We start from the raw sequence: 72089 nt of genomic DNA, 5'->3' as shown, positions 1-72089 counted from the left end.
AAACCCATCACCCCGATAACCCTAACCCTAACCCAAGAATGCAGCCACCATTGTCGGAAAGTCCTCCAGCCGCCACTTTGTCGTAAGCAACCACAACTCAACCACCGGTAGTCTAGCTGTCGGACGCCACCTCAGCATTGCTGCCGAACGTCATGGGTTGTCGAATGAGCTGCCGAGATCAATCACTGAAGCTGTGAATGACGTCCGCTGCCAGCACTTTTCCGTCATCTTCTTCCTCTGTTGTCATCTACAGGCGAACCACATCCATCACTGGTGCTACTCCAACCACCCATCGCCATCTTCTGTCCAGCAGACGCCGTGGTGGAGCCGTCGCCGTTCTTGGTTGAAAGCGGGCCACTTTTCTTCCATATACGCAATGTCCATCGCCGTCTTCCTCCGATTCCGACGTGTTGCGATCGTTTGCAGTCTCAGCTTCTCCTTCCCCATTCTTTCGGTGTTACAACACAGCCATGATGGCCGTTAACCGCCGCTGCTGCCCGCTATCTCAAGCCATCGTCGTCGTCGTACGCCACCAGGTGGGTGGCTGGGTCCATTTTGCAAACTGAAACATGTGTGTGTGTTTATTACAATGAAGTCGTGTTTTGGTGTTGCTTAGCCGGATTTCACAAGAAAAGCCACCACTACCACCATAAGGTGGTGGCTGCCACCGACGGCCACCATAAGGGTGGCTGTGTGTGTTTGTCTTATTGTGTGTGTGTTTATTTTGGGTCATTGCATTGTAAAATTGTAATCGGTATCGAAATCATCAAAAGAAAACTCATAATCACCACCGAGAGGTGGTGGCTGCCGCCTTCCGCCGCCACCAGCAGTCGTGTTGGGTGGCGGTGTGCTTTTGATTGTGTTTAGCTTGCTTTTGGGATGCTTGGACATAATTGGACTAGAACCATAACCACCACCGTGAGGTGGTGGTCGCCGCCATGAGCTGTCATTGACCACCACTACCCAAGGTGGTAAAGGGTGGTGCCCAACTTAATTAATAATTAATTAATCAAAAGCTTAACAAATGTATTAATTGGAAACCCTAATTTTGGATATATAGGCTTTGGATTGTCGGGACCTGCATTTTGGACAACCGGATTAGGATTATGTTTTAAGCCCAACCACACTATATGATTGACCTAGTAGATTGATGGACTTAATGGATTAAGTCCTTAATGGGTTAAGTAAGAAACACTTAACACTAATCGTCATTTTATGTGAAAACCCTAATCTTGCTTGGGCCTTAAGTTGGGCCTTTTTATTGGGCTTTGGTGATTAGGCTATTGATTATGAGATATTAGACCATCAAAACGCGAAGTGTTGGATCAAGAATAAATGGTTGGACCTTAAGGTAAGACCATGTAGGGGTTTGGGCCCAATTTGGAAAAATTGGGCCATATGTTGAGCTTTGGTTCATTGTTTGACGTTTAGGCCTTCAGAAAATGAGTTTGGGCCTTAGTCTTGGACCAAGCTAGGCCCAAGCAAATTGTTAATCGGGACTTTTTATTGGGTTTATGGTTATGCATTGAAACCCAAATTGTTAATTGATTTTTGTTTTGATGTTGACAGTTCGGGAATCTGTCAGCCAACAGTCAGAGATTTATTCGTGGGACTTCAGCAGTCTGAGGTGAGTTTTCCTTCAGTAGGAACGGGTCGAAGGCACCAATGTCGGCCCGTTTATGTATGTTAGTGTATGTCGGACTTAGTTCCGATGTCGGGGATAGCCCGATGTAGATTATATATGTTTCGGACTTTGGTCTGATGTCGGGGCAAGCCTGAGGAATGTTTGTATGCTTGATGTCTTCGTGATTCTTGCATGTGTTTGTTTATGTGTTCTGGACTTCGGTCCGATGTCGGGGCAAGCCCGAGGAATGTTTCGCTTATATGTTATGTGTTATGTGTTTTGGACTTCGGTCCGATGCCGGGGTAAGCCCGAGGAATGTTTATATGCTTATGTGTTATATGCCTATTGCTATGTTATATATATATATATATATATATATATATATATATATATATATATATATATATCGAACATCGGTCCGATGTCGGGCGGGGAACAATGCTGGAATTCGGTCCGATGTCGGGCGGGGCCCGATGTCGGCCTGGGCCCGATGTACTGGGCAAGGCCCAATGTATGCTATTATGTGATTATGTGTATGGTATGTGGTAGTTTGGGGAGACTCACTAAGTTTCGTGCTTATAATTTTCAGTTTTGGTTTTAGGTACTTCCACTAACAAGGGAAAGTGCTCGGGATGACTGCATGACACACACCATAGCTTTTAGCCTGGGATAATTTACTCTAATGCTTTGACATGATTTTAATATATTGACAATTGATTATAATATTTATGAGATACATAGTTTATGATTTTTATATGATGTATCATACTCATGGTTTTTTATTTATGAATTAAAACGAAAATTTTGGACTGTATTTTTGCTATGTTACACATGAATCTCCAAGACGCTTCTTCTCTTTATTTTCATCATGAGATTGTTAGTAATTTTTAGAGCCATCACTTTTGTTGTTTTTGTCAAAATAGGATTTACCACCTTTGTGGTTTCCTGAATCCCCACCTTCAAACCTTGAATTACCACCATTCTTTGAACCAAACATTGAAAAGTTTTTCTTGAAAAACTTCTTAGGATTGCTCCCCATTAATGCTTCCTCTTCACTTGTCCATTCATCATATGTAGCGTCGGAGTCAGAATCAGTCACAACTTTCTCTTTTGACTTCTTCACTTTAGAGATTTCTTCTTTCGCAACCAAAGCCAATGGACCAGCATCAACAAATGACTTTGTATTTTCAGTCACTTCATATTCATGTGATTTTAAAATTCCAATCACTTGTGATAGCTTGTAAGATTTGAACTGTTGTGTGTGTTCACTGTCGACACAATAGATTTCCATTCAAGATGAAGTCCTTGAAGAAATGTCACCTTCTTCTCGATTGGTTGATGTTACAAATCATACTTTATCAAATGACTCAAAAGATGAGTGTATCTTTCAGATACATGATCAATGTTTTCTCTAGTATTTTGTTTGAATGAACCAAACTCCGAAAGCAACAAAGTTTAAACATAGTGGAGTTGATCATCGTCACCGGAATATAACTCTTTAAAACGTTTCAAAATATCATTTTCAGTTTTGCATGAACTTACAAGCCTGAAGGTATTCAGAGCAAGAGAAAAGCGTATCTCTCTTTTCGCTTTCAAGTCATTCTCAAGTTTCTTTTTCTCTTCAGCAGCCATGTCAGTATGCTTTTCACGAAGTTGTTCATACTCAGCAAGGGAATAAATAGGTTCCTTCGTCTTCAAGAGCTTGTGTGGACCATAAGTAATTGATTTCCACATGTAAGAACCGTGCTTCTCAATAGCAGTGATTTAATCTTCTAAATGAAGTATCCATACTTCATAATCATCAGGGAATAGAGTTACAATTCTAGTATTTGCAATTTTGCATGAACTTACAAGCCTGAAAGTATTCAAAGCAAGAGTAAAGTGTATCTCTCTTTTCGCTTTCAAGTCATTCTCAAGCTTCTCTTTCTCTTCAGCAGCCATGTCAGTATACTTTTCATGAAGTTGTTCATACTCAACAAGGGAATAAACAGGTTCCTTCGTCTTCGAGAACTTGTGTGGACCTTGAGTAATTGATTTCCACATGTAAGAACCGTGCTTCTCAATAGCGGTGATTTATTCTTCTAAATGAAGTATCCACACTTCATAATCATCAGGGAATAGAGTTAGAATTCTAGTATTATACCTGATACTACTTGACAAATTGAAACCAACAATATGATAATCTTCTTTTCTCATGATTCCATTGAAAAAGAACAGTAGATCAAATCAATGAGTGACATATGAAATTTCGATCAAATTAAGTTTTGGAACAAGAATTTCCAGATCAAATTGCAAACAAATTTTAATTGCAGAAGAGATCTAGGAAAATCAAAATGACAAACGAAAATTCGGCAAACATAAGAAAACTCAACAATTTGAATTCAACTCAAAGATTTTTTGCTATGATACTACTTGTAACTTGTAGAATTGATTTCGTGATTCGTAATGTATGAAATCATTATTATGTAAGAAAGAGTACAAGTAAAGTTCACACGAGCAAGTAAAAAAAATTCTATTTCAATATAGAGTAAGAAGGTTCGGTTACAACTTTGGATGTAAGAATGCTCAAAAGACTTAATCTACCTTCTAACTAACATCTCTATTTATATATAGGTTGACAAAAGGAGAGTCGATCGGAGAATAATCATTAAAGTTATAACACCTAGATAGTAACCGACTGCAAAACAGTTAAGCAATGTTCACTCTGTAACCTAAGGTGTACAAAACTCTAATAACATACAAACAATTGGAATTAAAAATTAAACAAAATAAGACTATGATATTACAATTATAACTTTCGCAAAAAACTCCGCCCCAACATACAAAAATTTTGAAGCCTAAGGGGGTGTTTGGGTTAGCTTTTTAGCTTATTGCTTATAGCTTATTTGTGGTGGGAATAAGCAATAAACAATAAGCATAGGGAGGGATGCTTATTAAAATTAGCTTATTTAGCTTAATAAGCTGGATTTTATCCAAACACTCAAATTAGCTTATTGTGGGAATAAGCAATAAGCACCTCTTTTTTTTCTATTCAAACACCCCCTAACAATGAGCACTACATTTTGGGTGTTACGAAAATTTAGGATTTCTACAGTTTTTGGAAGCAACAATCGATAACGGAAAACAAATCTTCGAGATTATAGTTGATTTTTTGTACTATTGGTTTGTTAATCGGAATCGTAAAGTTACCATGAAATGGGATGCTTGGATTCAAAACAATTCGTAGCCATTATTGCAAGTATCTCTTCTTAATAAAAGAGTACTTTGGACTACACGTGTCCTCTTTTGCAACTCCAACTTGCCACGTGTCATTCATAGGGAACCCTTATGATTCATTTTCCCGCCCATTCTTTGCACCTCATAAACGAATATAGCATCTCCTAAAAATCAGGTCACAATTTTTGAAAATCCTACAAATAAACATTGATATCAATCCTATTTTTATGTCAATCGGTTATTTGTTTTACAGCAAATATAGTGAAATTAAAAACATCAAAATCGAGCATATCATCTCCTGTAAATCAGGAATCAAATTAACACAAATCGTTGACTTCTTCAATATACTTTAAATCAATCACCGATTTTCACATTTAATAAAAATCAATTACCCACTAATCCATCAAATTGCACATAATTTTCTACTGCATCATTTGATCATCACTTCCTAAATAACTCGATTTTAGTTTTGATTAATTATAACATTTATCTCATATCCGATATTACCTGCATCAAAACTATGCAATCAAATTAATTTTAAAACTTATCTCTTCAAATATAAAATTCAAAAATATATAGATTTCATTTGACTGAATCATTTCAAATAAAGATTTGGTTTTTTGAATTTTTATTTACTATATCCCTTAAAAGCTGCATTATTTTTATATTTATTAATCTTATACCAAATATACCTCATTTTTGTTTATTTCATCGTGTTATAAAAACCGAACCCCCAAAACAAAATTGCGATCTTCCTTTGACGTTTTATTCTTTTCAGTGTGCACCTGTTCTGTGTTCAATCAATCAGGTATGCTTGATGTCACTTTGTTTTTGTTACTGGTGTTCTGTGTTCAATCCAACATGTATGTTTCTTTTTATTTGATTAAAATGCAATCAAAAGTCTATTTTATTTCATTTTATATTCGTGTATAATACACACAGTAACTATGTTTCATTGTTGTTGTGATTTGAATGATTTATGTTATTTTGTTTTTGTTATTGGTACTGCATGTGTTTGTGTGAAATGAAATCTATTCTTCCTTTATTTTTTTCATATTTTACTTTTTTCTAATCAAAGGCCAAAAAAGGCACGTTATACAACAACTATGTTTTAGTTATTCTGTGATTTGAATGTTTTATGTGATTTATTTTTACATGTATAACATTATACTTTTTGTATGAACAATTATATAACATAAATTTGTATTATTTCTATTTAATACTCAAAGCTAAAAAAATACTTTAATTTTATTTTAATGCTTTATGTGATTTGAATGTTTTATGTGATTTATTTTTACATTTTTCTAATCAAATGCGAAAAATGGCTTTGATTCTTTTTGTTGTCTTATTAATTATGATTTGGATTCTTTCTTCATTTTTTATTTATTTTTACATTTTTCTAATCAAATGCGAAAAATGGCTTTGATTCTTTTTGTTGTCTTATTAATTATGATTTGGATTCTTTCTTCATTTTTTTTTGTATTTTACAGTTTTCTAATCATATGCCTATCAGACCTATTTACTTTTAATTCATTTATAGCATCTTACTTTCTGCTGCAACAGTTACATAACACAAAAAGGGAATTTAAATTTTATTGTAAATTTTTTATTGACTTTGTTTTTTCTTTGCAGATGGCACAACCAAATGTTACTTTGATTGCAGATTTCGATGTACTTAAAGATGATTCGACTATCAAAGTCAGAGTGATAAACCTATGAAACCTTTTTTCATTCTATAACAATGACGAACTTTTCTCCATTGAATTAATCTTAATAGATGAGCAGGTATCTTACAATTTAACATGATATATTCATTCCACATGCAAAATGTAATATGATTAAATTATAAATTTAAATTTTCTACTTCTTTTAGGGTACTAAGATCCAAGCAAATGTAACAAGAAAAAACATCTATTTTTTCAAAAACATTCTAAAAGATGGATTGACATTTTACATAAAATGTCCAAGCTTTGCATCTCAAAGGATGGGTGGTTTTACTTTAACTCGGCAAGATCATAAGCTTAGTTTTGTCCATGAAACTGTTGTTACGGAGTGTCATGACTTTTCTGGACCTACATTTGGTTTTGAGTTTCTTGATTACCAATCTATTATCTCATTGGTCCATCCTGAAAACATCTCTATCGGTTAATTGCATTTTTTTTTATTATGGTCAATTTTATTGTTTGAATATAAATAGAATATCATATTTTTAATTTCATAATAATATTTAATTTATCTTTTTTGTTGCTGATAGATGTTATTGGATTAGTCGTCGCATTTGGTGAGATGGTGCGAGACAATGATGATAAGAAAAAGCACAGACTAAACATCCAAATCCAAGATGAAAAGTTTGTTATTTTATTTTTTTTATTTTTGTATATTTCAAGTACATATTATAATCATTTCATTTAATTTTACACTTTTATTTGGCAGTGGTTTGCAATTAAGTGTTAATTTGTGCGGTGATTTTGCTTACAAGATGCAACACTTTCTTGATAACAATCCACACAATCTTCGTATCATTGTTATCCTTCAATTTGCAAAACTTAGTATTTGGAGAGGTATATTGTATTATTTTGTTATTAAATATTATTTTTTAATCATTATCCTAACATTTAATAAATACTTTATTTTAGATCGTCCAACGGTTAACACCTACTTTTCCGTGTCAAAGCTGTTCATTAACACGGACATTGATGAAATCAATGTTTTTAAGAAAAGGTAATTGATGTTATATCATTCTAATTTCTACAATTAACTTTTATGTGACTAAATATTAGTTTAATTTTTTTAAAAAAACAGTTTGGATGGAGATGATCGCCTTGATTCATCCACAAATACATTGACACGTATGAAGTCTAATAAAGTTTCCGAACATGATGATTTCATGGTTAACTTTCAGTTGAAGACAATTTCTGAGATTTCTGAACCCTTGGAAGTGTGGTTTTTATATATTTTATAGTAAATATAATTCTACTTATATATATATATATATATATATATATATATATATATATATTACATTATCAAAATAAATTTTATGTGCAAAAAAATACATTCATTATCGTGGGCACTATAAAGAGAATTTTACAAAATGAAAATTGGCATTATTTGGCATGTACAAGTTGCAACTACAAAGAATGTCGTCCTCCTGGTGCAAACGATCAACCTAATGCTGATGGATTAACAATGGTTATGAATGTCATAATAAGGATTGCACAAAAACTGAAACTTCAGTTATTCCCAGGTTATTAATTTCCTACTTAATCAGTAAAAGATATATTATATTTCATATATATTTCATATTATTTTGTATTACCATTTTTTTTAGATTTATGATCCTTGTTACGTGTACAAGACAGTACTTGTACTGTTACCTTAACCATGTTTGAAAGGGATGGAAAGTATCTTTTGAAGAAATCAGCCAAGGATCTGTTTAATAAAACATTACAGGTGGTGCACCTTAATTAAATTAAAATTAATTAATACACTCACTTAATCTAATTACTTTAACCTCACTTTTATTTTTTATCTTTTTTTTTTCTAGCTTGGTTTTAGTACTGCTTTCTATCCCGGAGAGATAAATGCACTTACAGGTTTGAAATTGGCGTTTAAAATATCAATCAAACACTTCAACGTTTCAAAAAAGAACAACCAATATAGTATATGTAGAGTCAGCGATGATGAAAAGTTGATTGAAAAACTTGAAAATAAGTTTACCGTTTCACAGGTCATTTTATTATTATTATTGTTGTTGTTGTTATTATTATTATTATTATTATTATTATTATTATTATTACTAATTCTATGTATACATAAACTCTCCTATTTACTAAATCATATGGTTTATGGTATTAATGTTTACAATTTTATATAATACGCTGATTTATGTTCATATAATATATATTTATTATGCAGATTGGTACTTCACTGTCCTTTGATATTGGTGAAGCAGATTTTGAATCACAGGATAATCGGATTTTGAAGGTTATATAGACATTATATTTGAATCGAATTATGTTATAAATATATTACTTCACTTTATAAATTTTTTATTGAGTACATCTGTTTTTTTAGGATGCAATTTCTAGGACAGACGACAACATAACACCTGAAACTGTTGATAAAAACTCAGCAACAAGTCCCATGAAGAGTTTGAATACACCAACAATTTTGAAGAGAAATTTGGAAGAAGTCTTTGATTTGGAGATGAATGAAAAGTTATCATCAACGAAAACTCCAAAAATTTCATCGGAAGGAGGCATTAACCAGATTGTGAAGGTTAAGTTGGAAAAAAGTGGCTTAGTTTTTATTTTAAGGAGAAGTTTCATAAGGTAGTGATGATTTTAAAACAGTGATTTTGCATTTTATTTATCATTCGGTACTTTGACATTTTGGTTTTGAAGTTTATTTTTTTGTTGGGAATGATTGTTTTTTTTTTGATGATATGTTTTTCCTACGTTCATAATACATTATGACTATGAATTTATGATTTATAAATTTTCCCTTTTTAATTTATATTATTTAATCTGTTTTTCATGTTTTCAATTTTTTAAGCTAATGGCTATATATAAAAATCATAAGGACTCAAGTTAGCACATAAATAGATTGTAAACATAAATCTAAACCCATAGGACATTAATAAGATTTAAAGAAACTTACCATGTTTCTCAATAAGATTTAAAGATGTAACACTAATCTTAGTGAAATTTTGAAACCCATACCCTGTGATTTATTAAAAATACTTTTTTATATATTTTCAAATGTAAAATCCTAAAAATTATAATTATACTATGATAGAATAAAAACTCAAGTCATTTAAAATTTAAAGACATATCTCCAAATGCAGCACTGGCAGCAGAAAACATAAGCAATGGAGGAATCTGCCAATTCATGAGACTTAATAAAGTGGTAAATATTAATATTAAAACACAAGAAAGTTATAATTTAGTGAGACACATAAAAGAATGTCATAGAAATAAACAGTACCGAAAATACCCCTATGAGAAATGGAAGCCATTTTGGTCATTTGACATGCTTTTGAATATTTGTCATTCGATTATCTTATATGGATATGGTATTAATATAAAGTTTCTTTAGTATTTTGCATTTTGTGAGTTTCTGGGTGTGTGTATGTGTGTGTGTGTGGGGGGGGGGGGGGGGTTGTCCGTGGGTAAAGGTAAGAAAACTATTCCCGGTTATAGCAATATACTTTCATACTACCGTGTTATAATTGTAAGATTTTTAATTTAAAAACGTCCATTTATTTGATTTAGCCATTTTGACTTACATATGGACCATTTTTCTGTGTTCACATAGAGACCATTTGTGTTTTAAAAAAAAACCCTCCCAGACTGCACTTTAAAAGTGCAATACGTAATTGGTCCGGCTTCATCATTATACTTAAAAAGTAAGAAAAGTGTTCATAATTATAACAATGCACTTTCAAAATAGAAAGTTGTAATTAGGAATTTTGTGTCCTTAATGACTTTGTAATAATTTTAAAGATTATATGTACATTCTAAGATTATTATGTTTTGGTTTTGCATATATTTGCAATTTCGGTCATAAAATTTTGTATTTTATAATTTTCCTTTGTATTTTCATGCTTATTAATGGTTTTGGTCCACAGATGCCAGATGGTATAGTTGTGGGTGTGTTTAGAAATGATATGTTATATATAAATATAAGTTTTACCAACCAAGATAATATGACTTTTTATATAATTTTATATATAGGATAATCTTATATATGTGATGCAAATTACCCACTAAAATTTTATAATCCCTGAATAATCATTAACGAGATTTGTCTAAAATTTAGCAATTTCAAAATTCAAATGTTTAAACAAAGACTCAAATTTCAAAAATCGAACCAAAACCATTTCTACCTTTTTGTGTTTCTGCTATTAACGAATGTGAGGGTATTCTTTTGAACGGCTTGAGTTTTCGCTTATATCTTCAGATTCAACATTTCTAGAACAAAGAAAAACATGTAAAATTACTTCGACATAATCTATTTTCTGTTAACAAAACTAAGATTAATCATCAATTGATCACCTCTTACCTTGATTCTTGCTTTCTTCAAACCCCAAAGTTGCGTTCAATAAATCTCCGAGTTCGACATCAGGTATTACTCAATGTAAGCTTTTCTTCACTTCACATTTCTAATCGGTGGTGTATTGGTATCTTCCTTCATCTTTATCGCCAGAATAAACGTTTACACCCTTTAAGAAATCGAATGGTGGCTGTGGAAATCTGTATGCAATTGAAATTCTAGGTCTAGGTTTTTTGTTTGATCGTTCGTGTTACAGGCAAAAGGGGAAAGGAAACATTTGGGGAATAGTGATAACTTTTAGGTGGGTTTTAATGTTTTATTATAATTTAAAATTTATGAATAATCATTAAAATGATTAAAATGAAATTTATTTAATTTGTCATGTATTTGATTTACTTTATGCACAAACCGTGTTTAAAATGTCAAGCAGAATATCTTAAACATTTGAAAACATTACTTGTAGTGGAATTTCCATTGTATTATCAATAAATAAATTAAAATTATTTTTTAAACAATGTCTTAATTTTTAAATAAAACATCTTAAATATATAATATATATTCCACTAACTCATTACACATTCTAATTTATAACTATAATTTGTTTGTTATTTTATTATTATTCAATTTCTTAATAGTTATTTTCAAATTATTCATTTCCTATTTAAGTTTACTATTTTGTTTTTATTATATATCAAACAAGAACATGGATGCCATATACGTTAGAGAAAGAAGAAAAAAAAAGAAAGTTATACTTGGATAATAAAAAATCCAAGAAAAATTGTACCACGGAATCGTCTCAACGTATACCTTTTGTACATGCTATTCATTTCAGCGCATACGGTAATTTTCTTACTTTCTTTTTCATATGTAATATGTTTTATTTATTTATTTTTAATCTGTTCTTCATAATTATTTTTAAAATAAATAAAATTTTATAAAATTTAATATATTGAACTTTATATAACAAAACGTCTTTAAATTGTTTTCTATTATTTTAAAGGTTCGATTAAAACTACAGACTCCACTAATGCAAAAGAGAGGAGAAAAATTAGGAAGTTATATTTGGATAATAAAAAATCCGAACAAACTTCTAATACATCTAAGCATAAAAAAACATCTATTTCACATGTTTCTCACATGTCAAATAACGGTATTATTATTCATTCATTTTACAATTCTTTCTTAACTATATATGATATATCAAATTTCAATATTATTAATATTAAATTTATTGAATTTAATATTATATGTTTATTACTAACTATTTTTATTCTAATTATATAACAGATGTCTACAATCGTCGTTATATTGACTGTATATTTTGTAATGACAATTAACAAGAGTCAAAGACACTCTTTATCGAAGGTTGGATTGTTTCTCAAGGATCCTGTTTTTACACATGGCCAATTATATGTTGCTTTATTTAGAGTTCAAAGTAGAGAATGATTAAAATTGTTAATTTTAGATAACCATGGTAAACTATCAAATAAAACATCCAATGTCGTGTATAAAGAAGTTTTTAGAAATTTATAAAAACTTTGTACAACTTTATTATTTATATCAATTTATGTTTTTTGTTTTATTTAAATTTTTGCATTATACAAAATGATTATTTTCTTACATATCTACAAATACAAATTGCTTATTTGATATTCAAACGATTATCATTTTTTAATTTCAACAAATCATTATATCATTATCCAATTACATACAAAACATTGCTAAATAATTAATTTATAATTTAATTGAAATTATTTTGAAATTTCTCATCATAGTGTCCACGGGTTATAATCTAGTGTATATTAATATTCAATGGCTAAAAAAAAGTTTACTTAGTTATCTTTTTCTATATATGCATTATTTTATTTGACCGGGTATTTTTGATGTTCTTTGATCCAAAATCATTTCCTAGCCACTATCATGGAATTGTTTTTTGTTTTTTTTTTTAATTTTTTTTTTATTTTATCTCTAGCTTCTTGCGAGTATGTATAATAATTTGTTTAAAGAAAAAAGTTTAATATTCAGTTGTTAAAAAAAAGTTTAATTAGTTATCTTCTTCTATATATGCATTATTTTATTTGCCTGGGCATTTTTGATGTTCTTTGATCCAAAATCAATTCCTAGCCATTATCATGGAATTGTTTTATTTATTTTTTATCTCTAGGTTCTTGCGACTACGTATAATAATATTCAATTGTTTAAAAAAAAGTTTAATTAATTATCTCCTCTCTATGTATAACTTTATATGCCTTGATATTTTTGATATTCTTTCTGTAGTTTTCGTGCGTATAAAAGATTTTTAATGGTTAATCTTATATGATTTACTATTTTGTCGCATAATGGTTAACATTTTCAAAAATTGTTTTTCTAAAATTAACCAACTTATATTTTACATAACTTAAATATTTTATTATGCTCCCTCATATAATTTTTAATTTTACTAACATATCTTATGACTCTGTCGGATATTTATTTTTTCAAATATAAGTAGCCTGCTTTATAATTTTTGATATTTCGATTGATTAATCTCATAAGAAACCTTATATTTTGTATTTTTCCGGATTGAATTTTTTTTTTTTTTTCATGAAAAGGATCTTGTATCTTTTTTCATTTTTTTTTTTTGCATCTGGACATTTTAATCATTTTTCTTACAAAAAAAAAGTTGTAAACTGTGAGTTTTTTTTCAGAAAAAAAAATTAAAAGTTAAAGATTTATTTAAAAACATTTAGAAGGTTCAGAGGTTTTTTGGAAAAAAAAAACACAAAGTTGATGGTTTTTCCAAAAAAAAATGAAAAAAAATATAAGGTCGTTTTCATGAAAAAATAAAAATGAAATTTATTCCCAAAAAAACACAGAATATAAAGTTTTTTATGAGATTAATTTTTTTTTAATTTTAAAAGTTTTAACAATTATACTTAAATTATATAATTTTTTTATAAAATATATTAATATTTTTGTTTATTAAATTAATTGATTAAATAAAAAAGGGTCTAACACCTAAACATATAAAAAAAAGTCTAACATCTAAACATAATTAGGATATAAAAAGTAAAATGTAACTAAATGTGTTAATATATGGATCAAATGTAACAGAGTTTTTTAAATTAAATGGTTAAAGAATAGTAAGTATTTGAAATGACGCTTAAAAAAACATATTGTTCAGGTGGTGCCTTCCCTCTTTGAGGTCGAGGGTTCAAATCTCGTCGTGGATATAGATGGAATTATGTGTTAGTTTAGGACTAGATTAGTATATTTGTATTTGCCGGTTCAAAAAAAAACATATTGTTCTTCAATAATAAAAAGTCTTCTAAAAACTTATAGAAATAATAAAATAAAATAAACTTGAAAAAACTATCATTAAACATGGCTAAATATTTTAAATGTTTTTAAGCAATCGTAACACTTTAGATCATCACTTCATTTGTGATCGTTTTGAATTTGCTTTACATTACAACTTGAATTTTATTTATTCTTATTTATTTTACAATTTAAATTTGCTTTATCTTTTATTATATTATAACGTAAAATATATTTTATTTATGTTTTTATTACAACTTGTATATGCTTTACCATTATATTATGATTATGTAATATCCATTACAGCAACATGCTTTTAACTCATCACTTATGCTAGGCATGCTCACTTATTTGATTCCATCTTTTGTGTTTAATTTTTTATATTTTTATGATGCATATCTTATAAATATTTTTCTAAGTGCATGGTTATCTATAAGTATGGAGTCTTTCAACTATCTCAAACATTATATTTTACACCCTTCAGATTATGCTGTTTGATCAAAAAGTTATAACCATATATAATATATCTAACTTAGAATATTGTAGCATGAGTTAATTGTAAAACATCAGACAAATCTCACAACAAATATTCTTTAAGGTTTGCGTCTAACTGAGAATGATAGTATCAGATGCCTAAGTGTGTACAAACTTGGTTTTTAAATGAATTTAATTTGACTAAATCCTTTGCCACATGTGTGATTCATCTATCGAGATCATTGATCAATTTTCTCATTAGGCTGGAGAGAGTGGTGTCACCGAAAGCGCACTTCCTTTATTGCCACATAAGTTCTACATCATTTTTTATCACAAGAGTGTGGTTCCTTGCCACACCCAAGGAGTGGTGTCACACTTTATTTTAAAAAAAAAAGTTAAATAAAAACTTTAATTTTCTCCCCAACGAATCACAAAATAATCAAATTCTCCCTACCAATCACAAAACGCGGCCATTTCTTACCACACTGCGGTCTAAACCGCACCCTGGGGGTGGTGTTCACTACCTAGGTGGCAAAACCGCACTCCCTAACCGCGGCCACTCCCTGCAGCCTTAGTTGTCCGGTTGCAAAGTCTATTCGGAGCATGATTTCTTGGTAGTGGGTAATACGTTTGTGGATTTGGCATCTTGGTCAGACAATGTTAAGCTTAAAATGGTTTAAATGAAAAACTTTGATGTAGTTGTTATCACAAGTCTTTGGGTTTATTGAAACTTCTGGAAAAACATTTCATTTGGAACGGTTAAACTTAGAAAGGTAGAGATATTTGATTAATTATCTCACATGTACAGTTGTACTTTTGGTTTTGTAATAGGATCAGAAAAAGTAATTTAATGGTTGTACAATCTTAGTTTAGGCAACTCTATTTTATAATGTGTTTTTTAGCATCTTGATAGTTTATGAATATAATTCATACATTAAAAAAGCATCAAACAAGTCTCATAAACAGTTAATTAAGACATGCGAGCCTTGAGAAGCGTAAGAAGTAAGAACACATTGATATTATTTTAATAAGATTTTTGAATACAAGAAAAGTGAAAATGTTTATTTAGTTAAGTTAGGATGATTAGAGTTGTTGTAGATTAAGCAGATAAGGTGTAAGGAGAAAATTATTGATATAAACAATCATTCGCTCTTTTGGTGATACATCACTCTTATTCATAAATGATTTTTATCTCTAACTACTATAAGTGTCATTTTCATCAACAAGACTGTATACGTAGCTATGCTCCCCGATGCAGATTCTCTCATGCAATGTTGGATGTGGAAACCAAACCCTCTTTTGGCGGGATGATTGGCATAGCAGAGGTGATTTTGCCTCTCGTTTTCCTCTTCTGTATGCGCTTGAAAAAAAGACATCCCTAGTTGTTGATCAGGTTTCACATCATGGTTTTAGACATCATGAGTTTAGTTGGAGTTGGAATCCATACATAATTACAACAACAATCTCAAGGAATTAACTCGTATTACCGGCCTCCTGAATGGGTTCTCCATCTTTGATCATGTCGACTCTTGGACCTCCAAATTAGATGATGAGGGTAACTTTTATGTTCATGATCTCTGGTGTATCATTGACTCCAAATTGACATTTAGTGTTCATAATCCCACTGTCCGACTAAAATTGGTCCCCTTAAAAGTCATTGGTTTTATTTGGGGCACTTTCTTGGACCACATCCCCTTTAGTTATGCTCTCGTCAAAAGGGTGTCTGGATTCCTTCCTTAGATTGTCACTTATGCGTCAATGGCTTGGACTACACGAATCATTCTTGCCCCTTTTGCTAGGGAGGTGCTTTCCTGGATTTTTAATTGGTGTGGAATTATGGATCAAAATTTTAACACAGTGAAAGAGGTTCTTGATTTTGCAGCAAATTGGGGCCGCTATCCCAAAAAGAGAAAGGTGCTCCTTGCTATTATTTACGGTTATTTTTGGTGTTGTAACATCCGGATTTCAGGGATATTATTGTAAAGGCTAACCTTGAGTTTCAAGCGGGGACTCGACGAGTTGAGGGTCCAACTCGCCGAGTCGAGTTGGGATCCTTCGGGAGATTTAATGAGTGGACTCGACGAGTCAGAAGAGGGACTCGCCGAGTAGATACTGGTTCGAGAAAACCCTAAGATCCGGGTTTGGAGCGTATTTAAAGGAACTTATGACCTTGGGTGCGCCTCATATCCTCTGTGAGAAACCCTAAATCACCATGGGAGCTTGGGGTGAGTTCTTATGATGAAATCAAGTGATTTAGTGAGTTATGTGGAAGGAAAGGTGCATGAATCAAGCAAGGAACGAGATGGAGGCTGTGGATCTAGCTTATCTTCTCATGGAGCTGTTGTGGAAGGTATGACCTTGCATCCTTTTCATCTAATCGTGATTAGACCTCTAGATCTTGGGAGTTTTAGGGCTTAACTCCCCTCCTTTTATCTTTGAGCTAAGTGAGACATGATCTGAGGTGGGAAACCTTAGATCTGAGCCTTGAGAGGTCCTTAGAGGCTAGATGCCTCGGCTTTAGTGTCCCAAATGAAGGTTGTTGAGCAAAAACCTTCATGAAGAGTGTGTTTTGGTGTTTTGGAGCTATAACTCCGTGCATTAGCGTAAAGATCGAAACTTTATGTAAGTATTAAGCCTTGGAATGATAGATCTATAGATAAGAGTGTTAGATTTGGTTAAAATCGTCTGGATAAGGAAAAGTCTGAATGGACTCGCCGAGTCAATGAGCCAACTCGACGAGTCGGCTAGGGTTTCATGTCTGGACTGAATCGCGATTTAGCCCGGCGAGTCGTGGGGTCGGCTCGACAAGTTAAGCTGGATCTTCAAGAGACTTCGGGAAGATGAGTGAACTCGACGAGTCACAAAGGTGTACTCACCGAGTCGGGCCAAGTGGGACTGTTGACTTGAGTTGACTTTTGTTGACTGTGGGTCTTGGTCAACATAAGTAATAGAGACCTTGGAGGGGTAAAATGGTCTTTTATCCACTTCCCAATTAGAGAGGGAAAGAGTATTTTTCGGTTAATTAGAGCTGAGATTTCGAGTGTTAATTAGAGATATTTGCCTTATGTGTTAGGCAGTGGCGAGTTCGAGATTCGAGTGTAAGGATAGCTGCTTTCTGCTTGCCAGGTGAGTCTTCTCACTATACTTTACCTAGAGTGGTAATTAGAGTTATATGACAGAGTATCTTGTATGCTATTTATGTGATTGTGATACACTACATTATTTCTATGTGACTCATGTCGTGTATGTTCCAGAGTTTACAAAGTTGGAACCGGAAGGTTCACAGAGTTAGAACCGAAAGGTTCACAGAGTTAGAACCGAAAGGTTCACAGAGTTAGGACTAGAGGGTCCATAGAGTTAGGACCGGAGGGTCCGTAGAGTTATAGCCTCGAGTGGCTAATATGTGTTATATATGGTATTTTGGGGAACTCACTAAGCTGCGTGCTTACCGTGTTATGTGTTATGTGTTTCAGGTTTTCCTCTCGGAATCGCGGGACGGCACCGGCTTGATTGTACACACCAAAGAAAGAGTTATGAGGATCCTGGATTATTAATGGAGTTGTGCTTTGTAATTGAATAAAAGAGATTTTTATACGAGATGTTATGAAGAGTATGCATTTTAAAAATGAAAAATTGTTTTAAATTTTCACCTTGTTACAGGTGTATTTGGAAGATGAGAAACAACAAGCTCTTCAACAAAATCAGGAGTTCTATGAATTGTCATAAGTCCATGAGAGTACCATACCCTAAGGTACTAGACTACCGTGATGAACGATTTAACGGGAGGAAATTTGTAAGCCCATCTTACAAGTTCTATGAATTGTGATTAAAAGTTAAGATTACACAGGAACATGATGAGGGCGTTAGAACAATCCAGACTTCAAAATCTAATAACATGATGATGAAGAAGTAGTGTCCGGAAGAGGTTCTATGATCGACCAAGGGGGGAAGACAATTTCACATGATGGACTATTGAAGAATGCAAAGTGAACATCAAGGTTTTTATAGTACTAACAAGGTGTCGAAAATAATGAACATTTAAAGTTAATTTGTTAAAAAAAGGGTTGTCATGAAGACAAAAAAGAGAAAAGGAAATTTTGAAATTTCCATGGACAAGTCAGAGAGACGAACTATTATAGTATAAGAATCATAGGGTGATTGAACCTTAAAATAAATGCCCTCATTTCTTTTAATGGGTAGATGGTAAGATGGATATAGAATTGTGAAGATGCAATGTACAAGGGCTCACAACAGTTCCCTCACTATCTGCCCACTAGTGAATGCTACGGCTACCCCCGCAGTCTTAAAACACTTTCCATACTATCTGATCGCTTGTGAATCTTACAGCTACCCCCGCAGTATTATAACACTTTCGCTCTAACACAACCGCATTCGGATGACTTACCCTCAATCTACCAATCCAATTACCCTTAGAGTTTATCACACCCTCGACCAAACACCCGAACTGAACTCAATTCATGACTAGAACCCCAAACTGATTCCCCAAATTCTGCTATCAAGCACCGAGAAGACGCGATACACATGCTGGGGAGTTTTACCGAACTCCCAACTTACACAACTCTCAAACCAAACAGCCACTTGGGCCGCCTTTCTACCTAACAAGGATGTGAAACTTATCCCAGTTTCAAAACCACTCCCACTTCTGAATCCCGGGATAATTCTCCCCCACTTAGATTCGAATAAATCTTCACAATACATGAAAGTTGGAGAATTCCCAATCGTTCTCACTTTCCAACGATCGATCCGATGATAACCAACTCTTTCCAACTAGTGCTCCGTTACCAGCCAAATCCAAATGATCACACACTTTTAAGAGCTAGCTGAACACTTCCTGAATCCCAGTGAAACTGACAGTCTCTATTACTTGAATGATCCCACATTTAAATCTTGAAGACCTAAAGATAGGTTCTCTAACTAATATCTCAGCAACGAGCTACTTCCCTTGGCGCTCTCATCCGCCAATCAATAATGGTTACTAAAACCACTGAATCCTGACAATGTTGAATAACAATCCTCGGGGACCCTGTCCGCAGACCTTCCAGATAATACCCTTATTCCCAAGATGGTCCAGACAAGTCTCCCACTCTCAGGCTCTAGAAATCATTTCATTATGGGTTCGCACCCTGACTCACTCACCAGCTCAATCATCCATAGTTGAACTGCAGTAGCTGAAGCAATCTCTGCCCTAAACTGGGCTACAACTACTCCCAAGACATAGTCTACAATACCAAAAGTACAATAGATCGCACAATCAATGCTTACCGCCCGATACAAGAGATCCAATGTGAATCGGATCTTAGCTCCTATGGGTCGGGACGGTAATCGCGTACGCCTCACAAGACACTCATGCCACATCGACCCACCTACGCTCACCAACGCTGAAATAATGTCGCCAACCCCGACGACTAGTTGACCCCGAGCTGGAATACAACCTGATCCTGGGGTCACAAGTCTGCTCACTCCTTCGAGCTCGAAAAACTGAAAGGGCACAATCCTTGCCCTAGAAAATGATATTCCAATCCATCAATTAACCATTCTACTTCCAGCTGAATATAATCATCACTCCCTTCTGGAGTCCCTACGACTCACATCCCGGCCTCAAGCAAAACCCCTGAAGCCTCAAATCTAGAAACTCACGTGCTAGCCTCTCCCGCTCAACCCGCAGAATGTAACGAGTATAGAACATCTCCATGATTCCATGTAACTGTAGCTCTCTACTCCTCAGAATATGTCCTAGTAACAAGTTCCCACCAGTCCTTCTCTACGGACCTCAGCAGGTTCAGAGCATGCCTGACCTTCTGGTCAGTAGGACACGAACATGTGAAGCAACATCCCTCCACATCATATGGCCACCTCATGGCTATAACCGGGTCTTAAACCCTATCAACAATCGGGGGCTTCGCGTTATCGAAGTCCCGATATTGGAAGCCCAACTGGCTCCTCCCCCTGCCACCGTTACAGCTGTTGTAGCTGCTGCAGCAAACGTCTCAGCAAGGCTGCACAACGCTCATCAAAATACTCAACCGCGGCGGTCTTGATAGACTCAAACATCTCCGCCAACTGTCCCTGGGAAATATCGATCACATCATCTAGGATGATCTCACTGACATGCTCCTCTGATCATCCTGATCTATCTTGGCTGCCAGCAGCTCCCAATCCTAACCCGAATCCGGTCTCAAGACGTCTCGTAACCACCATTCTAATAATACACCAGAGAGATCTCGGATAATCCATACAATAATAGGGAACCAACTCCCAACTAAACCCCAAGGTTTGTGACTTCCTTGATACGCGTATGGGTCCTGTGCTTTTAGTAGTACGGGCCCATACTACCTTCCACACCTACCCATATTTGTCTCAAGTATCACCAAAACACCCTAACAATATACATAAACATAGCGAGTGCTCAATCCTCACTCCTATAGGAATGCTAAATATCTCATAACTGGCCTCCCAGCCTCTCACAACCCACCCATGAAACTTCCACCAACCCTGCAGCACTCGCGTATGCTAGCCATACATAACGTTGGACCCTATAGAATTTCAAATACCTGATCCTACCCTAATCCCTTCATCAAACAAGAACAAGAAATAAGGCCAAACCAAACATTCTCAGGCTATAAGATCTTAATTATGCACGGTCGTGATACATACACTAAGCAACTACAGTAATGATGCCAATTTCATATAAGGAATACACACAGATGACAAAATTACCTTTCATTGGGTCTTGAGAAAGTGGTGAAGGTTTCTTGGACGCAATACACACAGATGTGCATGGGCTCTTCAGATCAACCACAAGGGATGGCAATCGATTCTACGTGACATTTACGAATGATTATAGCAAATATGTGTATGTCTACTTAATCAAACTGCAATCATAAACCTTTAAAAATATCAAACATTTTAAACACGAGGTCGAGAATCAACTGGGCAGGAAGATAAAGATGCTTGGATCTGATAGAGATGGAGAGTATCTTAGTATCGAGTTCCTCAACTATCTCAAGGAATGTGGAATAGTTTCACAATTAACTCCTCGTAGGACACCACAACTTAATGGTGTGGCTGAGAAAAGAAATCGAACCTTGTTAGACATGGTTCATTCCATGATGAGTCGAGCTTCACTTCCTAGTTCTTTCTTGGGGTATGCCTTGGAGACAACCGCCCATATTCTTAATCTTGTCCCTACTGAAAAGGTTGCCAACACATCTTACGAGATGTTGATACAGAAAGTTCCCTCGCTAGGCCACATCAAGGTTTGAGGCTGTGAAGTTTTCTTTAGACGAGAGACTCATGATAATCTAGAACCTAGAAGTGAGAGATGTATTTCCATTGGTTACCCACACAAATCTTTTGGATACATGTTATACAGACCTAGTGAGAACATGGTCTTTGTAGCTCGAAGAGAAGTCCTTCACGAGAGAGAGCTCATAATCAAAGAGGATCATAGGAGTGCTATTGATTTGAAAGAAATTCTAGAATCAACCAATAAAGGAACCTTAGAAGATACTAGCTCTCAACTAGAGGATGAGACTCCTTTTGAGCCCATTGACAGTTCATTACCTCTTTTCCGATCCGGTAGAGTTAGCATGCCACCAACATTCTATGGTTTCCATATAACGTCTGATGGTGATACATTTATTAGTGATAGTACACTGGTAAATTTAGATGAGCCAGCTAACTACAAGGAAGTGATGGCGAGCCCTGAGGCCGCCAAATAGAAAAAAAAGCAGTAAACAGCGAGATTCAGTCCATGTATAACAACCAAGTTTGGAATTTTGGTTGATCAATAACCTGGTCGAAAGACAATGGGTTGCAAATGGATCTTCAAGAAGAATATCGACATGGATGGGAAATTACACATGTTCAAGGCACAACTGGTTGCAAAGGGCTTTACTCAAACCTTTGGGGGTGATTATGATGAGACTTTTTCACAAGTGGATAAGATCAAGTCTATCAGGATAATGATTGCCATAATTGCCTTTCATGATTATGAAATATGTCAGATGGATATCAAAACTATTTTTGTTAATAGGAAGTTGGATGAGGATGTTTACATGAGTCGTCTATAGGGTTTTGTACATGCAAAGTTTCCTAATAGAGTGTGTAAGCTTGAGAAATCCATTTATGGATTGAAACAAGCATCTCACAATTGGAATCTTTGTTTCCATGAGAAAGTAAGAAAGTTTGGTTTTTCTCGGAGCGAGGATGAGTCATGCGTGTATGTCAAAGCTAGTGAGAGTATAGTAACTTTCATAGTGTTGGATGTTGATGATATACTCCTTACAGGAAATGACATTCCGACCTTGTAAGAAGTAAAATCTTGGCTTGGAAAGCGTTTCGCCGTGAAGGATCTAGGGGAAGTTACCTATATTCTTGGGATTAGGATTATGAGGTATAGAAAGAAAAGACTTATTGGTCTTAGTCAAAGTACTTACTTGGATAAGGTACTAAAACAGTTTAATATGGAAAATTCAAAGAAATTGGAACCACCTATTTAGAGTAATGACAGGTTAAGTAAGACTCAAAGTCCCAGTACAGATGAAGAGATAGTTGATATGAGTCGAGTCCCATATGCTTTGGTTGTAGATTCGATTATGTATGATATGACATGTACACATCTTGATGTGTCTTTTGCTTTAAGCACGGTCAGTCACTTTTAGAGAAATCCAGGCATAACTCATTGGATTGCAGTAAAGAACATAGTAAAGTATCTACGAAGGACGAAGGATATGATTTTAGTTCTTGGTGGCAGTGATACGTTAAGAGTAACTGGATATAGGGACACCAACTTTCAGACAAATTGAGACAACGTTTGTTCTCAGTCAGGCTGGAGGTTTGTGTTAAATGGTGGAGCGTTGACTTGGAAGAGTTCCAAGCAAGATACGGGGGCTGGTTCTACTTGTGAATCAGAGTACATCACAAAAAGTGAGGCATCAAAGGAGGAGGCTTGGTTAAAGAACTTCATCAAAGATGTTGAAGTAGTCCTGATAATTCAAGAGCCATTAGAACTTTACTGTGATAATGAAGGTGTGGTTGCTCTGAACAGACAACCCTAGGATCATGATAGATCTAAGCATATCGACAGAAAGTACCATTACATCATAATAGAGTTGAAGAAGGTCATTTTATTATGAAGAGAGTATCCTTAGAAGATAATCCTACAGATCCTTTCACAAAGGCTCTGAGTAGGGTTAAGCATAACCAGCATGTGAGGAGCATAGGCTTAAGAGATGATATTAGTTTTAGGAGTTAGTTGATATCATTTGAAACTTGTAACAAGATAAATGTAATTGACCTTGGTGATTGAATAATAGAGATTATTTATGAGTATTGTTACTGTCTTTTTCAATCATTTATTCTTATGTTTCATTTTGCATGTTTTACTTCCCGAATGATTTGATTATTTGAAAATCCATAGTCGCTCATATTTTTGGAAGTAAGTAATGAATCAAGACTGTCATGAATAGATTGTAGATTGTATATGGAGATTATACATTGCAAGTCACTGACTAGGTCAAAGTTTGACAACGACTTTTGGTAGCTAAAATTTGCTAGTCAATTTTTTGAAGTTATACTTGCAACTATAGTTATTAGACTTATCCAAGTGGGAGACTGTTAGATTAGGTGTCTAAGAAATAACTAAATTAGTATGTACTTGAATTAAAAGCAGATTCCTTTTGAGTTGCCCTCAACCCTAGTAATTGACAGAATGACTTTTTGGAGAGAGTGGTTGATTTATTGGTTTATTATAAGATAAATAAATAGCAATAAATAATTTATTAATAAATTATGAGGTTAATATATTAATTAGAAATAGTATTATTTAATTAATAATTAATTAGAAATTAATTGGAATTAATTTTGGGATTAATTGGATTAGTTAAAAGTATAGGTACTAAAGGTGACAATGTTTAAAAGTTAAGCATTGAAGAATTCTAGAACATTCCAATAAGGGGGGGGGGGGGGGGTGATATTGCCATATTTATACACATTTTAAGGCAATATTTTAATACATTTTAACTAATATTTTGGTTAATTGCAAAGATATGTGATACTTATTGAATTAATTTATATTTTGTAGCCAATAAAGACACTCTTGAAGAATATGGACCAGAAGTGACAAGCATTGGAACTTTGGAGGATTGGAGCTTAAAAGAAGAGACATGAGACATCAAGCTCATGGCATGAGGAGGAAATTCTAGAAGATTACTACGCGGAAGTCAGAATCCTTGCTCGATACGGATAAACACCAAGCTCACGATGTGAGACTCCTATCTCACGACGTGAGCCACGTAAAATCAAAATCTATATAAACTCCTTTTCATTATCGATTTAGAGAACTTTTTGGGGAGAGGATATTCTAAGATACTCGATATTCGAGGTAAGAAAAGTGCAAAAAAATCATTCTTTTAGAGGAAGGATAGTTGGAAGATTAAGAATTCGAAGATCCAATCATCACATTCGGTTTGCATACTTGAATCATGTCAATTATTATTGAATTTGTGTGTTTAATTTCAGTTATGAGTAGCTAAACTCGTTTACTTTCATTTAGCTAGATAAAACCTTGTATATATGGCTTAGTTTACTAATTTATGGATCTTATAAGTTGGTTTTGTGCTTGTGTTTGATTATCATTACCTAGCATGCTAAAGTTTGTGACTTTGTTGCTTAAACTCAAGTAAAGTGTAGCTTATTGACCATTAAATTACATGAACTTGCTTACCTAGTAGTTTAGTGACTATTAAATTGCTAGAACTAGGAGTGACCACATCTAGATCAAGTAATAAAAGTAACAAACTTAGTTGTGCTGGAGAACATAATTATGACCATAATTGTGGTTGCTTAATTACTTAGATAAATCTTACATAGCTCAATTATAGTTAATAACTAGTTTTGTGTTTTCTTGTGTATGACCATACATAGTAGTACATGAATTGGTGAAAATGTTAATTTATTGGACCAAAATAGCAAATTACATAATAAATGGTAACCAACTTTAGTAATCCATAAATAGTAACTAACCATAGGAAAAAGGTAGATTCGAAACTAAATGAAAGTGTTTTTAATATATTGATTAAAACAATCTTTAGTTAAGTGCTTAAGTTTTTCTAAACTTTAAAAACCAGATTAAACTCCTTTTTAATTATTTCTTGTTTTTAGGTTAATCTTTTAGTAGTTATATTAGTATACTAAATTTGTTCCCTAAGATCGATACCCGTCTGTTCGTGCTATACTAATTACGAGTAGGTACACGACCTTAGACGTAATACTTAGTTAAATAGTTGGTAAAACTAGTAGGTATAATATTACGCATCAGGGGGCGGTTTTGGAGGAGGTTTCTAGGGCTTCTTGGAAGCCTTAGGGAGCAAGAAAATGGATAAGGGTTATCCAAGGAAGCCTATCTTATACTAGACTCCTTACTCACCTATATAAACCCTTCATGGGATTCATAATTTTCACACTCCTTCTCTATGATCCTTAGAGCCAAAATTCCTTCCCCTCTACTCTCTCCTTTAAAGTATTCTATTGCTAGGTTTTGGGTACAAACCATTAGAGACATGAGATTTCTGGTGCTTGCTTTCTGAAGCTTGATCAAGAAAGAATTATTGATTATTTACTATAATAATCAAAAGGTATTTAAACCCTAAAACCCTATACGAATTTCGAAAATAGTATAACACTCCTAGGGTGCTTGATGTTCAATTTTTTGTTGCAAATCAATAGTGAAAACATAAATCCATTAAGTTGCATGTGAACTTAGGGTTAAGTTTTTTCCGCCACATGATTTTTGTAACCTATAAAACCTATCAAGATGAAGTACTTGCAATAAGATTGATTTTTATTTTATGTACTTGAAAACACCCAATGATGTATTAGATGATTTGGGAATAAGTAATATTGATTAAAGAGTGTTCTTGATCAACTTGAGCTCTTAACCCTTTTATTTGAGTGTTTGTAGGCATTATGAACTTAACATTTTGATAAAGGTCTTAATGATTAATTCATCATGAAGATAAGGAATACTTGTGTATTTGAGAAGTTTATAACCTTTATTTAGTCCTTAATAACCACTTGGTAAAGTTTGGTAGCCATTGGAAGTCTAAGGAACAAGTTACAAAGCATTTAGCAAAATTCTACACAAAATGGTGACCTGTAGTCATGACACGGGGCATGTCAAAATAACACGGGGGGGTGTGTCACTCATGACACAAGGGTGTCCTTTTGACACGGGGCATGTCAAACGTTTTGTTTAGTGTATTGTTTTTCGTTGAAAATGTACTAAACGGCCCCCGATTGCCCTCAAACTTTATATATAAGCTAATAGTAAGTAAATAAGCATATGTGGAATATCTAAATGTTAAAAATCTATGAGGGGTATTTTGGTCATTTTTAATGAGTTATGTTCATCCATGTTATATATGTTGCTCTAAGGAAAGGATCTAGAAGAGGAATAGCTAGCCTTCTTGTGATTGAGGTGAGTACATGTTGGCATTTTCCCACTTTGGGGTACATGGAAAAATGATTTTTATTATAATGAAAATGCTTTGCTATATGAAAGGTTTTAAAAAGAAAGTGTTAAATGTTTTTGGAAAAAGTATTTTGAAAGAATGCCTTGAAGGCGAGAATGTTTTGAAAGCAAAGAACGATTTGGAAGAATGAATGTTCTTGTAACGTGTTTGAAAGGTTTTGAAACACATATGCTTTAATTTTGGAAATAGGTATTTTAATATTGACGCATGAAATGTGTAAAGCATGGAAAGTAATGACAAGAAATAGAAAGTAATGAAAATAAAATGGAAAAAAAAAAAAAAAAGAAATAATGAAAACTGCATGGGACATGATACCTCATAAGAGGCACTAGAGGAATCTAATGGGGTGGTACTTTCCCTTCGCAAAGTAAATGACATGATCAACATGATACCTTGGTGGATAGATTTGTTCTTTTCACCTTGGCAGTAGACTTAGATAAAAATCCAAGTGAATGGTTCCTTGGTGAATTAATTTTGTTCTTTTCACCTTGGCCTTTAAAAGCATGATGCCTTGGTCTTGGAAATGGAAATTAGAAATGGAAATGGAAATGAAAATGGAAAAGGATTAAATAAAATGATATGATAAGACATGAAAATATAAGATATGAAATGATATTTTGATGTGTATGAAAAGAGTTTACCTTGAAAATGCTTGAAACGGATTTATGATCTAAAACTATGTTATATTATGAATTAAATGATTTTTTTATATATAAATGCTTGAAATGTTTTGGGTCACAAACCCAAGTAACTCACAAGACATTATTTTCTTACGTATCTCTTTTTAATGTCATGTATCTCAAGTTATATTCAAGGAGAAAGATGATATATGGAAGTTAGAAGTTAAGAGATAGATAATGGTGTGATACTTGTTAAGTTCCTTATTAATTATATTGATGTAATTCTTATTTGCTTACTATGGTTGTATTGATGCTTAAAGGTTACACCTAATGTTTTAAATTTGTAAATGTTTTTGTAGGACCAATTTTGTTAAATGTGGGTTAACACCTTAATGTTTTAAAACCATAGCATTGAAAAAGTTTTGAAAATTTTGGGGTGTTACAACAACCAAGTCATCTTTGTTTGTGCCTAAAGCAAACTTTTGGTATATATTAGTTAGTTTGTTTTTATTTTGGTTTGATTTGTATATATTGTTCAAGTTAGTTTTGGTTATTTTATTTGTATATATTGTTCAATCTGATTGTTGGTTAGTTATTTGTATATGGTTTGCATATACGAGACTACAACTAATCAACGGATAAATCATGATATAATGTTGCTATATATCAAAAGATGTCATGGAGAAGTTACTATGTGTTTTTACTTAATTTTCGCATGCAATCTTCTAAGATGTAGTTGCCTTTAATTGTAAAGCATCTTTCTAAAGTAAAGGTTTCCTAAAAAACACCTAATGCAATATTTTTTTTTGAAAAGCTTAAATTCTATTGAAAAAAGTCAGATTAAACAAAAATAACCTATATTTTAATATTTTGTCATAGAATTCGAAGGTAAAACTTAGTGTATATGTTATCCGTCACTATAAGAAATTAGGATATCTACCATGTCCATAAAATGTATAAGGACGAAAATAATGGTCTTTTTCAAAAGTTAGTGACATTTAGAACCGACTCCATAAATATCTATTACAAATTTCCATAATACCTTTGTATAGTCCTTTAACCTTCTATAAGACTTGTAAAGCCCTTTGACCTTCTATAAGACCATAAGGACATGAAGGATCATACTAAAAGCATAATTAAATGCTTGAAGCTTTCTGCAAGCGTCTATAGAAGGACTTTCACATCCCTATTTTCACGGCCAGAAAAGGCAAATTTGTTTATGCTCATTTAAAAATTAGATTATCCTTTTTGAAGAATAATATTGCGGAATTTGTTCCCAGAAAACATGATAATGATATTATCAAATCATTTCCAAAGAAATGTATTTTATTTATGTTAAAACATTAGGATGCCATCGTCAATACATAAACATAAACATAACGAAATATTATTAGCCTTACAGTGATTAAACTAGTGGCTTAATACTCCTTGAATCTCTCAGCAGAATGTAACTTTCATATAGCCACCTGTGATACAATAAGCTAAGTGGGTCAGGTTTGGAAACCTGGTGAGTACATAGGAATTTTAATCCCAAAATGTGATAATAATGTATATCTCAAACCTGCAAAACCAATTATTATCATTAACACTGATATATCATATCTCTAAAACAATTTATCTCATCCCGTCGATTCCCACTTACTGATCCTATACAACGATCTTACAAGATCTAGCCTAGAGGATTAATATTAACAACGAACTGACGATGTTGCCTCGGAAATTCCCTAGCAGCAAACGAGGATCAATAAATACATCAAATGAAGGGAATGGAATAAGTTTCACCACGAACCTATGTTCATAAAAATAACAAGACAATTAAGTCAGGGGTGGTTATCTAGATAATTATGCCTAGCAGTGGTCTGACACCATGAAGTATTTTACCCCCAAACTCACCCTATCTGACAATATAACATCAGACATACCTAGTGGTGATCTATTACGGACACACTCTATTAGGCAGACTACAAAGTTCCCTCAATTACTTCGTGAAAGGAAACCCTGACACACAAAGCTCACCAAAAGAAAAAGTATGGGAACTACTAATAAAGTACTATCATACGCTCCCGTACTCCGACACATAATAGTGTCAAAAAGGACTTCGTACATGATAGTAATTCTGACACATTATAGTACCCTGGTATGAGTACGACTCGTACCCCAAAACATAATAATACCCCGTCACAAGCAGCACCTGAAATATAGAGTTTTGAAAAAGACTTGGTACATAGAAAATACTTTTATACATAGGACGTACTCCATCGATCATCAATCTCCTCAAATAGAGTTTCTACTCTCTATTCCGATCACACACGTACCCTAAATAAGATGCTACCCAATATCCAAACTTAATTGAACTAAGCATCTCTTTTAAGTCTTATTTTATCACTAGGCAAGCCTACAATGCTTATAATCATCATTCAATACCAACTCCGTTTCAGCAACACTATCCTAATTTAGTGTAATATTTTATACAGAGTATTAAGTATTAACATACATTTATTTTCTCATTTATAATACTTCTATTATTATTAACATGTAAATATATCTCAACACATATAGAACCATGCCTGGTTCGCATGGCGTATATCACTACTAGAAAAATAGCCTTTTACGACGCGCAAATTACGACACTCATTAATTTATGTTACGCAAACGAGAGTGACATTAAAAAAGTGTCATCTCTTCAGAAAATTTAAGGATTTAGGTCACGCATTATTGCGTGCCTTTAAATTAGTGTCAAAAGAAAAAAAATTAAAAACACGGAGGGCGCTGTACCTTAAATGTGCGCCCTCTATATGGGTCGCTTTATAATTTTAATGAATGCGCGTTCCTTAGTTACAAGCGGGAAAAGAAAAGCCAAAAAATTAGAAAAGCCCGCTACCCTCCCTGCCCTAAGCATTTTCATGCATCTTTCATTCTCCTCACACTGTTGTGCAACTTCTCAATCAAAGATCGAAGGTTAAGATTTCATCTCCATCTCTCGACTTCATCATCTCAATCAAGAAAAAGGGCTTCTGATTTCCATTCATCTACTTCATCGTTGCTGTAATTTCACCTTCTTCATCTCTCTGCTGTTATTGAGAATACTCGCCAATAGTTTTCTTGCACTATTCCTTGACCTGCTTCCTTCTAGATACGCTTCTGATCGAGAGATTCAGGTTAGGGCTTTCAAGGCATCGTGGAAACTGTAATGGTGTTCATTGTGGCGGAAGGATTAGGGTTTCTAGAGTGAGAGACGAAAGGGGAAATTGGGGTAAATGTCCGCAGAAGGAAGCATGTAATGTTGTTCTCTATTAACTGACGACTTAGGGTTTTAACTTTCATCATTGCTGCTGCTTCGCCACCTAAGCGAATCGACACTCATAACGCACCTTCCACTTCAACTCTTTTCACAGATTTCTTCCCAGCTGATTTTATGATTTCTGATTTCTTCCATCTGATTTTAATTTTAGATTGAGATTTCTATATGTCAGTCGCCAGCAGCCTATCACCGAAACCAAACTGAGACTCGTTCAATCGCTAAAAGCCTGGGATTTGCTAAAAATCTATTACTCAAACATGGGATTGACTGAAAGTCTAATACTCGTTGAAAAACGAATGCCTGATTTCCAATTAGGATTTCGTATTTATGGAATCCAAGTTCTTGATTCCTGAATTTGATTTCCCTTGACCCTCCTTACAGATCCGTAGAAAATTCAGAAGAGTCGCCACATATCTCAAGCACACGGTACCATCTCTCTCTCTCTCTCTCTCTCTCACACACACACACACACACATGGTTATAGATACTGAATCTTTTGGGGGAACTGCGTGTTTCTTGGTTTTCTGCATTTGTGTGCATGCCTACAACGTGTTTGTGGAAATGTTTAATAGGTTGTGGTGAACACACGGCAGACCATTGAAAGAAGAATACACATTGACTCTACTCTTTGTGATGGTACTCGGGGGACCGCTTTCTTGCTCTTGAAAATTTTTCCAGTGAATGGCAACAAGAATGATCTGAACACCTCTGCTTGCATTATTGAAGCTTGTGACTCTGCTTCTGCAAGCTTTAGGTACCCTCTATAGTACTCCAATCTCATTATCTTGATATATAAATCCATATTCAACACATTGGTGAAATCGATAATGATAGGGATGTAACCTTTTTACGCGGAAGTGCTGGAGCTTGTGCTCTTGGTGCTGTTGTGTCAAAGTACCAAGAAAATACACAACACAGATGATTGAATACTATTTGACCCGATTCAAAGAGGTAATATAGTAATTTATATTGATTTTCTTGCTTAATAAGCATAATGCTCATTTATATAACATTGATTTTGCCTAATTTTGGAACAGATTGAAGTAAAGGAACATTGGGGAGATGGAATGTTACACGGGAGTGCTGAACACTCATGATGTTGCAGGCATGCTTTTCACCTCTATTTGATGCAAGTTCCTTTCTGATCCTTTATATAGTAATGTTTGTATACTTTTGTAGTGCCATGGTAAGGATTCTACTCATTTTACATTTTTACCTTTTTTTCATATGTTTAATTTCCTGTCAACTTAAACTTTTTTGTCTAACGATATGACAGGTACAACTAATGCTTGTGCTTGCTCCAACTGCATGCATATTATCCGAAATTGCTCTTTCTGAAGCCTTTGATGTTTTCGCAAGATCAAATAAATTCTATGTTTTTAGTTTATTTGAAAATAACCAAAATGAAGTAAGTATTTGCAATCACACACACGCACTTCTTTAGTCCTCAAAATTATTTTATTGACTTTTTTGTTGACTTTGACCACTAAGGTTTGGGATGGAGTATCTGCTAGTACTGTTTCCATGGAAAATAGTGACAAAAATAGAAGATTTGTTGAAGAAAAGACCTTCCAAGAAAACCAAAAAAAGAGGTGGTTGTGGAAGAGAATTCCAAGAAGAAGACTGAAAAGTGGCCCTTAGTCTTGCATGTTGACACATCGATTTTTGCTCTTTTCTTAATTGTGTTGATGGGTGCCTTCTATGTGGTAACCATACTTTCTTCCATTAAAGTAGGTTTTTTTAATCAAGTAACAAAGAAACACCCATGCATAGCTTACCAGATTAGGGTTTGTTTCTTTCTTTTCCATTAAGTGATGAATAGTGTCTGTTGTATGTACAAGGACTTTTTCTTATTTGCACCTAATGAACCATCTGAATGACAAAGTAAATGACGATTTTACCCTTTGTTTAGGTTCATAGTGTGCAGGATGCAACAGAAGCATATTCAGCTCTTTAAATTGTGCTCACTTCTCATCCACCTGAAGGTCTTCATGTTTTTGATGATTTCAGAGAGGCTTACGTATGGTTAAGCCATAACACTGAAGTAGATGATAAAGTAAGTAACTCACTATATTCAATCAGCATTTATATAAGGTCTTATCCATGATTAGGACTTAGGACTTAATGCACTCATTCACACACACACACACACACACACACTTGATGTTACCAAACAACAACAATGGCTAGCAGGACAGTTATAGTTGATAATACAACATGGAACAACACACATTGCTACTGTTGGTACTGCCATGTCATCACCCAAAAAAGCTGCTTGAGAATTTTCAACTGTTTGGATGTCTAGTTTTATTTTTTATTTTTAAATAATAATAAAGAATTGAAAATAAGAAATTAATTATTTGAAGTTTTCATCATTGTCAGGTGTCGTGGGATACTCTAGTGATGATATAAAAAAGTTCCTATAAATGGGTGTGTATAGGAGGAGGCATCTTCCCACATATGAAGGAGCCTGATTATCTTGTATGTTTAAGTACTTCAAGTAATGTACTTTCATTTTTTAATTAGTTATAGCATTGTACTTTCAAATAGTTTCTAATTAGGGCATTGTAGTTTTAAAAAATGGAAAATAAATTACTTCTATTTCATTGTTATTTCTTCTATTTCATTTTTGTTTATCTATTCTAATAAATTACTTCTTTTTCATTGTTATTTCTTATCAGGTCAATACCAAATTGGTTCACATGCGACTCCAACCATGCTAAACCCCCTTATGTACAAACTATCATATTTCAAGTAATCAGTAATCGACTACTTTTTTCTTGTTTTGTTTAACAACATAAGTAAGTCTTATTTTATTTTATTTATTTATGTAGATTTGTGGAGACTGATGGTGGTAGAGGATATGATAGAGTTAGGAAAACTGTAATAGGAAAAAAGCATTTCAAATTGACTCATTTTATTCCTGCTTTTGAATATATTTTTCATCTGCCTCATCAATGAAATGGATGCCTCTGTTAACAATGTGTACTTCCATTGGTTTAATTATATATACATATAATACGGCTCTAAATGGGTGTATTATATGTGGATAGATGCAATGGGAAAGCTAGAAGATATGGAGAGTTCCAACCGTGAATGCCTTTGGCCCCAACTTGTTAAGGGTTTCAAAGATCTTTCTGAGCGCTTGAAGGTATTTGATATGACTACATTCTTAATCAAAACACATGTCAAAACCTTTATTCTTTTAGCAATCAGTGTTAGTTTAATGTGCACACAATAATAGATGTGATTATGAATTATGAGCTTGTATTCATTGATATTTATTTTATGCAGCTTCAAGACGAAGGCATACTTTCAAATTCAAAGAGATTGCAGATCACTCAAACCAATGTGAACAATTTACCCTCGACATTTTCCTTGATAGTAAATCCTCCCCTGAATACTTAATCCATACCATAGGTGTAGTATGTAAACTATTTATTAACAAATAAATAAATCAATATGAAAACCTCTCAAATATAAGTAAAATGTTGGTTGATAGTTTTTTTTTCTTGTTTCCAGAGAGTGGGTCAGCTGGAATGAGGCAAAGGGAGTGGGTTGACCTTTTGTTTTTTTGTTAAATGTTAATCGTTACTGAAAGCAAAAAAAAATCAAAATTTAATTTTGATTTATTTGATGTCTCGTGTCTTGCAGGTTCATGGTGGTCGGCAGTCCATGTAAGTTTCTTGATTTGTAACATCTTGTATTCAAGAAATAGCAATGTACTTTCCATAAAAATTATAAATTATATTCTTTGAAAAATTTGTAGATTGGTAGGTTTAAAAGCAGAATGTCCTGATAAGAATTAATTTTAAAAGTAGAATGAAAATGACAAGTGATTTTGTGTTGTGTTTATAGGGTTGATGAAAGCGAATAGCTTTGGAGTTAGAGGAAAAGAAAGCTCAAGCCGAAAGAGATAAGATGCTGCAAATGCAAGTGTTGCATTCTTCATTTCAATTGTTAGTATGAAACACAGAGTAGATGGGCCAATGTACAACTTCTTATCCATATAACATCTGTTTGGAGCATTAGTCTTAAAGAATTATGAAAGGCAAGATGCAACTTTACTTAGTTGGAATTTGATGTAGAGAGTAGATTAGATGCAAATTTAGATATTGTAAAAAATAGAATTGTATGACATTAAATTTTATGTAATGGATTGTATTTTTTGTATATGATATTTTATTTCTATTATGAGAAATTAAATGCAAATTTAATTTAAAAATTAATAAATATATAAATATTTTTTTTAGAACATTTAAAATTATGATACGCAAAAATGTGTGTCATCTTCATTTATGACATGGCCTTTCTTGACAGGGGCTTCCTTGATACGCATTGCGTGTCATAAACACGCGCGTCGTAAGGTTACGACACGCAAATGTGTGTCGTCTTCCTTTATGACAGGGCCTTCCTTGATACGCATTGCGTGTCATAACTGCGCGTCGTAAATGCGCGTCATAAATGCGCGTCGTCTCTCTTTATGACAGGGCCTTCCTTGACACGCATTTGCGCGTCGTCTGAGCGTTTTACGACGCGCAATGAGCGTCGTAAAAGGCCTTTTTTCTAGTAGTGTATCATCAAATATACATATAACACAGATTTCTAGATAATAAGTATATAACTCACATATAAAATTTCAACATATATTTAATACTTTTATTCATACTTGTATTAAAATCATGTTAATGAAAGGGACTATGCACTCACATGTTAAAGTGACGACTCGAAATGCGGACAACGCTTCGCTTCTAGTATCATTATCATTAAGTTTTAGTCTAATATTTATTGCGACTAATTATTAATCTAGATGATGACTCGAAATCCGGACAACGCTTCGCTTCTAGTATCATTATCATTAAGTTTTAGTCTAATATTTATTGCGACTAATTATTAATCTAGATGAATATCTAGATTCATCATTAACTTAAAGTCTACTTTCATGATCTATCAAGTAAGGAACAACCATGTAGGATCATATTGGAGGTAGGGTCCGTTTGGTATACGAAGTATACTGTTTGGAAATCCCACTTTAAACACCTCACTAAATCACAGTCTAGACATCATCCCCGTAAGTAGATCAATCAGTATAACGACTTGGAATCACTGATAAATCTTGTTTATAGGTTCATAATAACGATAATGAACTTAAACATAAGTTATACTTACAAGGGGGTTTAGCGAGGAACCGGGCTCTGCGCGGACAGAACTCATGAGCTGAAAGCTCTTCTTCTTGGGGCCTTCTGGCGCTCCGACACTCGCTGCTAACACCTAGGAGGTGCTAGGGAAAGGCTTAGAGGGTTTGGAGGTGTTTGAGAGATATTGGGTTAGAAAGGTGTGAGGAATTCAGTGATTTGTGCCTTCTATTTATAGGTTGTCTAAGGGTGCTTCGTGTCGTGACACATAGCCTTTGCGTCATGACCTTGTGTAGGCACCAAGGCTTCGCCTGGTGCTGACACATGGTGCAGGACGCAATTAAAACAATCAATTTTAAAAAAATTCATTACTTTCGCATACAAACTCCGTTTTTGAAGTTCTTTATATCCACGCATAGGTATTGACAAGATCTACAACTTTCGTTTAGACTGCGTTGATTAATTTTGAATTTATTTTTAAATTTATATTTTAACTGACTTAGACAATTAAAATCCATTAAAAATTCATAACTTGTCATCCGTTGTTCGTTTTTTGACTGTCTTTATATTGTTGAGCTCCTATTAACGAGATATTCAATTCTCATTTAGATTGTGTCGGCTAAAAATTGATCGATCTAAAATTCGATTTCCGAGTTGTGTGCTGCTATGTTAAATCTTAGAAAAATCATAATTTCCTCTAACGAAGTCATATTTCGACGTTATATATATATATATATATATATATATATATATATATATATATATATATATATATATATATATATATATATATATATATATATATATATATGTTCAGGTTCATTTGAGACCATTCTAATTTTGTGAGACCGTGAGACCAAATCTAAAAATAATTTTAAAATGGAAAAATCCAAAAATCCTTTTTTTAAATATTATTTTCGGAACTTGAATTAACTAAAAAAAATAAAATAAAATAAAAATAAATAAAAAGAATCCGTTTTTTTTTTTTTGAAAAATACGGGTATGTATCTTCCCTTCATCTCTATATTATTATTGATTGATTATTACTTATGATTGTATGTTTTTTTATAGGGTCGTTCTCTGTGAACGGCATTTCTGCTATGGTATTATTCGATTCGGGGGCTACCCGATCATTTGTATTGCTTGCGCTTAGCAAGAGATTTAGTAGAGCTCCAGGGGAGCTGGATTGTCCACTAGAGGTTGAGATAGCAGATGACAGGACCGTGAGGGTCGCCAGGGTGCATAGAGGGTGTTCTCTTCAGTTGTTCGACGAACAGTTTTCGGTGGACCTGGTTCCTATTCCCCTGAGAGGGAATAAGGTTATAGTAGGCATGGATTAGCTGAGTCCCAATGGGGCGGTGATTGATGGTGAGCAACAGCTAGTGAGGGTTCGCACTTCCAGCGGGGGAGAGTTAGTGATTCAGGGCGAGAGGCCACAGCGCGGACCAACCTTTTGTTCCGCCGCGAGAGCGAGACGCTATTTTCAGCAGGGTTGCGCGGATTATGTAGCTTATGTCTTGGATGCCCGGGAGAAGGGCAAGACGACAGTTGATGATGTTCTGATAGTGCGAGACTTCCCAGATGTATTTCCCGACGATTTACCGGGAATACCTCCTGAGAGGCAGGTTGAGTTTAGGATTGACCTGATTCCTGGTGCGGCTCCAATAGCCAAGGCACCGTATCGCCTAGCTCCCCCTGAGATGCAGGAATTGTCTATGCAGCTGCAGGAGCTGCTAGACAAGGGTTTCATTCGGCCGAGCAGTTCGCCTTGGGGAGCGTCGATCCTGTTTGTGAGGAAGAAGGATGGGTCGCATCGTATGGGTATAGATTACCGGGAGTTGAATAAGGTAACGGTGAAGAACCGTTACCCACTTCCGAGGATAGATGATCTGTTTGACCAGCTTCAGGGAGCGTCTTGGTTCTCCAAGATCGATCTACGCTCCGGGTATTATCAGATGCGGGTTAGGGATGAGGATGTGCAGAAGACTGCTTTCTGGACCAGGTATGGTCATTATGAGTTTGTGGTGATGCCATTTGGGCTCACCAATGCCCCAGTCGCGTTCATGGATCTCATGAATCGCGTGTGCAGGCCGATGCTGGATCGGTCAGTGATAGTATTCATAGATGATATCTTGGTATATTCCAAGATGCAGGAGCAGCACGAGGAGCACCTGAGGTAGGTGCTGGAAGTTTTGAGGAGGGAGAGACTTTTCGCAAAGTTCTCCAAGTGTGAGTTCTGGTTGCGCGAGGTGCAGTTCCTTGGTCACCTCGTCAACCAGAAGGGTATTTTGGTGGATCCGGCCAAGATAGAGGCCGTGATGCAGTGGGAGGTCCCGAAGTCTCCATCCGAGATTCGGAGCTTCCTAGGGTTGGCAGGGTATTACTGGAGGTTCATTCAGGATTTCTCCAAGATAGCAGTGCCGCTCACCCGACTGACCAAGAAGTCGGTGGTATTTCGTTGGGGGCCTGAGCAGCAGGCAGCATTCGAGACCCTCAGACAGAGATTGTGCGAGGCTCCGATCCTTACCCTGCTAAAGGAGTAGAGGACTTCGTAGTCTACTGTGATACCTCAATTACAGGTATGGGGGCAGCGTTGATGCAGCGAGGCCATGTGATAGCTTACGCCTCGAGGCAGTTGAAGCCTCACGAGGCTAATTATCCTACCCATGATTTAGAGCTGGGGGCGGTTGTGTTTGCCCTCAAGATTTGGAGACATTATCTTTATGGGGTCCGTTGTACTATCTACACGGATCACAAGAGTTTGAGGTACCTTATGGATCAGTCGAATCTGAACATGAGGCAGAGGAGGTGGTTGGATGTGCTGAAGGATTATGATTGTGAGATCCTTTACCATCCAGGGAAGGCCAACGTGGTGGCCGACGCCCTAAGCCGCAAAGTGTCAGCAACCCCTATCAGAGATTTGTGTTTGAGGATGACAGTGATTACTCCATTGTTGGAGCGGATCAAGGAGGCTCGGGGTGAGGGCCTCAAGGAGGAGAGGCAAAAGTGTGAAAGGATAGTGGGCCGAGTAGCTTCGTTTGATTATGACAGTCGGGGATTGCTGACGCTTCATGGGAGAGTGTGGGTACCGTACTGGGGTGGAGTACGGCAGGTGTTGATGGACGAGGCTCATAAGTCTCAATTTTCTATCCACCCAGGGGCGAAGAAGATGTATAGAGATCTTCGACCCGATTATTGGTGGCCATGCATGAAGCGGGATGTCGCTTGGTATGTTGAGAGATGCCTGACCTGCAGGAAGGTCAAGGCGGAGCACCAGAGGCCTCACGGCAAGATGCAGCCGTTAGACATTCCCGTGTGGAAATAGGAGGACATCACCATGGATTTTATCACCAAGCTTCCCAGGACCGCACGAGGAGTAGATTCGATATGGGTAGTAGTGGATCGGTTGACGAAGAGTGCTCATTTTATCCCGATTCAGGAGAGTATATCGGCAGAAAAGTTAGCTGATATCTATGTGCGTGAGATCGTGGGACGTCATGGAGTGCCGGTATCGGTGGTGTCAGACCGAGATGTCCGTTTTACATCCAGATTCTGGAAGCGGTTTCACGACGAGATGGGTACTCGTCTTCATTTCAGCACCGCTTTCCACCCTCAGACGGACGGGCAGAGCGAGAGGACGATTCAGACTCTTGAGGACATGCTCAGGGCATGTGTTCTAGACTTTGGTGGCAGTTGGGATACGTATCTTCCGTTAGCGGAATTTTCGTATAACAATAGTTATCATGCGAGCATTGATCGACCTCCCTTTGAGATGCTTTATGGGAGGAAGTGTAGGACCCCGATTTGTTGGGGCAAGGTCGGTCAGCGAGTCGTTGGGAGCACGGAGGTGGTGCTCAAGACGACCGAGTTGATTCAGCAGGTCCGTAGTAGACTGCAGACTGCGCAGAGTCGGTAGAAGAGCTACGCCGACAGGAGGCGTTCAGACTGGAGTTTCAGGTAGGCGATATGGTCCTTCTAAAGGTCTCACCCTGGAAGGGTGTCATCAGGTTTCGGAAGAGGGGAAAGCTGGGCCCTAGGTTCATTGGTCCTTTCAGGGTTTTGGCCCGAGTGGGTCGGGTTGCTTATCGGTTGGATCTTCCAGTAGAGCTTAGCCAGATCCACAACACTTTCCATGTGTCTCAGTTGAGGAAGTGTTTGGTGGATGAGTCAGCGGTTGTTCCCCTAGAGAATATTCAGGTTGATAGCAGCCTGAATTATATTGAGAGGCCGGTCGCGATTCTGGACCGGAAGACAAAGACCTTGAGGAACAAGGCAATTCCATTAGTGAAGGTGCAGTGGCAGCACCGAAAGGGGTCTGAGTGGACGTGGGAGGCTGAGGAGGAAATGAGAGAGCACTACCCAGAGTTGTTTGCAGATTCAGCCGTAGCAGACTTCGAGGACGAAGTCTGAGCCAAGTGGGGGAGAATTGTAACGCCCCATTCCTGGTACGTTGCTTCCGTGGCATTTATTTAGAAGTTTTTGAGAGGGACTCGACGAGTCTATGGCCCGACTCGTCGAGTAGGGACGGGATTTCGAGCACGTGTTGGTCGGCGACTCGGCGAGTCTATATTCGGGACTCGGCGAGTCTGCCTGCCAGGTAGAAACCCTAAATCCCCGGGTTTGCACCCTATTTAAACCACCTTATGAGCCCCAAACTCGTCCCCTTCACCCTCAAAGCATCATTTAGCAAACCCTAATCATTTCCTTGTTTATTTGAGCATTTCTTGTGTGAATCTTGAAGTTTTGAAGAGAAGAAGGAGGCTAGATCCAAAGGAGAAGAAGAAGATCCAAGGTCTTGCTCCCATTTCAGAGTTCATTGAGATATTAGCCGAATTCCTGCTGTTTCTATGATTGATTTCTCTTTAACAAGCATATTTAGCCTCTTTTAGCCATTTCTTAGCTTGTTCTTAGTAGAGAGATCACATTAGATTGATTAGCCTTCGGATCTAGCCATGTTTCAGTCCCAAAATCGTAGATCTACCACCTTTATGGAGCCATTTTGCATGATAACCCTAGATCTACTCTTCTAAGTGCCTTTTTAGCCTTTATCTCCTTTTTCATGCATGTGTACACGTAAAGTTGGAAACTTTACGTGGTAAATCAGCCTTAGGGACTCACATCTATAATTTGTATGCGGTGGTGTTGAGCAGAATCGAGTTCTTAGGATCTGCATGCATGTGACTCGGCGAGTCGTTCTTCGGACTCGGCGAGTCAAGTCGCGAGTCCCCGACCTTTAACCTTTGAGTGATTCCGAGTAGAGGCCAGTGAGCAGTAGGATGGACTCAGTGAGTCGGAGGGTAGACTCAGTAATGGTGAGACTCGACGAGTTGTTCATACAACTCGGCGAGTCCAAGACAATCTTCTTAGATCGAAGAACAACTCGTCGAGTTGTTCATATGACTCGGTGAGCCGGATGCAGATTGCCTAAGCTTTTGAATCTAGAGGGTACTCGTCGAGTCGATGCCATGCTCGACGAGTAGCCACGAGTAGGGTTGAGAAGTGAGACTAGGGACTCGGCGAGTTGGCGGCCCAACTCGGCGAGTCAGGTCAACGGTAGGTTGACTTTGACCGGGAGGGTTGACTTTGACCAGGGGTAAAAGAGTCATTTTACCCAATGCAGTGATTAGCATCTGATTGAGTGTGTTTATGGATTGTAGCCGGGGAGATACCGGAGCTGCAGCAGTTAGCTTCCAAAGCCATACACACAGCAGCCTGTTCACGAGGTGAGTTTCCCTTCAGTAGGAACGGGTCTAAGGCCACAATGCTGGCCCGTTCAGTTAGCCGTAGTTTCTGGACTTCGGTCTAATGCAGTAGCTAGTGTGTTTGACGCCTCCGTGGCTCAGACAGGATTTATGTGTTTATGCTAGTTGATATGTTATGCTATGCTATGTTCAGTTAGTCAGCTTCGGACTTCGGTCCGATGTAGGGGACGGGGTCCCAGTCAGCTTCGGACTTCGGTCCGATGTAGGGGACGGGGTCCCGATCAGCTTCGGGCTTCGGCCCGATGTAGGGGACGGGGTCCCAGTCAGCTTCGGACTACAGTCCGTTGAAGGGGACGGGGTCCCAGTCAGTGGGCAAGGCCCAGTATGTGCTTTTATGTATTATATAGTATGTGGTAGTTTGGGGGAGCTCACTAAGCTTCGTGCTTACAGTTTCAGTTTTGGTTTCAGGTACTTCCGCAAACAAAGGGAAGAGCTCGGGATGATGGCATCGCACACACCACAGCTTCAGTTTTGTCCTGGGAGTTGATTCAGTTTTCTTGATATGTTTGGATACAGTTGTGACACAGTTTTTCTCACAGTATTTTATTATGGTTTTTGAAACACGCAGTATATGGTTTTATTATGTGATACTCAGTTTCGTGGGTTTTGTTATAATAAAAATCGAAATTTTTGGGTGGTATTTTTGGGTCGTTACAATATATATATATATATATATATATATATATATATATATATATATATATATATATATATATATATATATATATATATTCTCGGTTTAACCGTCTACTACGATTTTCGTTTAAATATCTAAGGCTAAAAAGTATTTTATCATAAATTTGCTTTTTACCATACGCGAAGCCGTGTCGGTATAATCGCGAAACTTTGACGGTTATAACTTCTTCGTTATAAGTCGGATTTTAGCGTTCTTTATATGTACGAAATCCTTGTGATATATACAATAACTTTGGTTAAAATTATTTATCCTAAATAATCTTCTATCAAAAAATCATTTTTAACGTTTATTATCTCTAAATTGACTAACCCGAATCTGCAGGCAAGTTAGCTGCACCTGATCCTAGATCGACTTAGAAGGAGAACTAAGCATTTCTTATAAGGAGTGTGAATACCTTTCTTGTCTCAACGCGTTTTAAAGCCGTGAGGGCAGCAGATCCCATAAGAAGTCTAAAGTCATTTCTTATAAGGAGTGTGGATACTTTCTTTGTCACAATGCATTTTAAAGTCGTGAGGGCATCAGATACCATAAGAACTTTGCAGTCAAGCGTGCCTAGGTGAGAGCAATTCAGAGATGGGTGACCCCCTGTAAAGTTTTCACCTCGGAAGCCCAAAATGAATAATATTGTGATACGTGCCAAAGGAGGTTGTTACAATGACAAAAAAGAAGTTTTGTGGCCTTTGACCCGCGTAAGTGGATAGGACTCGTTAAACATTATTTTTTGTGATGATCGTGATCTAATTCGTCAAATTTAAATGTGTACTTTTCACCACCAACCTTTTATTAGATCACAATTTAGTCCCCATTCACATTCGTCAATGCCTATGTAATTATGGAGATTCATCAACAATTCCTCGAATGTATCTACAAAAAGGTCTAGTTCTTTCTGGCTAGATGATTTACCACTTCGGACGTTTCTCGTTGGTGTCAATTGTTAAACGTTGTATTAGACAAACTACGTAATAACATAAAAGTGGTAGTGGTCATATTGATCAAAATTGATTATCTATAATAATAAATAAATTGTATGCCAGGAGTCTAAACTAGCATTATATACATATACCATCATCATCATTGTGGCCTATTAGCCATCATTTGGTATGAAACACTTCAAACTGGAACCGACCCAAATTCGATTCTCATAAATTTTAACAGAATGATCAATGGTTTTAAGAAAAACACAATATACATATACTGAAAAACGGTATCACATATATTTTTCCTTTTCTAAATTATACTATAAATTCAAAACAAGACAAAAAAAATTCCTTCTCAAATTTAAGATTATCTTCACTAGATCTTTTGTTTTTATTATTACAGTTTGGAGGTTGCAAGTTGTATAAGATCTTTCCTTAGTATCTTCCCTGACGGGTTCTTCGGTATTGACCCGATAAATGCTACTCTCCTAATTCGCTTATATGGAGCAACCTGTATAACACAAATCATTACACAAAAAATAAATAAATAACAATTTTGGTACTTGAATATAGTTGATTTTCTATGCTTATTTGAGATTCTCGTAACTTTGTCATAAAAAGTTATTATTTTGATGTTTATTTGAGATTCTTGTAACATCTTTTTGTCTCTATTGCAAGTAATATGATTATTTTTTCGTCCCCAAGTATAATTGATTTTTGCAATTTTGGTAACAAAAATAATAATAATAATACTTGGAACAACGAAAAAAAACACTTTACAAAACCTTAAAACCAAAATTACAAAAGAATTTTTGAGAACCAAAACTGAAAAAAAAAAATCAATTGTAACACAAAAAATATAATTTACTCTATACAATATTTACAGCATCAAGCATTCAAGCCCATCAAAAGTTTTAATAGATAATATTACTTACTTGTGTAGAAACGAAGTCCATAATACCCTTTTCCGATAAATTACTTCCACTTTTCCTCATTACATATGCCATTGGAAACTGCCCAACGTCCTTATCAGGAAACCTAAAACACAAATTACTCAATTTATAATAATCGTTTTTATTGATTAGAGTTTGGACAAAATCCATTACATTATCTATCTTCAACTAAAAAGGTCATCGTGCAAAACATTTCGTAATAAAACCAATGATAATAAAAAAGTAATATTTTAGACGTCATTTATCTATAAACAAAAAACAGTTGCCACATTTGATTTGCTTACATTTACAATTTTAATGAGTTTTTTTTAGGTAGAAGACCGATAATGTAATGGTATTTTTGTAATTTCTCCTTAAGTTTTAAGTTGTGTAAAAAAAAAAAAAAAAAAAAAAAAAAAAACTTACGGGATGACAGCACAATCGTCGATGTCTGGGTGGGTTAGTAACAAAGCTTCGAGTTCTGCTGGTGGAACCTGTTTATTTCGTGTACATTAAAAAAAAATACTACATTATGCATTAAAAAAATACTTATATTTATTAGGTTTTTAAAAAACTTTACCTATATATCATGATCAAAATAATTTTAGAAATTATATTATTAAGGATTTATAACCAAAATCAATTATTCCTATATAATTGATTATGTACTGCGGAAACAACCATTTAATTAAATAAAATAAAATTACATTTAACACACATCCAAATAAATATTTGGATTTTGAAACTATTGAACATTTGAAATGGTTTTCCTATAAATATAACATACATCAATTATATGTCTTATTTAAAATATGTATTTCATTTTTAATTATTACATTTGATAAAAACAAGTAACAATATTAAATATAGACTATATTTATGAACAAAAAATAAAAGTAAATAATTATTTGTCGGTTAAAAAAATCCAAAAATAATAGTAATAATAATAATAATAATAATAATAATTACCTGATAGCCCTTGTATTTGATAAGTTCTTTTAATCTATCAACCACAAAGATGAAGCCGTCTTCATCAATGTAGCAAAGGTCTCCGGTTCTTAGCCATCCGGTTGAGTCTAGAGTTGAGGAAGTTGCTTCCGGATTACTAAAGTAACCTACAATTATAACACCATGCACGAATATATTATACACATCTCAAAAAAAAAATTATAGCGAATCATTTTTTCCAATTATGATATTTATGTTCAATTTTAAACATTTATAAATAAATGATTAATATTTACAACACTTTACACTCCATGAGTAAATTTTAGTCTAGTGATTGGTATTTGGCGCAATAGACAAACAAAAGATAAAATAAAAGACGCATGTAAGTGGAACCACTTTTCTCTTTTATGCAACAAAAAAACATGACCACAAAAACCCACTAACACAATAGACAGATCTTATTGACATGAGATAATTGTCTACTAGCTCTATGAATCCGAATCTATTCTTACACTTATAATTGAGATAATATATTATATAATATATGTTATGTTAAAAGTTCTATTAAAAAAATTACTTTTACATGTCTTTTAACAACTGAATGGTTAAGGTTAAAATGTTCACAAAAAAGCAAACATAACCCAAATACAAAGGAATAGTCAAAATAAGGTTAAAAGCCACGACAACGGTTTTCTATATTATATATATTAAGTTAATGGCTCTATTTTTATAGACAAGTAAAATAATATTTTTTTAATGAGTTCGGAGAAAATTCAAATATTTTAAATATAGCCCCCCACATGATAATCCTTTGAAAAATCGAAATTTTGATCGACTAGTATGAGGAAAATCCAAATTTAATACTAATAACATGTTTCATTATTACTTTACTATTTCTTGAGAAAATAGTAATTGTGAATCAAAATAATTCTTCCATATATTGCCTTATTGCTAAAAAATGATTTTTTTTTATTTAAAAGAATACCAAAATGATATGCAAACCTTTCCAGCAAAATATTGTCAAAAAAAAGTTGTTTATGACTTTATGTCTAATATTATAAGATATTTAATAACAATAAACTAGCTTTTAATTCTTCACCGAAAGTGTTGGTATATAATCTCTAGATTATTTATTAATTATTTAAAAGGGTGTAGTTGACTAGTTGTGACTTGTGTTATAAAAATTAATTAATTAAATACTACTACTCTTACCTTTCATAACTGTGGGACCTTTAAGCCAAAGTTCTCCCGTCCGATTAACCGGCAACGCTTTTCCGGTATCTGGATCAACAATTTTTGCCTCCATATTCGCCGATAACTTCCCCGCCGTCCCGTACCTCCGGCTCTCCTCCAACGTATCGGTTGACGCCCCTATTCCGGTCGATTCCGTCAGCCCATACCCTTGCATTATCGTAACTCCAGGGTACTTCTCCATGAACCCTTCTGTCAATTCTTTACTCAACGGCGCACCTCCACATAACACCCACTTCAAGCTTCCGAAGTCGTACTTTTTTCTAATTTGATCGGCGTTGTTGACGAGGGCAACTAGTATCGGCGGCACGAGTGGGAGGTAGCTGACTTTGTACGTACCAATGGCGGACAACATCTCGTGGATATCGAACTTCGATAGAACTACCACCGTTGCCCCCGACGCAATCAGCCCCGTTGCAAAAGCTACCAATCCGTATATGTGAAACATTGGAACTGTGCAGAGGAATGTTTGTTGATTATCTTCCAATTGAAATCGTCCGAGAACTGTTTGAACCATGGCTATTAGATTCCGGTGAGATGAAATCACCCCTTTACTCTCTCCGGTGGTTCCAGAAGAGTACAAAAGTGTAGCTGTATCGTCCTGAGTCACTCGCTCCTTGACTCTGTTCTGATTCGGCTCCTTCTTCATCATTTCCTCTAGCGTACTCACAATCTTCCCCTTTCCGGTGCCGGATCCGATTAGTACAATCGGAAGATTCGAATCGGCGAGTTTCGGAAGGAGCTCGGAGATCGTGAACGCAAGCACTGGTTTGGAATTGGCGATTTGTTTATTGATTTCGCGATTGGTGTTGAGAGGGTTTGTGGTGGTGATGATGGCGCCGAGTGACATAACGGAGAGGCAGACGATGGGGAAGAAAATGGAGTTAGGGGAAAGTAATAAAACCACATCGCCTTTGCGGATACCGAAGTCAGCGAGTGACGACGAGACGGATTCCACCGCTCTCCATACATCGGAAAATGTAAGGCGACGACCGGTGGATGCGTCGATGTAGGCAATGGTGCCGTGGTGCGCACGCGCTGAGATGAAGGTAGTTACATCTAATGTTTCATTGGCCGGTAATGGTGCTGGTTTCCGCTTGCTGTAGAAGGTTGAATTCGAGTTACAGTAGCCGCTTTTTCCGTCGATCGCCGCCATGCTGCTAACATACGCCAAATGCGATAAAGTCTGTAATTTTGAATCGTTGAGAGGTGAACTTGGTTGAATTTAACACGTAATTGAAAATTCAGAGCGATCTAGATTCAATGCTCGTGATAATCGTATTTATATATCATGATTCATATGAATACAAGAAAGAAAACGCTTTTTTTGATCATATGATCATTTGAAATCAGTATAGTAGCCAATTTTAATAAGAATTACACGTATCTGTGGGTATGACTATCTTTGACTACTTATAGACGGATACGATTGCTTTACTCCTTTTTCATGAGTTTGTGGCCGTCGATTTCGATCGTCAAATAACATCTATTTCTTATTAAACATGTGTTGTTATTTGTTCTTGAATAATTTACAGAAATGGTCCTTGTGGCAATGTGGCTTTATGATTGATGTAACAGCACTTCAATACTTTTTTGTTTTTTACTTTGTTCCTTAGACTAGACGTGAAATCCGTGTATTATACGGATTGATTAAAAAAAATTAAATATAAGGTGTAGCCATAAGCCATTAAGTATTTTCTAAAGTAAAATTTTGAAATAAATATAAATGAAATGATGAATAAGTAATTCAATCTATATTAATAAAAAATTATTATCATGTTTTAAATAATCATGTTGAATATGAATGTGTAAAAAATTAAGTATTTTTTGAAATAAACTTTTGAAATAAAAACAATAAATAGAATAAACTATAAGGATCATTTATATAACTTGTCTTAATTAATCTATACTAATAAAACTAATTAATATAAATTCATAAATGGAATTCATTAATATATTAATAGAAATAAGAATTCACAAAGAAAGGTTTACTATATACATTAATTCTAATTAATATACATTAATTCTCATTAATTATTATGAGGTGTCATTTAATTGGTGGAAGATGCATAAAAATAAAAATAAAATACAAAAATGACAAATGGAAAAAAAAATTTAAAATTCTAAAAAATGACATGTGTCAAATTCAATAAAAGGTTGACAATTGGCAAAAATTATCTTTATTTATTAGGGTAGATTTACGTTTTGTTATGAAATTATAAATTACTCCTTCCTGCGTTGCGGCATATAAGCTGCGATTCTGTCAAACTAGAGATCATTTTTCTAATTTTTTAAACACGTGATACTATTTAAATATGTAGATCATTTTTGTAAAAAAATTGCATATATGAACATTTTTATCAACTACTTGCAGAGCTTTTGTTATTTATTTTCTATATATGATCAAACTATCGAACATATGAAAGTATTATGGCAAAATTCTAAAATCCAAACATAAAAAAAAATACATTGCCACCTTTTTTATAAATTATAATATAATTTTTATGATTTATTTTTATTGCAATATAGTCATCATTCCTCCATACTTATCGCTTTCCTTGTACTTAGGTTTTGTATATATCTGTTATGTATTTTATTGTTTTCCCGTGAGGATTCCCATAGATCTGTTAACAATCTCGTCACTCAACCTTCATCATGGCAGGGGATCCAAAATCATCAACAACAAAGGTAAGTGTAGCAGATCCAACATCTCCTTTCTATCTACATCCTTCCGATCATCCAGGTTTGTCAATATGCCCTGTGATTTTAAAGGGTGATAATTACCAAGAATGGAGCACAACAATGAAGAACGCCTTCCGAGCCAAGCGCAAGATGGGTTTTCTTGATGGCCGTATCACCAAACCTGATGATGCATCGGCCGAAATTGATGATTGGTACAGTGTTAACTCGATGCTTATCGGATGGGTTGTCCAATCAATCGATGCTAGTTTACGTTCGTCTATTACTGATACTGAAATTGTACGTGAGTTGTGGAATGATTTGCCAACAATTCTCGGTTGGTAACGGACCACGAATCTTGCAAATAAGGTCTGATATCTCTCGTTGTCGTCAAAGTGGTCAATCGGTTGTAGCCTATTATGGAAACTTGAAGAAACTCTGGGATGAACTTGCTACATATGTCCCACCAAAAACCTGCACTTGTGGCAAATGTTCATGTGACTTGACGAAACACATTACCCAGGAACGCGAAGAAGAACGACTGCATCAATTTCTCTTAGGTCTCGAGGATGATACATTTGGAACATTGTGTTCTAATGTGATGGCTCAAGACCCACATTCGCCTCTTAATCGTGTCTATGCCCTTGCTATTCAAGAGGAACGTCATCAAACCCTTATCAAAGATCGTGATCTTAATAAAATTGATGATATGGCTTTTTCTGTGCAATCTGGTGGACATGCAGCCCGAAAACAAACATCCTCTCGTCCAAAATGCAACCACTGTGGACGGCTAGGTCATGATATTACTAAATGTTACAAACTTCATGGCTTCCTAGAAGGGTGGGTACCATGAACAAGTGGTCGTGGTTCTATCACACCGCAAGTAGCCGGACACGGGCATGGACGTGGGTCATCAGGTGCTGCTAATGTTGTCCAACACACTTCTGTGAGTCCTTTAATATCTATTACTGATCAAGACAAGGCTGCATTTGGTAATACTCTTGCATCTTATCAGTGGAATTCAGTATTGCAAATGTTTCAAACTATTGCTACACAATCAGGCTCCAATGGAAAAGAACCTGATAAGAATTTGTCTTGGGTTTTGGACACAGGCACGTCCTATCACATGACAGGAAATCACATTCTTTTACACAATTTGGTCTCTATACCTCTAGTTTCTGTCAAACTACTTGACAGTCGCTTTGTTATCGCTCATCAAGAAGGCTCTTTAGTGATTTCATCATTAGCTAAAATTAACCATGTTTTATACATTCCAACTCTGTATTGTAATTTAATCTCTTCTGCTCAGTTAGCTTCTGATGTAAATTGTCTTGTCATGCTTACTAAAAGACTATGTGTTATTCAGGAACCCATTTCGAGGACGGTGATTGGTGTGGGTGAGCAACCGGGTGGAGTCTACTGGCTTGGCATGATTGGAGATACTGGTCAAGTTTGGAGTACTTCAGCTTCATCTACATCTGCTCTTATTTGGCACCAACGACTTGGACATCCTTCGCCAGCTGTGTTAACATCCTTGTCTTTTTATCCTAGTTCTAGTAATAAGTCATATAGTCATGAACCATGTGATGTTTGCTTCAAAGCAAAACAAACTCACTCTCATTTTCCTATAAGTCAAAATAAAGCTACTTCATTGTTTCAATTAATAGATTGCGATGTTTGGGGGCCTTACAGTGTTCCTTCCACTACAGGAGCATCTTATTTTTTTACCATTCTTGATGATTACTCTCGTGTAACTTGGGTTTACTTAATGACATCAAAAATTTATGTTGCTACAATAATCAAACAATTTTGTGTTATGGTCGGTACACAATTTCATAAGAAAGTTCAACGTCTTCATTCTGACAATGGAAGAGAATTCTCATGCCTGCATAGTTTTCTTTCTGATAAAGGCATATTGTTTGAAACCTCTTGTGTATACACGCCACAACAAAATGGTCGCGTTGAACGCAAACACCGTCATCTTCTTAATGTGGCGCGTGCTTTACGATTTCAAGTATTTCTTCCGATTAAATTTTGGGGTGAATGTGATCTTACTGCCTGTTATTTGATCAATAGAACCCCTACGCCGCTTCTAAATAACAAAACCCCGTATCAATATTTATATGGTCATGAGCCGTCCTATCAACATCTCAAGGTGTTTGGATGTCTTTGCTTTGCATCCAAATTACCTAAATCGAAAGACAAATTTGTGCTCGTGGAATAAAATGCATCTTTCTAGGATACCCACCTGGAAAACGTGGTTGGAGGGTGTATGGTATTGCATCTGATAATATTTTTATATCTCGCGATGTGGTTTTTTTCGAGGAAAAATTCCCATCTAACGACACGACACCTACCTTGTCATCTGCTGCCCAACCTGATCTCTTGCCTCCAACCGCTTATGAGGATGTGCCAGCCCCCTCAACTTCGCCTCCTGTTTTAGAAAACTCACCTACCGAAAATTCTTTACCTCCCGTTACTGAGGATAGGGGGAGCTCTCTAGATGCACCAGAAGCACGTCGAGGTACACGTACTTGGCAACCATCTATTATACTTCGTGACTATGTTTGTAACACTATGCAAGCCAAATCTACCCCATGCCATCTCACATCCACACCGCCCTCAGGTAAACCTTATCCTATTGTAGTTTATGTCTCAAATTCTAAATTTTCTAACACACATGCCAAGTATTTAGCATCTGTAACAACATGGCATGAACCCCGGTCCTTCTTAGAGGCTATTAAATCAACTGAATGGCGGGATGCGATGAATGACGAGCTCACATCCCTTGAACAAAACAATACTTGGGTCTTTACTACTCTTCCTGCTGATAAACGTGCTATTGGGTGTAAATGGGTTTATCGTATCAAATACAAATCGAATGGATTCATAGAGCGCTACAAGGCTCGTCTGGTTGTCCTCGACAATAAACAACTTGCTGGTATTGATTTCACAGAGACCTTCTCTCCTATTGCGAAAATGGTGTAAGTTCGTGTTTTTCTTTCGGTAGCTGCCATTAAAGGTTGGGAATTACATCAAATGGACGTTCATAATGCTTTTCTCCATGGCGACTTGGAGGAAGATGTATATACGACACCTCCCGCTGGGTATACTAATGCACTGACGGGAATGGTTTGCAAACTTCAAAAGTCTTTATATGGACTTCGTCAGGCTCCTCGCAACTGGTTCTCTAAACTAGCGGCTGCACTTCGTATTTTTGGATTTCAACAAAGCAAAGCTGATTATTCTCTATTTTCTCTCTCTCTCTACATGGCAATATTTTGCATGTTCTTGTCTATGTTGATGATTTAATTATCGCAGGGAACAATTCATCAACCATTTCAGCCTTCAAGTCATATTTAAGCAAGTGCTTTCACATGAAGGACCTAGGAACTCTCAAATATTTTCTCAGTCTTGAAATTTCTCGGAACTCGTCTGGCATCTTCCTTTCATAGCGGAAATATGCTCTAGAAATCATTTGCTGAGACTGTTCTTCTTGGCTCTAAACCTTGTGATTCTCCTATGGAACACAACCATCGTCTAGCACTAGCAAATGGCGATGATTATGACCAACCTGATAGTTATCGCCGATTAATTGGTCGTCTTATTTATTTAACCATAACTTGACCTGAGCTCAGCTTTGCTGTACACACATTATCACAATCCATGCAACAACCCAAAATTGAACATTGGTTTGCTGCTCTTCGTGTTGTTCGATATTTGAAAGGCCATCCAGGTCAAGGACTTCATCTTTCAAGTGATATTTCATTGCGTCTATCTGCTTATTGTGACTCTGACTGGGATGCATGTCCTATTACTCGTCGTTCAGTTATTGGTTATTTCATTACACTAGGTTAATCTCTTATCTCTTGGAAAACGAAAAAGCAAGCAATTGTCTCCCGTTCTTCTGCCGAAGCCGAATATCGATCGATGGCAGCCACATGTTGTGAAATACTTTGGCTAAAAGCATTTCTTAAATCTATCGGTGTTTCTCATTCTGCCCCCGTTCGTCTTTACTGTGATAACACGACAACCTTACACATTGTTGCTAATCCCGTGTTCCATGAACGCACAAAACACATAGAGATTGACTGTCATTTTATCCGTGATCTGATTATTGCAGGCAAATTTGTTACTGCTCATGTTTCCTCAACTCAACAACCAGCAGACATCTTCACCAAAGCTCTCGTTACACCACAGTTCTGTCATCTTGTATCCAAGTTGGGCATTCTTGATCCCCATGCTCCAACTTGAGGGGGAGTATTGTGATATAGTTATTATTCCTCCATACTTATCGCTTTCCTTGTATTTAGGTTTTGTATATATTTGTTATGTATTTTATTGTGTTCCCGTGAGGATATGTAATCTCGTGTGTGTATATATAGCCCTGGAGAGGCATAATAGAAAGAACAAGTTTCTGCAATCACATTTGTTTTAATTTTCTACATAAAAATCAAATTTAGGAACATAAAAAATTGTTATTCTAAAATTCTAAAAACCAAAAGTATACATAATAATTTCCCTACGGCCTACTTTAATAGTTAAACCGATTGTAAAATTACTTTTAGATTATAAGAATATTTTCAATGATAGTCTTTTTAAAGTACTTTATTATTTAAAAAATAAATTGAAAAGTTTAATTGTTAAAAAAAGACTTTTTTGAAAGGTTATTCCAAATACATACTTTCCTAACTTTTTATTTTTCTTATAGGTTTTATCCATACGATCTTATATTTAACAACATTCTATTTTATAACCTAATTATATTTAGATTTTTTTTGGAAGCCAGCAAGTTTTTATTAAACAAAAAATCCTGTCATGCAAGGTGCTAGGGGAGAAATATACAAGATAAAAGAAGAATTACATAAAACTAAAGGGGTTAATACATCATTCTACCCACCGAAAAGAGCAATGATTCCTCCTATACTTAGTTCATAAAAATACATTAGTTTTTACCAAATCAACGACTTTGGTAGGTGAAGACCTAAGTTTCTTGAAAATCCAGTCGCATCTTTCCTTACAAATATGCCATATGGTTCAATAAAAAAATGTTGATTAAGCTTTTTTTTTTTCTTTGGACATGTCCCCCATTGAGCTACAAATTTCACCAGTTCTTCAAGGTTGTAAAATTGGTAAATAGGTATGTCACACCACTGAAATACCCATTCCCTGACTTTAGCTTCCATTGGGCAGTGAAGTAGTACGTGGGCAACATCTTCATCTTCGGCTTCACAGTAGGTACATGTGGGGAATGCAACTTGAATACCACTTTTGAATAAGACGCACTCAGTTGGGATTCGATCTAGGTAAGCTCTCCACATAAAGCAATTAACCTTTAAGGGGACGTCAAGTGTCCAGGTTATTGCTACTTCTCCGGGTGACATATCTCTATAATCAATTCGCAATCTAAGGGCATCCACGTGAAAGACTCCATCATTGGTGAGATTACAGACCCATTTATCGTTTCTTGTCACTAATTGAATATTACTGACCCTGTTAAGAAGCAAGATAGCTTCACCTAATTATATTAAGATATTAGATTTCTTTTACACTTTATATTTAGTTAATTATTATTTTTTCTTATAGGTTGTAACATACATGTTCAGTTATCGTGTATTGTAAATTATAAAAGTGAATAATACTATGAAATATTATGTGAATTTGAAGATTGAGTTCTAACAGATAGTTTATACTAGAATTGAAGTAAAACTATGCTTAGAATCATTCGAAAAATATTGGAAGTCTTATGAGATTCCAATCAAAAGTCAAATAGTGAAATTTAACGAAAATATAAAATTTGGAATAAGTAAAATTTTATTATTGAAATTTATAGATAATCTCGTTAGAAACATTTAGGCGAAAACGTCATCGAAATCCGAGTTATAACGAAGAAGTTATGACCAATCGAAGATCCGCGACAAAACCGGCACGAAGATGAATGACGTAAAAAGTGAGTTTTTGATAAACTAATTTTTAGCCTTAGTAATCTAAATGAAAGTCGAAGTATTCGTTAAACCGAGAAGTTCGATAAAAAGAACGCCAAAATCTGACTTCGTATGAGGAAGTTATGATTTTTTTTAAGTTTTAGCTTAGCAGTAGACAGCTAAAAACTCGAATTTTAGATCGAGTGGTTTTTTAGCCGACACAACCTAAATGAGAATATAAAATCTCATCATTAGTAGTACAACGGTAAAAGGTCTGTCGAAAACGGATGTCGGATGAAGAAGTTACGAATTTTTAACGGATTTTCCAGTCCTGGTCTGTTAAAAATAATAATATTAAAAATAAATTCAAAATTAGCCAACGAAGTCTAAACGAAAGTTGTAGAGCATAATTTTACCTACGCGTGCATATAAAGAACGTCAAAAACGGAGTCCGTATGTAAAAGTTATGGATTTTAGAAGATTTGGGCCCATTTTCCGACAAAATTCGCATGGATAAGCTTGGCCACATCATCCGATCTCGATAAGTCACCTGCCTCGTTTCTGACGCGTGTCGCCTACTGATTTGACCGAGGGTGCGGTCCAATGGCTTTCCGACACGCCTTGCATCAGACTCCACCCCGTGTTCGAGCCGAAGACCTAGCCGATGATGCATCTAAAGCCGATGACTCCCACATCCAAAGCTCGCTCCAGCTGCCGCGTATACCGAGCCTCGCAGCCTCGCGCCACCTGCCCTCTCCCTCTTGCTTCGGATCCGAACCTCGACCCTATATAAGGGGTGTGAGACCTCCTGGGTAAGTTTAGATTTTTGCCACTTTTTCACCCCTTATTCCATATTTTGGCCATTTCGACTTCCCCTGAAGCCCCGATTTTATTTTTAACACCCGAAACATGCCCCGAAGTTCCCGAAAAACCCGAAAAATTTATCTTTTCGGTTTTGAAGCTCTACCTTCGCAGAGCCCGGTTTTCAAGAAAACTCCTGGTTTTCAACGAAGGAAGTTATATTTAGAGCCGAAGTGCTGCCCAAATTACTATTTTAACCTCAGGTTATTTGACGGTGAGTTTAATATATAGGAACAATTGTATGTTATGTGTTATATGTGCTATGTGCTTTTCAGTGTTATTATTCCGGGTTATTTTTTTCCGTGTTATTTTTAGTCGCTATTTTTAACAGCAAAGAAATAACTTTGACCATGTGATCAGTGAAAGGACTTAAATTCACGTTGGTACTGGTATGTTGTCACAACTAGGAATTTTGATGTCATGTAACTACAACAATTATGTCAACTATGAACCAACAATGTGAAAGCATGTATGATGCTTATTCAATAACAACAAAAATTCATCAAATACTTCATTCAAGCACTACAAATAGTCCACAAAGAATTGGAAACCCTTGAAATCCCAGTTTAAGTCCATTTTGGACTAGGATTTCCTTATTGGGCCTAATGGACCAATAATTTTCCAATTTAACTACCTTGAACCTAGAACTCTCAAATGGGCCCTAATTGGACCCATATACATGAAACTTAATATTTTGGGCCTTATAAGCCTAAAATGAACTAGGTTATCTCTAATGGGCCTTATTGGGTCACAACCAATTTAATTTAGCCTTAATAGGTCATAAAAATCATTCTTTGATTTATGTTGGACCAAAAATCATCTAATTAAGTCATGATATGGGCTTAAGCATACATGGCCCAATTATTTTTCCTTCCCCTCTCCATTCTCGGCCCAAACCACAAAAGAAAGGAAGGAGTTGACTTTAGGATAGCCACCTCACCATTATCTCTTGGATTTCCATGCATTCATCTCATATTTCTATGCAACTATCCCATCAAATATCTCTCTCTTCCTCTCTCTTCTTCTCTCAGCCGAACACAACACAAACACACACACACATTTCACTCAAAACTCTCTCAAGGAAACTCCCTCCACTCTTCATCAAGTTCTCGAAATTTAGGAGGTTTTTCAAGAAGATATTTCCACAAATTCATCATCTAAGGTAAGTTCATGCTTGGATATATGATCTAGATTCTTTGTTTTATCAAAAACCTCTTCCTAATTTATACAAAATCATGATCACTCTTTTAGAAATCATCTAAGTTCAAGATTTACCAGGAGGACTTGCTAGGATCGAAATTTCTTCATCTCTTCCTTCAAAAACCGAAACCACAACTCAAGGTGAGCTTCATACCCCTCTCTTTTCGGTTTTTATGTGTTTTATGGGGGAGAATACAAGAAAATGTGTAGATCTATGTGTATGTGTATGCTATGTGTGATTTTATGCATGTATGTGTGTTTTTATGTGTTTTGATGATGAACATGTAACCAAAAAGGGGTGATACTCGAGATCTATGACATGAGAAAGGAAACAAACATGATCTAAGTTATTTTACACTAAACAAGAAAAGAATAATAACTTATAAGATTATGATGAACATATTCCCAACATAAAACCCATTTTTGGGTTTAAATTGTCAAAAATACAAAACTTGGGTTAAAAATTGCCAAGTCACGATTCTTAAGGGCCAAAAGAGTCAAAACAGTTTCCATAATTGTTTTTCTGAATATTAAAATTTTCAAAGGACTTGCAATGTAAATTTTTAGCTTAATGGGCTAATTTTGGGCCTTTTAGCCCAATAAGCCCAAAAATTGCGAAAAATGACAACTAAAGGGGCTGAAATGAAACTTTCTTCAAAACAGGGGAAAAGAAGGGTAATAAAACTATTTCAAGGGTCAAAAATGCTTTTTATTTCCAAAAAGGATAAAAAATGTAAAGTTTTTGGATTTCGGGCCAAAACTGTAAAAATTGTGAAAAGTTGGGTTTTAACCAAAAATTACTATTCTAAAAGGACTAAAACAGTTAACAAAATAAATTTTGAGTTAAGACCATCACTTCAACAAATTTATGATACAAAGGTGTCAAGAAAATATTTTAAGGGCTAAAAATGTCTTTTCTTTTATATAAAAGACTAAATTTGTTATTTTTATAAAAAGAAAGGTGTGAAAAGGGTCAAACTTCTACTTTTAAACAAATTATTTCATTGAGTCAAAATACAAAAACCACGACTGCCGAAAAATCAAAAGACGAATACACGTTTAACTCCAAATATCGTTACAAACGAATCGATAGGTCTCGAATTGATACCATTACAACAACCGTAAAATCGAACCCTCCAATAGATATGCGAAACCTAAGACGAGTAATTATTCAAACTTTGGGCTTAGAAGTTTCAAATCATGCTTGTTGGACCTTGCAAGTCCATTAACTTGATCTTTGGGCCCAAAGGGATGACGCTTATATGTTACTCGGCCTCCTATTACCCAATTCCATATAAAAGGACTTTCAATAGCTTTTATGTGCTATTGGGCCCTAGTGGCCCATTAGTATTGCTAGTAAGGTCAAAGTAATCAAATGCGAGTTGGACCATCGTGTCTTTCGCATCCCCGACAGCCTAAGGTACTTACGATAGTAGCAGGACATAGTGCTCCTCTTCTCTTCGTTCGCTAAGGCTTACAAGTAATCAAAGTAGACGGAAATTAGGACGTTATTCAATAACAATCAAGGTGGTGAAATCAATATTCATTCGATGTGACGGTACAAAATTTGTAATCACGTATATCTTTCGACATCGGAAAACATCAGGTTTTCTGGGGAAAATCAATACTATTCGTTCGGAAATTCTATAACTATAATACAAAACACCCTTTTTACATATATGTTTTGAAATCATTCATGCATCAACTTATGGATCTTCACACTTTGATAAACTAATGTCTTTTTAGAAAATATCGGATTTTCTGGGTTTTACAAACTATACAAATCATTTTATTCACAACTTTGCTTATGAACTCACCAACATTTCATATGTTGACGTTTTTCCAAAACAACTTGTATTCTCAGGTAACAGGTAAGCCGAGGAATAAGTACCAAGTATGTTAGGGTGTTTTTGCTTTTGAAATCTATCAAACAATGTATGTATGGATTAGAAATGTTAAAACAATGTACTTGATGTGAACAATTCCGGTTGTAATATATTGATGCATGGTGATGTTTATGTTATGATTCATGTATATTCATTGTGATAATATTCAATTAAAGTCACGCGAGCCCTCGGACGTTTCCGCCGTCTGGTTTGGGGGTGTGACATATGTAGCCTCTGGCCATGTAGAACAAGTCTCCGTAAGAGAATGATTTCTATTCTATGGTATTAGCAGAAGGTTAGACAGGGCTATAAGCCCGAAATCTACCAAAATGTTAATCCGAAGTTGTATGTTTTCTATGTCATTTGGGCCAAAGCTTTATTGATGTATATCAACTAGAGAAATTGTTATGTCTCATTGATTGTATATCTTTGAATCAAATCAATGATTGATAAGAAAAGTTTGACACATGATTCACATATGCCCTTGTTGTTCCTTGTTCCTCTTTGCTTCTGGCATATTGAAGTGTGTATATATATATATATATATATATATATATATATATATATATATATATATATATATATATATGGCATAACGTTATATTTTATCTATTATTGGACTCACTAAGCGTCACCGCTTACCCTCTCAATGTTTAACAAATCGCGGGAGATAAGCATCCAGTATAGTTATATACTGGTAGAAGATTTTTGAATAGTTTAAAATTATTGTATTGATAGAAGCTTATGAATAGTTTGAGAATATTGTATTTTGCACTCCCATATGTATAAAATTATAGAATACTGGGAAGTTATGTAATATATAACACTTTAAAATAGCCGGTTTGTATCCACTAGTTTGTAACCTCTTTATCAATGTAAAATGTTGTTTTTATGAATATGAAAGTAGCATGTTTTGGAGTAACTATATTGTCAAGTATGAAAGTTTGGGTCTTTCAGAAATACGAAAGTGAGGTCTTTCATAGGTTTTGTCCATATGTGGTTAGAACAATATAAAAAATGATAAAAGATTATGTAATCACAATGTTTTATAATATAATATTTTTTTAATTTAAAAAGTTTTGACAAAAACAACTCATTTTTTCGGATTTTGATGAACTGCCATCACCATCTTCTGATTTGATTTTAAATCCAAAAACCATTCACAAACTACCCCTTTTAGTCTGTCTACCTAAATCAAACCATATTTCCCTTCATCCTCCACCACCACTGTAAAAAATTAAATTCTAAAAACTAATATTAATCGAAATTGATTTTATGCTATGAAACCTTCAATTAACTTGATCTTAATCGATTTCTTATCTGAAACATATTCCTAAACTTGACCTCAATAATTTTCTGATTTGAAAAATCATTTTGTAAAGGAAGAGGAATAAAAAAATAACCACAAAAGTTCTTGGGCTACCATTGTCCTATGTAAAACCCCCATTCAGGGAAGATGTATCAATTTCTGATCTGGCCATCAAACTTAATTTGTATAGCAGGTGTAGGTATTGGACTTTCAAATTCAGGGAGAGTAAGTGTGACTGTTGGTGGTTGTGGTCGGAGTAATCTTTTTGTACAAAGCAGTAATCTTTCTTCCTCCATGTCTTCATGTGATTGATAAAGGATTGAAGTTGAACATCTGGATTGTTATAAGAAGCCCTAGATAACACAAATTTGTTTTATGGAAAAATTTGCTTCGTCATAAGAACACCCACCATTCCAACTACCACCAAACACCATCACTACTCCAACCACTGTGAACCACCCTCGAAAAACCCACAACACTTACTTATTTTTGAATTCGATAGAAAATGAAAAGATTATGATTGATTAGAGAAGGAGGAGCGAATATGGTGTGGTTGTTGTTGCGATTTTGTTGCCTGAGTCGATTAAGAGTGGGTTAGGGCATAGGAAGGATTGTGATCAATTATAGAAGAGGGAAGGATTGCGATTAATTAGAGCTTGATCGGTTCGGGATAAAAGAGAGTGCAGGGACCTGCGATTTTTGTTGCCTATGTCAATTAAGAATGAGTCATAGAAAATGGCAGCGGTTCTTGAATCTAAAATTGTTTTTGTATTTTTGTTCGTGTCTTTTCATAGTTGTAAAAGAGGTGTAACATCCATAAAATTCAAGCCAATTTAAAACATTTTCAACCAATTAAAAACAATTAATTATTACAAAGTGTTTTCAAAATAGTTTCATGTCAGAGTATCCCAGAAATCAAAATCATAAAATGTGAGGAGTTGTATGATTACACCTTCGCCTTCCCGCGATCATCCGAAGTACCTGAAACCAAAATTGAAACTGTAAGCCCGAAGCTTTGTGAGTTCCCCCAAAATACCGATACATAACAAACAGTACACATAATAACAACATGTAATGGGTCCACATCTCTACAGATAGGATTACCCATGAGCCCACAATATGAATCTAGCTTGCCTCACATGCCCACAGCTCATATCTGGCTTGCTCCCTCAGTCCTTGGATTGTAACGAAATGAATAGCCCTCATCGCGAGTCTGGTATGCTCCCATGGCCCTCAACTCGCATCTGGAATGCTTAGGAGTCCTCAATATGAGTCTGGCATGCTCTCCCTTCCCCTCAGCTCATATCTAGCATACTCTAGGGTTTGTTGGTCACCGCACGGAGCAGTGCAACCTCAACCCTACCCACATAATATGTCGACATGTAACAGACAAATGCGCATGAAAATAATCAGATTATATCATAGGTAGTCCTACCAACCTACCTGACTAGCAAATCGAACTAACATGCATATCTAACTCATATTCAGCATATCAATAAGTACTAGGACATCAATCCAATGGGCCAAACTTGGTGCCTTAGACCTCTTAGTATAGTGAGGATAACTCACCTCACAAGTAGTGCTGAACTAGACTAAAAGTCTCCCATCGCTGCCTCATCGAAAATCTCGAACTATCCAAAATAACGAATACTAAGTCAATAATTGGGATCTCAATATTGCCCAAGGGCCCCGCATAGAGTAATTGTCCATTATTGCTTTTTCCATAATTTGGGCTAAGGCCCAATGCCAAATCCTTGATCTTAGAAGTCCATATATCCAAAGCCCATTAATGGCCCAATTTTCCCAATTGGGCCTAACTCCTTGATTGGACCTTATTCTAGGATCCATTATAAAAAACTGGCCCAAAACCCAATTATTCAGAATGTCCAGCAAGGGCCAAGCCCAACTAGTCCAAAGGTGGCCCAATCCCGAAGCCTAATTAGTCAAAAGCCCAATAGAGGGCGTACGCGGGTCGTACTTCTCTGGTATGCTAGGCGTAGTTCCGTTTTGCATTGACCACCATCCGGTGTGAACCGTCCTTCTTCCTGACGAAGAGAGTCGGCGCTCCCCACAGGGAACTGCTAGGACGAATGAACTGGTTGACCAACAGTTCCTACAGCTGTGATGATAGTTCCTACATCTCTGGTGGTGCCAACCGGTACGATGCCTTCGCGATAGGAGTCGCACCTGGCATTAGGTCGATCCTAAACTCAACCTGCCTCTCCGGAGGCACTCGGTTAACTCCTCCAGAAATACGTCGACAAACACTCGGACTACCGAAACCTTTGAAACTGTGGGCTGATCCCTGACACACGTATCCACCACGTACGTTAGATAACCTACACACCCGTGATGAATATACTGTTGAGTCTTGGCGGCTAGGCAAAACCCTAAACTCAATTTGGTTCCCTCGCTGAAGATAACCAGTTCTCCCCCACTTGGGGTTCGAACTACCACTCGCTGACCCTTGAAGTCGATCATGGCACCGAAGCGACTAAGCCAGTCCATACCCACGATCACACACACATCCCTCATGGGAATCAAAATCAATTCTATCAAAAAAGATACCCCGAAGATCTCCAACATGCATGTAGCACCTGGTTCCTGGTATGTAAAATTTATCTAAGTGTTTTGCATTTTTAGCCTGGGACTCGGCGAGTTGTAGGCCCGAATCACCGAGTAGAGACGGGATTTGGAACACGTTCAAGTTGGCGACTCGGCGAGTCCCCGCTGTCTGATGAAACCCTAAATTTCAAGGGTTTGCACCCTATTTAAGTCATCTTATGCGCCCCCAAGCTCGCCCCCCTTCACCCTCAGAGCTCCTTATATCGTCCAACCCTTGTTCCTTGTGAGATTGAAGTACTTTGGTGTTTTTTCTTGAAGATTTTGAGAGGAAAGGAGAGTAGATCAAGAAGAGAAGAAGGAGGCCAGACATCTTGGTGTTATTTCAGTGATTTCCTTGAGGTATAACTCAGTTTCCCTTTGTTTTCATGCTTATAGTCCCTTATAGCTCCATTAAAGTCCTTCTTGAGCCATTTCCAAGTTTTATATTGAATTAGGGTTTGTAATAAGTTGATTAACCTTTGGATCTACGCATGTTTGAGCTCCAGGAGCTCGGATCTACTGCCTTTATGGAGCCATATTGCATGAAAGCCCTAGATCTACTCTTTTAGTGCATTTTGAGCCCTAAAACCTTCATTGGTGTTTATTTACACGTAAAGTTGGAAACTTTACGTGTTAATCAAGCCCTAGAAACCCAGATCTATGAATGGCATGAGCTGGATTCAAGCAAAATCGAGTATATAGTATTTGCATGTGAAAGACTCGGCGAGTCGAGTCGCAAGTCCCCGAGTTTTCCCCCTTTTCGTGTTTGTTGGGTGGAGTAGTGAGTCATGGGGTGTGACTCAGTGGGTCGGAAGCCAGACTCACTCATGAAGGAACTCTGTGAGTCAATGCCCTTACTCGGCGAGTTCAAGGCAATCTTCTTGCCCCAAGAACAGACTCGGCGAGTTGTTCATACAACTCGGCGAGTCTCGGCATAGAATGTTCTTCGGATGAAGATGAACTCGACGAGTTGTTCATACAACTCGACGAGTAGGATGAAGGACTATTGGACCTTGGTTTAGAAGGAAAACTCGTTGAGTCAATGCCTAACTCGACAAGTAGAGACGGGATTAGGGTCAATCGAATGGATAGGGACTCAGCGAGTTGGCAAGCCAACTCGGCGAGTCGGGTCAACTGGAAGTTGAATTTGACTTTGAATCTTGGTTTGGTTAAGGGTAAATGCTCATTTTACCCTGAGTTCGTTTAGCAATATTTGACTGAGTGTTTTGTGGGGATTTATAGCCGGAGGATTTCCGGGGCATCAGCAGCAGAAGATAGTCAGTTCCCACACAGATCATCAGCTACTTTAAGGTGAGTTACCTTCAAGTAGCGGCGGGTCTACGGCCACAATGCCGGCCCACCAGTAGGAGTTGTATGATAGATGATTGTCTCTGTGATATTCATCTAGGGTTGTTACTACCTGTGATATGTTATTGTGCTAGTATGATATGATGTTATTGTTGGAATAGTGTCTAAGGCTGCAACTATATTGGGCAAGTACTTGACCCGGTTGTGCATGGTCCTTTTGGGTTGCCTTCACCATAGCAACTTGATAGGATGATTTATCAAGAGAGAGTAAATATTATTAATATATTATGGGAATAATATAATGAATAATATATTTGTTATTTGATTAATATAAGTCATAGAATTAATTAGAATTAATTTGGTGACTTGAAGAGATTAATTAAATAAAGGGGTATAAACTGTCAATTGTTTGATAGTTAAGCTTTAGACTGTAAATCCATTGGGATATGGTATGGACGAATTCTAAGAGCTTTAGGATAGCTAAAATCGTCCATATGTTTATCTATGGAATGGATTTGGATAGCCTTAAGAGAAGATTATCCAATTAGGGTTTACGTTGTAACCCTTAAGGAGTCTACAAGTATAAATAGACCCTATGGCTGATGGAATTCGACACCTGACCTAAAGTAAGGAACCTCTGGTCGAAATTCCTCCCCTCTCCTCTCTCCCAAATCATCCTCCTTGCTTTGGTGTTTGTAAGCCATCAGAGGAGTGACATTTGTGACTCTAGAAGCTCCAAGACCTCAAGATCAACAAGGAACTCAAGGGTATGATTCTAGATCTGTTTCAATGTTGTTATTTAACCTAATTAGTTATTAGAAGACTTGGATTCAAAGCATGTTTATTAGAAAGCCTAGATCCGAGCAATAGGGTTTTGCATGCGCACATAGGAAAGTTCTTATGGCTAAAACCCATCAGTGGTATCAGAGCCTAGCTTGGTTTTCTTTAAATTGTTGCTTGATTAACTGAAACAAACCTGCAAAATTCGATTTTTAGGTTTCTGAGTCACTGACTCGGCGAGTCCCAAGGTGGACTCGGCGAGTAGGCCTGACTCGGCGAGTCCCCTTGTGCACTCGGCGAGTCAAAGCGTCAGGAATGGCCAGATTCGGGATTTCTTTGTAATTATCTTATCTAAACTTTCCATAAACTAATTAGATCAATGTTAATTCGTTTTTCTGATAAATGTAACTGCAATCTTGATCTAATTAAAGATATTTATCATATAATAAAATATTTAATTTCCTTATATGATAATTAATTAATTATTTTGATTATTTTGGTAATTATCTTAAAAGAAATCTTGAATAAATCAAATATAGATAATTAGGATATTAATTGTTAATTGGAATTATTTGTTATTTGATCCTCCATGTTTTAAATGTTTAAAACTTGCCCTTAAGTTTTGAAATTTATATTTGTGATTAAAAGTTTTAATTTAGACAACTTAAATTTCAAACCCTAGATTTTAAAAGGTTTAAAATACAACACTATACTAATATGATATTACTAGAATAATATATATATATATATATATATATATATATATATATATATATATATGTATGTATAACTAAATGCTAGTCTTACCGTTAGTAGGCCTCATTCACGAAGCCAATCTATAAGGTGGGTATAAGGTTGCGGCCTATAAAATGGCGCTTAATGGGTGTACACTCACACCCACCGCTTGCTTGATTGGTGGAGGGTCGTTAGCCGAACGGGTAGGATAGGGCAACCTCCTCCTCTCATTAAAAGTATAATAAGAAATATAAAGTAACTACACATACTTTTAAAATTTCCCAATTCTAGTTACTTTAGGAAAAGTGAATTGATGCAATCCCATGAAATTACACTTTGCACCTTGCTAAGATGTTAGTGGAGCGTGTGTGGTTTACCGGCACACTAATTGGTTCTAAGCGAAGGTGGCAAAGGGTGATTCATTGTTTATCATAGTTCGATGGAGCGTGTGTGGTTTACCGGCACATCGAATAGGTGATCGTTACAATGAAGGCACCATGTGAATTTGCATGGTAATTCACACCCGCTTTGTGATCCTCGGCATCCCAGTCACAAACAAGAGGGGCATATCGAGATTTAAACATGCCATTGAATAGTTTCAATGAATCTCATCCGAACCTAGGAATTCTCAAAAACACTTAGGGCTAATAGTTTAGGTTTTTGTGATGGAGAATTAGTGAATCGTCATTCACTTACCTTCAATTTATTTGCATGTTAGATTACGACATCCCTTTTCTAATATGTAAATGTTATTGTTGGATCCTAGCCCTAATTTTTTTTATTGGGTGATAATTAGGGATTCTTATTCTAATCTATCTTTGTCCTTTTCTAATTGTAGATGTCAAACGCAAACAACGCTGCTGCTAGTTCCTTCACGTTGATGAGCCTTTGCCAAAAGGTCACCTTCGATGGAACGAACTTTAGCGAATGGATAAGATACATTCGCACCATTGCTCGCTATGAGGACAAAGAGTATGTCCTTGATGAGAAGCTCGAGAAAATCAACACTGAAATCGCTACTCCAGCCGAAATCACCGCCTTTGAAACTCATGAGCGAGATGCAACGAAGGTACATTGCATCATGATCGCCACCATGAACTCCGAATTCCAAAAGTCCTACGAGGACATGTACCCGTACGAGATGCACCAAGACTTATTGGAGAGGTACCACCAAAACGCGAGACAAGAGCGGTATGAGATTTTCACCAACATGATTTCCGCGAAGATGGGTCATGGAGAATCTCTTACCGTGCACTTGCAAAAGATGCAAAGGTATGTCGACCGCCTTCGCAAGTTAAATGTTGACTTCGGTGAAGACTTGGCGATCGACATGGTGCTTCACTCTTTACCTCCGATGTACAACCAATTTAGGATGACCTACCACATGAACAAAGAAGAGGTCACCCTAAGCAAACTCCAAGGTCTCTTGAGAGTTGCTGAGAGCAACTTCAAGGACAAGTCTGTTGCACCTACTCCCAATCCGCCCGCTGCTCCTGTCTTGGCTATTGGTCAAGGAAAGGGAAAGAAGAGGAAAGCTTCATCGAAGAACTATCGCAAGGTGAAAGCCCGAGATGGTGCCTCTTCTAGTGGGACCAAAGTTGATCCCGCTAAGCCCTGTCCTAACCCGAAGGAGGCAGAGTGCCACCACTGCCACAAGATAGGACATTGGAAGAGAAGCTGCCCGGATTACCTGCAAGCAATCAAAGAGGGAAAGATCAAGCCATCTTTCGCAGGTATATACACAATCAAATCTAACGATTATAATCATGCTATTTCTTGGGTTCTTGATACCGGTTGTGGTTATCACATTTGTTCTAATGTGCAGGGACTAAGAAGAAGTAGGGATGTGGAGCAAGGAAGGATCAATCTAATCATGGGGAACAGAAGATCGTCGTCTGTGACCAAGATTGGAGTGTATTCTTTAGTGCTTAGGAATAGTTTGGTTTTAGATTTGAACAATTGTTGCTATTCGCCAGAAATGGCTAGAAACATCATTTCATTTCATGGTTTATATAGACAAGGATTTAGATTTTCTTTTAATAATGAGAATGGTTCTATTTTGGCTTATCTAAATGGTGTCTTTTACTTTGAAGCTATACCATGTAATGGAATATATGAAACTGTTATGATTGTTGATAACTTAGGAAATGATGTTTTAAATATTGATTCTTCCACTAGTATGGATAAAGCATCCTTGTGGCATTGTCGTCTTGGACATGTCAACAAGAAACGCATAGCCCAACTCCAAAAGGATGGAGTGTTGGAGTCATTCGACCTTAGGGAAGATAACACATGCGAGTCTTGTTTACTTGGAAAGATGACTAAGTCACCCTTCACAAGTACATGTGAAAGGGGCGAGGGTCTATTGGACCTAATACATACCGATGTATGTGGACCGTTTAGATCAACCACGAAGGATGGGAACCGCTTCTATGTGACTTTTACCGATGACTATAGTAGATATGGGTATATCTACTTAATCAAGCAAAAGTCAGACACCTTTGAAAAGTTCAAAGAGTTCAAGAATGAAGTGGAGAATCAATTGGGCAGGAAAATCAAGATGCTTCGATCCGATCGAGGAGGAGAGTACCTTAGTCTTGAATTCCACGATTATCTCAAGGAGTGTGGAATAGTTTCGCAATTGACGCCTCCTAGAACACCGCAGTTGAATGGTGTGGCAGAAAGGCGTAATCGAACCTTATTGGATATGGTTCGCTCTATGATGAGTCGTGCTTCACTACCTATCTCTTTTTGGGGGTATGCCTTAGAGACTGCCGCCCATATCCTTAACCGAGTCCCTACTAAGAAGGTTGCCAAAACACCTCACGAGATGTGGACAGGGAAAGCTCCCTCGTTGGCACATATCAAGGTTTGGGGTTGCGAGGCTTTCGTAAGACGAGATACTCACGACAAGCTTGAACCTCGAAGTGAGCGATGTATTTTCATCGGCTACCCGCAGACATCCTTTGGATATCTCTTCTATAGACCGAAGGACAATGTGGTCTTCGTTGCGAGGAGAGGAGTTTTCCGAGAGCGAGAACTCATAAGCCAAGGAGACAGTGGGAGGCAAATCGAGCTTGAAGAGATTCAAGAGTCGATAGATGAAGGAACCTCTACCGCTGGCACTCAACCCGAGGAGGAAACTCCGGTTGAACCGATTGACAAATCCTTACCTCTTAGACGTTCCGATAGAGTTAGAGTTCTACCCCAGTTTTATGGTTTTCATATTACTACCGAAGGGGACACGTATATTAGTGATGGTACACTAATAAATCTTGATGAACCTAATAGCTATAAGGAATCCATGGCAGGCCCGGAGTCTGTATAGTGGAAAGAGGCAATGGATAGCGAGATCCAATCCATGTATGATAACCAAGTTTGGAATTTGGTTGATTACGTGCCCAGACGTAAGACCGTTGGGTGCAAATGGATCTTCAAGAAGAAGACCGACGTGGATGGGAACGTACACACATATAAAGCGCGATTGGTCGCGAAGGGCTTTACTCAAACTCCCGGAGTTGACTATGATGAGACCTTCTCACCAGTTGCGAAGATTAAATCTATTAGAGTGATGCTAGCTATTGGCGCATTTCATGATTATGAGATTTGGCAAATGGATGTCAAGACCGCTTTCCTTAACGGGAAATTGGCTGAGGATGTTTACATGGCTCAGCCCGAGGGGTTTGTGGATCAGAAGCATCCGAATAGAGTGTGTAAGCTTGAGAAGTCCATTTATGGACTTAAGCAAGCATCTCGCAGATGGAATCTTTGCTTCGATGAGAAAGTCAAAGAGTTTGGATTTGTACGAAGCGAAGACGAATCTTGTGTATACGTCAAAGCCAGTGGGAGTATAGTAAGCTTCCTCGTCTTATATGTTGATGACATATTACTCATAGGAAACGACATCCCGACTCTGCAGGAGGTTAAGTCCTGGCTCGGGAAGTGCTTCGCTATGAAGGACCTCGGAGAGGCTTCTTACATTTTGGGAATAAGGATAGTAAGAGAAAGAAGTAAGAGACTAATTGGACTTAGTCAGAATACTTACTTAGAGAAGGTACTAAAACGTTTTAGTATGGAAAACTCAAAGAAGGGAGAATTACCGATACAAAGTAATGCCAAATTGAGTAAGACTCAAAGTCCGAGTACCGAAGCTGAGATAGCAGAAATGAGCCGAGTACCATACGCTTCCGCAGTTGGCTCAATCATGTACGCTATGACTTGTACTCGCCCTGATGTAGCCTTCGCTTTGAGCATGGTTAGCAGATATCAAGGGAATCCTGGCAAAGCACATTGGATTGCGGTGAAAAACATCCTTAAGTACCTTCGGAGGACGAAGGAATGGTTCTTAGTCCTCGGAGGGAGTGATGACTTGAAGGTGCGAGGGTATAGTGACGCCAGCTTTCAGACCGACAGGGACAACTACCGTTCGCAGTCGGGCTGGGTCTTTACCCTAAATGGAGGAGCAGTGACATGGAAGAGTTCCAAGCAAGAAACCGTAGCTGATTCAACGTGCGAATCAGAGTACATTGCAGCGAGCGAAGCGTCGAAGGAGGCAATATGGCTAAAGAACTTCATCGGTGATCTTGGAATTGTACCTGCCATAAAGGAGCCAATGGAGATTTTATGTGATAACGAAGGTGCGGTTGCCTTGACCAAGGAACCGAGGGATCATGGTAGATCAAGACATATCGACAGAAAGTATCACTTCATTAGACATCGTGTAGAAGAAGGACAACTCGTAGTGAAGAGGATATCATCAGAAGATAACCCAGCAGATCCGCTTACGAAGGGACTGAGTAGGGTTAAGCACTTGCAGCATGCTAGGAGCATTGGGCTGAAGGATGATATTAGCATAGATTAGATAGTATTAGAAACGTGTAATAGATAAATGTAATTGACATTTGATGATTAAATAAAGGAGTTTTATTTATGAGTAAGGTTACTATCTCATGTTAATTGTTTAACTATTGTTTCACTTTGCATGTTTTGACTTCTAGAATAATTGAGGAATAATAGAATTGTTCAAATGGTCCACAATCGTTCATATGTTGGGAGTAGATATGAATGAAGATTGTCATGAATTGGTGTGTAGAATGTCTAAATGGTGTTAGACATAGCAAAAGATTGCTGCAGCGTTCATGAGTGCTTATGAACTAGTTTTGAGCATTGGAACAAACCCGCGCTTGCTGGAATCACCTTATGGAATAAGATATAAAAAGGTGATCGCAAGACGATAATATCATATAGTCTTAAAACCTAGATATATGGTTTGTTATTTGTTAATTGGTTGTACATTGATAATGCGAAAACGCATCAGTAACTCGGTGTTATAAAACGCATTGTTGTGTATAGTTGGTTAATGAATAAGTAAATGCATATAAGTCGAAGTTTATTTGTAACTTTTATCTAAGAAGGTAAAAGTGATATCTCGGCCGCTCGATGATTTGATTTGACTTATGTGCCGGGCCCGGTCAGAACTAAATTGATGTGTTCGATTAAGTTCTATGTCAAATAAATCAGAGATCGAGAAACCTAAATGCTTGACTAACCATTCCATAGGATTGTCAGCATGATATCTAACAGAGGACTGTACGTTCCCTTATCTAAAGGACAAGATTGATTAGATCAGAGTTGACAGCGTCTTTGAGAGCTACGATTGCAAACCGAATTGTACTTGTATAGTTACTAGACTTATCCAAGTGGGAGACTGTTGGAATAGTGTCTAAGGCTGCAACTATATTGGGCAAGTACTTGACCCGGTTGTGCATGGTCCTTTTGGGTTGCCTTCACCATAGCAACTTGATAGGATGATTTATCAAGAGAGAGTAAATATTATTAATATATTATGGGAATAATATAATGAATAATATATTTGTTATTTGATTAATATAAGTCATAGAATTAATTAGAATTAATTTGGTGACTTGAAGAGATTAATTAAATAAAGGGGTATAAACTGTCAATTGTTTGATAGTTAAGCTTTAGACTGTAAATCCATTGGGATATGGTATGGACGAA

At 36.2% G+C, this 72089-nt stretch overlaps 3 protein-coding genes across 3 annotated transcripts; 1 reads left to right on the top strand and 2 right to left on the bottom strand.

Annotated features, from left to right (window-relative positions):
* Window positions 1-43853: 43853 nt before the first annotated feature.
* Window positions 43854-48090, bottom strand: LOC145065568 (peroxisomal OPC-8:0-CoA ligase 1-like). Its single transcript, XM_079012591.1, has 5 exons — window positions 46747-48090; window positions 45556-45701; window positions 45013-45080; window positions 44590-44692; window positions 43854-44165 (listed from the first exon to the last, which is right to left on the bottom strand). Exons 1-5 carry the CDS (start codon window positions 47939-47941, stop codon window positions 44052-44054), a joined length of 1626 nt encoding a protein of 541 aa, XP_078868717.1. The 5' UTR covers window positions 47942-48090; the 3' UTR covers window positions 43854-44051.
* A 1350-nt stretch (window positions 48091-49440) lies between these two features.
* On the top strand, window positions 49441-50317 carry LOC145066802 (uncharacterized). Its single transcript, XM_079014069.1, has 2 exons — window positions 49441-49764; window positions 49988-50317. Exons 1-2 carry the CDS (start codon window positions 49441-49443, stop codon window positions 50315-50317), a joined length of 654 nt encoding a protein of 217 aa, XP_078870195.1.
* A 4099-nt stretch (window positions 50318-54416) lies between these two features.
* LOC145066801 (uncharacterized) lies at window positions 54417-54848 on the bottom strand. Its single transcript, XM_079014068.1, has one exon. It carries the CDS (start codon window positions 54846-54848, stop codon window positions 54417-54419), a length of 432 nt encoding a protein of 143 aa, XP_078870194.1.
* Window positions 54849-72089: the final 17241 nt, after the last annotated feature.

Source organism: Lactuca serriola, chromosome 8 (genome assembly GCF_051521515.1).
Source record: "Lactuca serriola cultivar US96UC23 chromosome 8, Lser_US96UC23_V15, whole genome shotgun sequence".
Taxonomy (NCBI): Eukaryota; Viridiplantae; Streptophyta; class Magnoliopsida; order Asterales; family Asteraceae; genus Lactuca; species Lactuca serriola.
The sequence above is the reverse complement of the archived record's forward strand: the minus strand, read 5'-3'. Positions and strand labels throughout refer to the sequence as shown.

Coding starts and splice junctions, on each gene's coding strand:
- LOC145065568 (XM_079012591.1), bottom strand. CDS start 47,941: ATGGCGGCGATCGACGGAAAAAGCGGCTACTGTAACTCGAATTCAACC. Junction 45,702..46,746: donor AGGTCCCACAGTTATGAAAG/GTAAGAGTAGTA, acceptor TTATAATTGTAG/GTTACTTTAGTAATCCGGAA. Junction 44,166..44,589: donor TGGACTTCGTTTCTACACAA/GTAAGTAATATT, acceptor TGTGTTATACAG/GTTGCTCCATATAAGCGAAT.
- LOC145066802 (XM_079014069.1), top strand. CDS start 49,441: ATGGCAGGGGATCCAAAATCATCAACAACAAAGGTAAGTGTAGCAGAT. Junction 49,765..49,987: donor CTATTACTGATACTGAAATT/GTACGTGAGTTG, acceptor CACATTACCCAG/GAACGCGAAGAAGAACGACT.
- LOC145066801 (XM_079014068.1), bottom strand. CDS start 54,848: ATGTCACCCGGAGAAGTAGCAATAACCTGGACACTTGACGTCCCCTTA.